Consider the following 71,793-nt stretch of genomic DNA (forward strand, 5'->3'; position numbering starts at 1 on the left):
GCTGCTCGTGATCGTTGGTAAGTCGTTTAGTGTAACGGTACCTTTAGGTGTATTCATGACTGGCTCAGTGATCGTACTCCAAAAGTGGTGATAAATGGTTGCACATCTATTTGGAAGAGTGTTTCAAGTGGGGACCACAAGGCTCTGTCCCGGCCCCAGTGTTTTTCAACATTTTCACAATTGATCTAGATAAGGGAACTGAAGGTAAACTAATCAAATCTGCAGACTATGCAAAGCTGGGAGGGATAGGGAACACTAGAGAAGACAGAGAAAGTATTCAGGAGGATCTAGATAAGCTTGAACAAACGGCAGCAACTAATAGAATGGAATTTAACAGGGAAAACTGCAAGATTCAACATCTGGGCAAGAAAAACGAAAATTACATCTACAGAATGGTAGGAATAGAACTAAGCTACAGCACGTGGGTATACTAATAGATCACAGACTGCACATGAGTCAACAGTGTGATGCAGCAGCAAAAAGCCAAACAAAGTTCTAGGATGTATTAAGAGAAGAATAGAGTCTAGATCACATGAAGTCATTATCCCCCTCTACTCCTCCTTGGTCAGGCCTCATCTGGAATACTGGGTCCAGTTCTGGGCACCGTATCATAAAGGACATTGACAAACTGGAGTAAGTTCAGAGAAGAGCGACCAGGATGGTGAGTGGACTGCACAGTATGTCCTACGAGGAACAGTTAAAGGATCTGGGAATGTTAAGCTGCAAAAAAGACTGAGAGGAGACTTAATAGCTGTCTACAAATATCTGAAGGGCTGTCACAGTGTAGAGGGATCATCATTATTCTCATTTGCACGTGGAAACATGAGAAGCAATGGTATGAAACTGAATGGGAGAAGATACAGATTAGATATTAGAAAATACTTTTTGACATTGAGGATGATCAATGAGTGGAACAGGCGGCCACGAGAGGTGGTGAGTTCTCCTTCAATGGAAGTCTTCACACAGAGGCTGGACAGACATCTGTCTGAGAGGGTTTAGTGGATCCTGCATAGAGTCGGGGGTTTGACACAACGACCCCAGAGGTTCCTTCCAACTCTAACATTATAGGATTCTATGATTCTATAACATGATACATTATGGGTAAACTGTATGGTAGTGTTAGTCCACGCTCACACAGTGAGTATTTTATATCAGTATATATAAGCTGAAATTATGAGAGGAACAATCAGAGAAAAGTATAATGGAAACCACTTGTGTATTTGCCACTGCTGGTTCTGGCTACAAACACTGCTGCACATGTGAAGGGCTCGCTCACACTGGCGTATAATACAAACGAGCGCAATGCGACAATTCATCCCATTGCACTCTGATACATGTTAATGATTCGGTGCTCATCTGCAAATTATTTCTCAGCTTGGATTGGACTGAAAAAAAAAAATCGCAGCATGATGCAATTGTCTGTGAGAATCGAATCACACTCACTAATGCAAATCAATGGATGCAAGAAAAAAATGGGAAAGCACATGGACCATGCGTCTGCCGTCCAATGTTCACGCACACATCTCAAAGGAAACCTGAAATTTCATCAGTCAAGTACAATAAATTCACAGCCGTCAGAATAGATAGAAAGATGTCAGTGAGAGATATAATCAGTGCAGTGTGTGCAGTTTTCTGTACTTGCATTTAGCTAATAATTACATAAATAAAGGAAAAAAATATGTGGCGTCCCCCTATGTTTATAACCAGCTGAGGGAAAGAAGGCAGCTGGAGGCTGATGTTATTATTCTGTGAAGGGGCCAATATCCATGGACCTTCCCAGTCTATTAATTTGAGCCCCAGCTGCCTGCGTAGCCTTTACTGGTTATTAAAAAGAGGGGCCTAATTAACAGCTAAGGTTAAGCAGACAGCAAGGGACTGATATTAATAGGCCGGGCTGGTCCATGGATATTGGCCCTTTCCCAGACTAATAAGACCAACCCTCAGACGCCCCAAAAATGGCACATCCATTAGATGCGCCAATTCTAGCACTTAGCCTCGGCTCTTTCCATTTGCCGTGTTGCAGTGGTAATAGGGGTAATGGTTTTGGGGTTGATGTCTGCTGTGTAATATCTGCTGACATCAAGCTGAGGGGTTAGTAATGGAGATGCATTTATCAGACACCCCCATTACTAACCCTGTAGTCAAAAGAAATAATCACACACACAGAAAAGTCTTTTAATTGTAAAAAGCTCTCCCCTACTATTACCCTCTTTTGCCCATGTATTACCAAAAAAAAAAGAATCATCATCTTATATTTCTTCAGAGGTGGTGGTTTTTCAGCCTTCCTTACCTTGGCCATGTCCCTGAGTATCGCACACCTTGTGCTTTTTGTTACTCCAGTAACGTTGCAGCTCTGAAATATGGCAAAACTGGTGGCAAATGGCATATTGGCAGCTTCACGCTTGATTTTCCTCAATTCATGGGCATTTATTTTGCGCTTTTTTTGCCCAACACGCTTCTTGCAACCCTGTTGCCTATTTACCATGAAACTCTTGATTGTTCGGTGATCACGCTTCAAAAGTTTGGCAATTTCAACACTGCTGCATCCCTCTGCAAGACATCTCACAATTGTGGACTTTTCAGAGCCGTCAAATCTCTCTTCTGACCCATTTTGCCAAAGGAAAGGAAGTTGCCTAATAATTAAGCACACCTTATATAGGGTTCTGATGTCATTAGACAACACCCCTCCTCATTACAGAGATGCACATCACCGGATTTACTTAATTGGTAGTTGGCTCTCAGCCTGAACAGCTTGGAGTAGGACAACATGTATAAAAAGTATCATGGGATCAAACTACAACTTGCCGAATAATTCTGCACACAGTGTATATATGTATGTCCCCACATGCGAACAACTGCATATATGCATGAGCACATATACACATGCACATACATAATATAAAAAATATATAAACATATAGAAGAATGCTGATGAACAATTGCAACTGATAAGACCCCAATCAAAGTATTGCCGTCATGTAACCAGGATGGATTTGTAATCATTAGGACCAGGTGAAGAATGAAGAGACCACATCAATGGCATGAACTAAAAGCAAATTGAATAAAAACAATTAAGAACAAGAATAGTAAAAATATCATTGTAATATACGAAATTAGATGGACACAATGGTCTACAGAAAAGGGACGAAGCTAAGGTGTTCATTTAGGCCAAGGGGATGTACTGTCTTTAATGTCCAAATCCACCTTGCCTCAAGTCTTGCCAGGGGGTTAGTGATGGGACCAGGGGCGGACTGGCCCAGGTGGAAAAGGGGCATTTGCCCCCTGGGCCGGTCACTAAGCAGCTGATTAAGGCCGCCAGGGGGCCGCCTTGTTTTAGCTGTGCAGGCGGCATCACAGTGGAGCACACACAGACGCAGGCACAGCTCCCTGTGTGCGGCCGTCTGCTCTGCTGGAGTGGGGGAGCGCGGCTGTATCTTCTTCCGGCCGGAGAGGAGCTTGTGGGCGGCTCAGACAGGAGACCTGATGGTGAGTGCTGTAGACAGAGCTTCTGTGTGGTGAGCAGGGGACGCTGATAAGTCCAGGGCCGCTCCTGTATATAGTCAGCGGCCGCTCTGCTGATCACTGAGATTTATTGCAGGAGAGTGAACTTTCAGGGTCGCCCTGTCAGTGACAGGTTATCAGCTCCAGGATCACCAGATCTGGAGGAAAGTTCAATCTCCTGCAATAAATCTCCATCCCTGTACCTCAGAGTGACCAGAGACACAATACTGAATCCTGCCCTGGACTGATCCAGCCGGAGCCTGGTACAAAGAATAATACAGAGATCAGAGGTTATACCGTGTACACACTAGCCTAGATCTGTATTATACATACAAAAATGCATATACTGTATAAGGCTAAGGTCACATTAGCGTTTGAGTCCCCTGCGTGGTGCTGCGGACTTCTTTCCTTAAGTTCCACCTACTCTGCATGCGTCCTGCGTACCTATCTTTAACATTGTGTACGCAGGGACATGCATTGTATGTGGATGCATCCGCGTGCATCATTTTGACGTCCCCTTAGAACACAAGAAAATGCAACATGTTGCGTTCGGCAGGCACATCAAAACGTTGCACCGCATACAACACATGTCCCTGCGTACACAATGTTAAAGATAGGTAGACAGGACGCATGTGGAAGTAGGCAGAGCTTAAGGAAACAAGTCCACAGCACCACGCTGGGGACTCAAACGCTAATGTGAACCCGGCCTAACAGTATATCAAATGCCTCTTATATGTTATGTTGTATGTGTTAGGGCCTGTGCACACGCTGCAGATTGTCGCAGATTTTTCTGCACAGATTTGTCACAAAACCTAAAGGGATTCCTAATGCCATCAAGTGACTGAGAATCCTGATGTCTCGTGCAAACATTCCTTATGTTTTTTCCTTGCAGATTTGGTAGAGATGTAAATCTTCAGCATATCACTTTTATCAGTGCTTTTGCTGCAGATTTCACGCAGACTAAAGGTACCTTCACACTGAGCAACTTTAGAATGATAACGATAGCGATCCGTGACGTTGCAGCATCCTGGATAGCGATCTCGTTGTGTTTGACACGCAGCAGCGATCAGGATCCTGCTGTGACATCACTGGTCGGAGCTAGAAGGCCAGAACTTTATTTTGTCGCTGGATCACCCGCTGACATCGCTGAATCGACATGTGTGACGCCGATCCAGCGATGTGTTCACTTGTAACCAGGGTAAATATCGGATTACTAAGCGCAGGGCCGCACTTAGTAACCCGATATTTACCCTGGTTACTATTGTATATGTAAAAAAAACCCCACTACATACTTACATTCCGGTGTCTGTCGCGTCCCCCGGCGTTAGCTTCCCTGCACTGTGTCAGCGCCGGCCGGCCGTAAAGCAGAGCACAGCGGTGACGTCACCGCTCTGCTTTACGGCCGGCGCTTACACAGTGCAGGGAAGGTGACGCCGGGGGACAGACAGATACCGGAATGTAAGTATGTAGTGTTTTTTTTTTACATTTACAATGGTAACCAGGGTAAACATCGGGTTACTAAGCGCAGGGCCGATATTTACCCTGGTTACAAGTGAGCACATCGCTGGATCGGCATCACACACAGGGTGGCGCAGGGCCGTGCTTAGTAACCCAATATTTACCCTGGTTACCATTGTAAATGTAAAAAGCTCTCCAGCGACCACACAACGACTAAACAGCGACGCTGCAGCGATTGGCATCGTTGTCTATATCGCTGCAGCGTCGCTTAATGTGACGGTACCTTAAGGCCGGAGTCACACTACAGTGAGATACGGCCGAGTCTCGCAGGTTAAAACCAAGCTCTGGCACCGACACTCCAGAGCGTGCGGCTCCATGTATTGCTGTGCGGCCGCATGCTCCGCTCTGGAGTGTCGGTGCCAGAGCTTGGTTTTAACCTGCGAGACTCGGCCATAGCGCACTGTGTGTGATCCCGGCCTAATAAGTGGGGACAAATCTGCAATAAAATTGCATGTAAAAAACACCTCAAAAACTACTATATGCAGCCTTTTTCCTGCAAAGAAAGACAGAAATGGGGCAGAAATATCTGTGGACATACCCTTGGGGAATGTGCACAAAGTAAAATTTCAGCCTTTCTTTGCAGGAAACACGCAGCTACAAAACCAGTATTTTTTATCCCTGCGCTTTTAACTGATTGTGAAATCAATGGTGAAAAACGCAGGGAAGAATGCACAGAGAATTGACATGCTGCAGATTATTCTCTGCACCAAATCTGAAAGGGTAAGTTCACACTATGCGGTTTTTCTGCAGCAAAACCTGATCTCTTGGCAGGAAAGAAGCTGCAGAAAAACGTTTGTTTTTCCTGCGTTTTTTGCTGCGTTTTTAATGAGGTTTTTGCTGCGGTTTTGGCATCCTAGATTTGTCTCTTGTGCATGCTGATAAAGCTAAGTGTTGAAAAAAAAAGTCCTATTCTATAGAATCAGGGTTTTGGCACAAAAACGCAGCAAAACCTGATACCTGAGTTTTTGGTGTGTTTTGTCAGCATTTTTTCACCACCCATTCATTTCAGTGGGTAAACAAATGGTGAAAGTGACATGCTCCATTGTGCAAAAAAACATGCAAAGCACAAAATCCTGATGACAAAAAAACAGTGTGCATGAGATTTCTGAAATCTCATAGACTTTGCTGGTTCTGTAAAATGCAGCTGAAAATTTGCATAAGAAAAGCATCAACAATAACATACATTGCAAAAACGCCCTGTGTGAACTAAGTCAAGAAATACTCAACATCTGCAGGACACTTCACGTTTCTCATTCACTTTGCTGGCATCAGGTTTTGTTAACAAATCTGCGCAGAAAAAAAACATGGCAAATATGCGCAAGTGTGAACATGGCCTTATACTTTGCGTACAGACATGAGATGTTATACAGTATGCACACTCTCATGTATACGTATCTACATACATACACATGTGTATACTGTACAACATCTGATGTTTGTATGACAATGTTTCATATGCAAGTAATATATTATCCTGTATGTGTAAGGGCATGTTTCCACGTGGCATAATACATCAGGATTTGCTGCGGATTGGACACTGTGTATATCCGCAGCGTCCAGATATTACAGCATAGTGGAGGAGATTTTATGAAATTCCATCTCCACTATGCGTGCAGGGACGCATCTGGCGGCCCTGCATTTACGCACATGCAGCGCGTCTTTCTAGATCGCAGCATGTCTATCTTGCGGAGAAGACGCTCCGTCTCCGCAAGATAAATAACCCACTCTATGTACAGGATGCGGTGATTCCGCATGCGCATGTGCTCAATGAACACAGGCGGAATCACCACGCGTACAAAGGGGGGCAGCACTTTGGGCGGAGCAGGGTATCCGCTGCATCCAAAGAGCTACGTTTCCTGACCATGGAAACATACCCTTATACTATGTGTACAGACATCAGATGTTATATAGTAGATAATATTGTATGTGATGGTCAAACACCTGATGTCTGTACTCGTAGTATTATATACAGTATACCAGTCACATACTATCCTGTATATGACATCTGATGTTTGTAGACATATCACCCACCAGTCACATATCCTGTATACTATATGTAATATACTACGTGCACAGACATCTGATGGTATATACTGGATATGTGACTGGTGTAATATCTGATGTCTGTAGTCATTGCGTAATATACACCACTTACATATTATCCTATATACATAGTGGGTATGGAAAGTATTCAGACCCCTTTAAATTTTTCACTTTTTGTTTTATTGCAGCAATTTGGTAAATTCAAAAATCTTCATTTTTTTCTCATTAATGTGCACTCTGCACCCCATCTTGACTGAAAAAAAACAGGAAGGTAGAAATTTTTGCTAATTTAATAAAACAGAAATACTGAAATATCACATGGTCATAAGTCTTCAGACCCTTTGCTCAGACACTCATATTTAAGTCACATGCTGTCCATTTCCTAGTGATCCTCCTTGAGATGGTTCTACTCCTTCATTGGAGTCCAGCTGTGTTTAATTAAACTGATAGGACTTGATTTGGAAAGGCGCACACCTGTCTGTATAAGACCTCACAGCTCACAGTGCATGTCAGACCAAATGAGAATCATGAGGCCAAAGGAACTGGCTAAGGAGCTCAGAGACAGAATTGTGGTAAGGCACAGATCTGGCCAAGGTTACAGCAGAATTTCTGCAGTTCTCAAGGTTCCTTATAGAACAGACGCTTATAAATGGAAGAAGTTTGGGACCTCCGGAAGTCTTCCTAGACCTGGCCGTCCAGCCAAACTGAGCAATCGTGGGAGAAGAGCCTTGGTGAGAGAGGTAAAGAAGAACCCCAAGATCACTGTGGCTGAGCTCCAGAGATGCAGTAGGGAGATGGAGTCAACTATCACTGCAGCCCTCCACCAGTCGGGCCTTTATGGCAGAGTGGCCCGACAGAAGCCTCTCCTCAGTGCAAGACATAGGAAAGCCCCAATAGTTTACTAAAAAAACACATGAAGGACTCCCAGATTATGAGAAGTAAGATTCTCTGGTCTGATGAGATGAAGGTAGACCTTTTTGGTGATAATTCTAAGCGGTATGTGTGGAGAAAACCAGGCACTGCTCATCACCTGCCCAATACAATGCCAACAGCGAAATATGGTGGTGGCAGCATCATGCTATGGGGTGTTCTTCAGGTGCAAGGACAGGATGACTGGTTGTCATTGAAGGAAACATGAATGCGGCCAAGTGCAGAGATATCCTGGATAAAAACCTCTTCCAGAGTGCTGTGGGCCTCAGACTTGGCCGAAGGTTCACCTTCCAAAAAAACAATGACCCTAAGCACAAAGCAAAAATAACAAAGGAGCGACTTAAGAAAAACTGTGACCATTCTTGACTGGCCCAGCCAGAGCCCTGACCTAAACCCAATGGTCATCTTTGGAGAGACCTGAAAATGGCGTCCACCAATGTTCACCATCCAACCTGACGGAACTGGAGAGGATCTGCAAGGAAGAATGGCAGAGGATCCCCAAATTCAGGTGTGAAAAACTTGTTGCATCATTCCCAAGAAGGCTCAATACTGAGCAAAGGGTCTGAATACTTATGACCATGTGATATTTCAGTTTTTCCTTTTCAGTCAAGATGGGGTGCAGAGTGTACATTAATGTGAAAAAAATAAACTTTTTTGAATTTACCAAATGGCTGTAATGAAACAAAGAGTGAAAAATGTAAAGGGGTCTGAATACTTTCCGTACCCACTGTATACAGAGCTGGTTGGGAACCCAGAGGACATTATTTGTTATAAATAGGGAAATTAATAGTTTTCATAGGGGCACCTGAATCAGAAAAAAACGTCATCTGTAAGTTACTATATATGACTGTACTGTAATCACATGTATGTGCAGGGCTGGGATCTACCAATATACGGTTACTATAAGGTGGTATTATTGCTCTTTAGTAGCATTTTTGTTTTCTTTTTTTTATTTAGTAACAGCTTAATGTGTTTCAGTCATTATGTAGTAGAAGGTGTATAGTGGTGTCATTGGTATTTATATAAAGTGTTTTGTTATGTAGAGGTAATGGTAATATGATAATATTATGTATTCGCTGTGTAGTGGTTATGGTAGTTGACATTGTGTAGCCGTATTATTTGTCATTTTATAGCCGTAATTTTATAATATTGGTCATTGCATTGTGTGTTTTTGGTTAGCAACAGTATATACTGTAATTATACACGTATTGATGCTATTTTAAATAGCTAGAGGGGGGTCGTATGGGGAGACATGCACTTTGGGGCTTGGGCCCCTGATCTTTTATGACCCTAGCAACACCCCTGCCATACTGTGTGTTTTACATGTCCGTGTTTCTGGAGTTGTATGTATGTTTGTAAATCAGCTCAGTTATAGTACCATATGTAAGCAGTAAGCTTGGTTCTGGCACTGTATCAATGTAGTAATCTAGATTCTGGTACCATATGTATGCGGTAAGCTTGGTTCTGTTCCCATATCTACGTAGGAGTCTTGGTTTTATTGCTCTATCTATGTAGTAGACTTAGTTAGCGAAAGCTTGGCTCTGCTCCCTTATCTCTGTAGTAAGCTCCGTTCTTTTCCCATAGCTTTGTAGTAAGCTTGATTCTGCTCACATATCTTTTTTGTAAGCTCATTTCAGTTCAGGTATGTATGTAGTAATCTTGGTTCCATTCTCGTGTCTATGCAGTCAGCTTTCTTCTGTTGCAGTATCTATGTAGGTAGTAAGCTTGCTTGTATTCCCATATCTATTCAGCAAGCTCCGTTCTGTTCCCATATCTATATACCTTCCCATTTTTTAAAGCATGTTATTTCTGCTGCTTTAATGCAGGGACCAGAGATAAGGAGGGCAGGGGTGGTCCACCGCAACTGGTGGGCCACTGCCTTGTGATTGCCCCCCAGGCTGAAAAGTGCCAGCCAGCCCCTGGATGGGACCTCCTCTAATATTGGATTGGATCATGTCTATACCCCTAACTTGTAATACAGAAGCATCACAATTGTGGTAGGCCCTAAAATGACGTGGTAGTGTGTTGAGGAAGGAGCAGTCAATAACCTCTTTGGCAGCCAGGATGCCTAATACATGCTCCGGCACCCGATCTTTGAGAGGGCGAGTAGTCAGACCAACGTAAATTAGTGAACAAGGGCAGGTAGCATAGTATACAACCGCCCTTGTGTTGCATGTAATGGCATGTTTGATGTTGTAAAGTGTCTGTCCATCAGAGCTGGAAAAAGCTGGAGCCCGAATGATGTTAGGACAGGCCACACAATTACCACATGGTCTGGAGCCATGGATCGGTTTAGAATTTGAAAGAAAAGTAGAAGATTCATTAACATAATGGCTCCTAACTAAAACGTCAGCCAAGTTCCTAGACCTGCTAAAAGTAATCAGCGGTCTGAGTCCCAGACATTTGGAGAGGATTGGATCAGAAGCAGGATTGGCCATGATTTATCCAAAAAGTGTCGCATCAATCCAGTATTTCCATGATGTTGCATGATGAACCTAATCTCATTGTTGGACTTTCTTTTTTGTGGAAGAATATAATGCTACACTTCTAGGAGTATGCCTTGCTCTATTAAGACCCTTTTAATACAACGGCGGCTGTAACCCCTATCTATAAACCTCTTTTTGAGGTCTTCAGCCTGTGTATAAAAGTCCATGTCGCTTGAACAGATTCGCCGTAGCCGTAAAAATTGGCCCACAGGAATCGAGCGAATCATGGGAGGATGTGATGACTTGGCCAGAAGTAGAGAATTGACCGAAGTCGATTTACGAAAGACATCTGTCTGTAAGACGTTCTAATTGTCTCGTTTGATCTTGACGTCCAGAAAATCGATCGACTCCCTGTCATACTGATAAGTTTAAATGTATGTTAAGCTCATTTTGGTTTAGGGTAGACATAAAATCATGAAGGGAAGTTACCGATCCCTGCCAGATCAGAAACACGTCATCTATGTACCGCGCCCAGAAAGGAACGCAGTCCATAGACACCTGCCGATCTGACAGGAAGAGGTCCCTCTCCCACAGCCCCAGGAACAGGTTGGCGTAAGATGGTGCAAATGACGCCCCCCATGGCTATGCCCTGGAGCTGCAGGAAGAAGGACCCCTTAAATAAAAAGAAATTGCGACAAAGTAAATTGAAGCAGATCAGTCAAAAAAGTAGCCAGAGATGGTGTAACCTGTGAGGATTGCAGGAAAAAAACTAGTTGCCCGAATTCCGTCAGCATATTTGATATTTGTATACAGCGATTCGACATCGCGGGTTACAAGGAGTGTCTCCGTGTCAATATAGAGACCATCAATCTTTTTAAGAAAATCGCTGGTGTCCCTGGTGAAGGATAGTAGAGCCTCAACAAGAGGCTGCAAGAATGAGTCAATGTATTTATTCACATTTTCCAAATAATTCCCCCTCCCTGAAATGATGGGTCTACCAGGGGGTTTGGAACAATTTTTGTGAATCTTTGGTAGTAGATACAGGGTGGAAATGGATGGTTCGCTAATTTGAAGGACAGTATACACCTCTTTAGTAATAACCCCATTATCTCTAGCTGACTGTAGGATAGACTTTAATTCAAGTTGAAATTTAGTCAGGGGATTAAAAGTCATCTTTTTATAGCATTTAGTGTCCCTCAACTGGCGAAAAGGCCTCTGCCTCATACATGATTTTGGGCCAAACCACCACATTCCCACCCTTATCCGCTGGTTTGGCGACCACATCCTGTAAGTTCTGAAGACTCATGAGGCTCATCCTCTGATGATGATAGATGTAAGTCCTTTATGGCATGGAATCTATCAAAACTAGATGTTGGACAGAACAAAAGGCCTTTTGTGAGCAATGCAGTTTCAATAGGTGTGAAATTATGAAAACTAAGATTAATTACCTTCAAATTATCATTATTTTCAGGTGAATAGCCATAGTATCTTTTATTAGGACGGTAGCGCAAATTATGTTTCCGTTTAGGGGTGTGACTGGTAGATACAGAGACGGAAGAAGAGGCTTCTGAAAGGTCACTGCCTGGAGGATTGGAGGAAATGGAGGGAGCACGTTTTATGTCCGGTGCTGGTGTGACTGAGGTCCTCCATCTATGTACACGGCCCATGGAGAAATCACGTTGGTCCCTATTCAGTTTTGTCATTTGGTTATCTTAAATGTCCTTGACCCATGAATCAATATTTTTATTCATTAGTTGTTACCTCAAGATTTTTATCTATCATAGTTATTAATTTCGGATTGAACTGAATCAGTAATTCCATAAATTTGTTGGAAGCCTCGTTACATACACCTTCCCAACCCCTAATGAATTTCTCATCATCGATGGTAAAACATGGTATCACCCGTACACGTAGGCCTCTAGGTGTCAGGTTTTTGAGAATGCAACTCTCTAAAAACGCCTTCTTCCACCAAAGCTTCGTTCTTTTATATAGCAGATTTTTAATAGTATTAGAAACAGATTCCATCTGTAGATCAGTCGACACTGGTGTTGAAGCACCTTCATTACCAAAAACTTCCTTGATTTGTCCCTGCCAAGAGAGTTCCTTGGCTTCAAGATCCATGTCCAAAGTGTGGCAAGCCTGTGCAGAACAGAGCAAATGAATATGAAAAGTTACACACTTCACAAGCAAAAAGGTAAAAAAAAGTAATAAATATCCCATATAGATGTGCAGTATTATATACTACGCTGCTTGCTATGGAAAGAATGGCAGACCATTCGGCAAATTCGAAAGACAAGGAAGAAGAAAACACCGAACTAATGCAATGTAATGGATGCGTCATTTCAGGGGCAGCTGAGGGCCAGTGTTATTAGTCTGGGAAGGGGCCAATATCCATGGACCTTCCCAGACTATTAATATCAGCCTGCAGCTTTCTGCTTAGCTTTGCTGGTTATTAAAAATAGGGAAGACCCCAGATAATTTTTTTGTATGTTCCCCCTTTTTAATAACCAGTAAAGTTTACGGAGACGGCTGGGGGCTCATATTGATAAGCTGGGAAGGTCCATGACCTTTTCTTCCAATGTCACAGGACTGAATTTCCCTATAAAGGCTTTATTAGCTGTAATACAGTGGGCGTAGGATATCTAGTAGAATGCACCTTATGCAAACTCCAGTATGTTGGATGCACTTCAGGACCGGTAAAAGCACGCATCACAAGACACCACTAGTGTGAAAGCCACAAACACATCCGCGGTCTCCAGACAATGCACACAGGCACATAAGGGTAACACGGCTATCTAAGGGTTAAAGGGATAATAAAAATATTGCAGCCATCTAGAGCAGGGGTCCCCAACTCCAGTCCTCAAGGCCCACCAACAGGTCATGTTTTCAGGATTTCCTTTGCATTGCACAGGTGATGCAATTATTACCTGGGCAAAACTAAGGAAATCCTGAAAACATGACATGTTGGTGGGCCTTGAGGACTGGAGTTGGGGACCCCTGATCTAGAGGAGGCGATCTAAGAAGAGAAAATCTTAATAGGGAGTCACATTGGACTTTTAAATTACGAACTAGAGTCCCATAAGGTGTTAATAAGCAACAAGATCTGATACAACTGATAGTCGGCTTCAACAACGGTATGCTTTCCTGTGTACCCGTTACCTATGCACATTACAGGGTTAATTGTATGCACCGTGGCAGTTCAACTTGCCCAGCGGTACACGGAGGTAGAAAACAAGAACACTGGCTCTTTAAATCTTCAACTGGTTTATTATGTGGTGGTATAAACCAACAAGAAAGGGAAAGTAAAAGATAGCCCTTCAGGCAAAAACAAGAAAAGCAACAAAGAAAACATGAAAATGCTGTAGCACAGTCCATACATTTGTGGGGAGCTGCCCGCTCTGGAGCAACACAGGTTCAGACTTTCCTCCTCAGGACAGAAACCACTGGAGATCCTCTCTCCAGCCCTGCTGAACCAAGACTGCCTCTAGAGTCCAGCTATTTAAGCCCCAGACCACACCCTGGGGTGGAGATAAGGTGGACATCCTCCCACCCGCTCTATGGATGTCCACATAAAAGCCAGCCCATTATATAAATTAGCACTTAGTGTGCTGGAGGATAAAACTCTGGGTTTTATATCACTGATGCCATTAAACATAGTGACACATATCTCCCCTCCTGCACATTGTCACTGCACTTACTGATTGAACACTGGCTCAGCTGTTAACCCAAGGAAAGCATTTAAGCTTTAACCTTAGAATAATGCGACAGACCATGACTAAGACTTTCTAGTCGGTTTTCCCCCCTGGGATTTCTTCTGATGTATGAGTCGCCCGCCAGGGCTGTGGGGTACCCGGTACTGGGTCCGGTGTTCACAGGGGGATGTCATGGTGGCGGCGTCCCGGCCCGTGGCCCTGGGCACTTATGTAAAAGGGAAATTGAATAAAGTTTATGTTTGTGATGCCACCTGTCGTATTCGGTCAGGGTGACCGATGCTGCTTTAAGGGGCCCTCTGGGGTGATGTTATGGCAGCTAGATGGTATACCTTCCCACAGGTGAAGTATTTCCCCAGGGCTCCCGGTGTGTAGATGGAAGATGGTGAATGGCAGAGTAAAGGACGAGGACACAGGTTTACAGTCTCTTTACCTGGTTTACTGAAGACTTCAGCCAACCACAGTCCAGGGCACCAGATCACAGGGCAGGCAGGGTCTGGCCGGCTTGGAAGTGAATCCAGAGTTCCCCTTTACCAGGTGGAGAAGAAAGCCTTCCTCTAGCGCGGTGGTGTTGTAGTCCCTTACTGCCTATGGCTTCTGATAAGGTCCTCACATTTGTTCTCTGTCCCTCATATAGGATAGGACACAAACCCGTATGACAGGTGACTCAAGCCTTTTTACAGGATCTCTATCATGACCCGGGCTCTATTTGTCACTGTGCCTGCTGGGTATTAGGGCAGACAGGTAACTTGCAGTTCAGCTGTCCTGCTGGTCTCTGCTGTAAGTCTTAGAGTCCCTTACAACCTCGGTGTTCCGGCTACCAGTGATCTGCGCTTCAGAGGGAGGCAGCTCATTCGCAGCTGTCCTCCCCTGATATTACTCTCCTGTGCTTCGCTCTACTACACGCTCACTGTACACTGGTCTTTCCTTCTGTATGTCTCTCTCTCTAGGGGTTGTAGTACTTCAGACTACAGGGCCCCTTCAGACCTCCTGACACTATCTCGGTCTGCACTATTCTCTGTAACTCACTTTCTGTCCCTTTTCCCTCCAAATAAGAATTTATATAGGGGAGTTCACCCTAAATCAGGCTCAGAGCTCCCCTTCTGGCCTGGAGTGTGAACACGTTGTGTGCATTGTGGTACCTGATAAAAGAAGATCTTTCATCGCTTCCAAGCGTAACATCACTCTCCCCGTGAGGAAAGCAATGTCACTGTGACAACCAGGACCCTGGGGCATCACATGTACTCAACATGTCTTTTTAACAAGTAAAGAATAAACATGAAGTTTTATTTTTCTTGCTGCGCTGCAGAACCTTCTTTTTCTGTTCCAAGAAACGCCCAGGACCAGGGCGGCTCCGAGCGTGGACTTCATTTCTTGCCAGATGCCGGGAACACGGTGAGCTGACTATTTCCCCCTCTATACAGCTCTATCCAGAAGGCAAATTGCTTTTATTCCCTCCTTAGGTGGATTATTCATTTTCTCTTAACCAAATATTTTTAAAGTGGAAGTGTTCCTGTTATGTATCGAAATAAAATGATCATCTCCCGATGAAATGTGTCTGCGCGCTCATGTTACCCGTCATTTACATGTTCTCTTATGCGCACTTGTCATTTTCTGCGTGTGCAGCCAGCGTAGTATTCCTGACGCAGTGTGCCCGTGATCGTACGTCGCGTGCAGCCAGCGTAGTATTCCTGACGCAGTGTGCCCGTGATTGTACATAACACGAATATGTCACCTTTAAAAATATTTGGTATTGAGACAATGAATAATCCACCTAGAAGAAAGAATAAAAAAAAAACGCCGTCTGGATATTCTAAATAAATACGGTAATAATAATAATATTCAGATTGGATACAATTTATCCCAAAGGTCTGAATTCCGGAAGGAGCCGATGTCTCATTATTAAACTGTTATTTCACGAGGTTTCACCAGGAATAATGGGGTTTCTTTGTTTACAATAAACACAAATGATTTTTGTTTGTAAATATCGTCAGCCACAGTACTGATTAATCCAATACTAGTAAAGGGTTAAAAAAAAAACACACATTAAAAATTATTTTAATGAAATAAAAACAAAGGTTGTTTTAATATTTTATTGAACACCCAATCCAATCACTGAAGACCCTCGTTCTGTAACAAAAAAACATAATAAACCAACAATATCCTTACCTTCCGCAGATCTGTAAAGTCCAACGATGTAAATCCATCTGAAGGGGTTAAAATATTTTGCAGACATGAGCTTTGCTAATGCAACGTTGCTCATGTCTGCAAAACCCCGGAGAATGTAGGTAAAGTAGGTCATTGACCTATATTTACCTTCATTTGCGGTGAGGCGCCCTCTGCTGGCTGTTCCTAGATCGTGGGAAATTTCCTAGAAAGCTGCCTAGCTCGAGATCATAAGAGGCGCCCTCTGCTGGTTGTCCTCATATGAACTCGAGCCAGGGAACTTTCGAGGAAAGTTCCCACGATCTAGGAACAGCCAGCAGAGGGCGCCTCACCGCAAATGCAGGTAAATATAGGTCAATGACCTACTTTACCTACATTCTCCGGGGTTTTTGCAGACATGAGCAACGTTGCATTAGCAAAGCTCGTGCCTGCAAAATATTTTAACCCCTTCAGATGGATTTACATCGTTGGACGTTACAGATCTGCGGAAGGTAAGGATATTGTTGGTTTATTATGTTTTTTTTGTTACAGAACGAGGGTCTTCAGTGATTGGATTGGGCGTTCAATAAAATATTAAAACAACCTTTGTTTTTATTTCATTAAAATAATTTTTAATAATGTGTTTGTGTATTTTTTTAACCCTTTACTAGTATTGGATTAATAATGGATAGGTGTCATAATTGACGCCTCTCCATTATTAATCTGGCTTAATGTCACCTTACAATTGCAAGGTGGCATTAACCCTTCATTACCCCATATCCCGCCGTTACACGGGAATGGGAAGAGAGTGGCCAAGTGCCGGAATAGGCGCATCTTCCAGATGTGCCTTTTCTGGGGTGGCTGGGGGCAGATGTTTTTAGCCAGGGGGGGGGCAATAACCGTGGACCTTCTCCAGGCTATTAATATCTGCCCTCAGTCACTGGCTTTACCACTCTGGCGGAGAAAATTGTGCAGGAGCCCACACCAATTTTTTCCGCCATTTAACCCCTTAATTTACTAGCTAGAACAGCCAAATTTTCCATATACACACTACTAACATTAGTAGTGTGGAATATGCAAAAAAAAATGGTGATATGAGATGGTTTACTGTATGTAACCATGTCTCATATTATGTCGGGTTTAGGAAGGACATAGCAAAAGCCGGTAATTGAATTACCGGCTTTCTGCTATATCGCGCTGGATGAAATATTAATATATATACATATATGTGTCTCAATGATTGAATATATATATATATATATATATATATATATATACATATATATACACACACACCTATACCTATTCTATGTGTAGACATTTATTCTACCTATTCTACTGTAAGCTGTCAGTGTGATTTTACTGTACACCGCACTGAATTGCCGGCTTTTCTCTCTAACACCGCTGCGTATTTCTGGCAAGTCACACTGCTGGTCCGTGTGTAATCCGTATTTTTGGGGCTTCCATAGACTTTCATTGACGTTTTATTTGCGCAATACGGTGACAAACGCAGCATGCTGTGATTTTCTACGGCCGTAGAAAGCCGTATAATTCTGATCAGTTTAATACGGCAGATAGGAGCAGGGGCATAGAGAATAATTGTGCCGTATGTTTTGCGAGTTTTACGGACGTAGTTTCTGCGCTCATACGTCCGTAAAACTCGCAAGTGTGAAGCCGGCCTAATACATACAGCTAAGATAACGTGATACCCGTGGGGGCACAAGAGCATGATGACTACCAAAGCGGACCCCCGAATAAATGGTGCGTGGTGGGTTGGGGTCCTAGTACAGATTATGCACCAGGCCCCCAGAGCGGTCGGCGACCTCAGCACAGGAGTCAGAGCGGTAAAGAACTGGAAACTTTATTAATACAAAAACAGCTTCTGTGGAGGACGGAGGGTGCAGGACGGAGGGTGGAGGACGGAGGGTGGAAGGAGGAGTACTGAGGTCGGAGGATGGAGGACGGAGGACTGAGAATGGAGGACGGAGGACTGAGTGTGGAGGGAGGAGAACTGAGGTCGGAGGGCGGAGGACTGATGATGGAGCACTGAGGACGGAAGATGAAGGACGGAGGACTGAGGTCGGAAGACGGAGGACGGAGCTTTTATTTCTTCTCCACTGTGGATACAAACTTCTGGATGTCGCGGGCGAGAAGTTCAGGCTCCTCGAAAGCGGCAAAATGTCCTCCACGAGGCATGAAGGTGTAAGTCACAATGTTCCGGTACTTATCTTTAGCCAATACCCTGGGAGCGTGAGCGACCTCATTGGGAAAAGCAGCGATACCAGTGGGAACATAAACAGGGGTCCTAAAATACAGACAGATATTATATCTTTATATGTGTACAGCCGGTATAACCTGGGCATCTCCTGTATATAATTATATATGTACAGCCGGTATAACCTGGGTATCTTCTGTATATAATTATATATGTACAGCTGGTATAACCTTGGTACTTTCTGGTACATACAGGAGCTTCTCACAAAATTAGAATATCATCAAAAAGTGAATTTATTTCAGTTCTTCAATGAAAAAAGTGAATCTCCTATATTCTATAGAGTCATTACACAGAGAGATCTATTTCACGTGTTTATTTCTGTTAATGTTTATGATTACGGCTTCTTGGGCAGGGGACTGAGGGTATTGTCAAGAAGGAGAGACACCAGACCCAACAATGCAGACGAGCTGAAGGCTGCTATCAAAGCAACCTGGGCTTCCATAACCCCTCAGCAGCCACAGGCTGATCTCCTCCATGCCATGCCGCATTGATGCAGTAATTGATGCACGAGGAGCCGCGACCAAGTACTGAGTGCATTTACTGATCATACATTTCAGTAGAGAACATTTCGGATTTTACAATCATTTTTCCAGCTGGTGTTATAAAGTATTCTAATTTACTGAGATAATGACTTTTGGGTTTTCATTGGCTGTACGCCATAATCATCAACATTAACAGAAATAAACACGTGGAATAGATCACTCTGTGTGTAATGACTCTATAGAATATAGGAGATTCACTTTCTGATGATTTTCTCATTTTGTGAGCGGCTCCTGTATTTGTAGGTTCTTTGATAATTTACCTCATTGAGGGAGAGGTTTGGAAGTCTCGAGTGAAATTCTCCTTGTAGAACCTCATGGAGGATGTAATGGATCCTGTCACCCAGTAGATCATCACGTTGGTGAGCAGATCGTCCATGGTGTATTTCCTGTGATACAAGCGGAACAATGCGGTGACTTTTCTGCCCTTACACATATTATCGCTGGCTCTGGAGGTCCTCGGCCTCTCCTCCTACCACTGATGAGAACATTCAGCTTTTCAGCAGGCTGTAAAGGGAGAATGCTGACTGGATGTGGGAGTTGTGCTGACATCTAGTGGCCAGTATGGTAACTGCATATCTCGTGCTAGTGAGGGACACGCTGCATGTGCGCCCGATTATAACTGACCTCTGCAGGCCTCCGTCCTCTAGATTTCTGAACTCCTGATTTGTCCACGTAGAGAACTTCTCCAGGATGTAGGCGGCCAACCCAGCGGGGGAATCATTCAGAGCGGACCCTGGGGGGACGGAGGAGGATATGAAACGCTCATTCATGGTGGTAAGGGGGTCTCCTAGGAATCACAGCCACAGTAGTGCCAACATTAAGGACTACAACTCCCAGGACACCGGAAAGTTGGAATTTTGTAGCAGTTGGAGACCCTGGGACCCTTCAGTCTCTAAATAATTCTACGTGCTGGTGCTGCTTGCTGACACAGCTGCAGGTTTGTTACATTGTATCACTGCAGCAAGAGCCATCAGCCGGGACAATAATTGGATATCTGCAGCTGATGTGTAATTTGCCTACACTGTAACAAATCCTCAGCTGTAAGCAGGATAGGTGATAAACTTACCAACGGTATCCGGTTTGGTGGATTGAATATGGAGGTATCCCGACTCCAGCATTATAGCGTACCCCGACTTCTCAAAGAACGGGTAGACGCGCCTCACGTCCTCTCTTGTGAAGCCAACGAGCCAGGGCAGATGGCGACCGAGGAGGAGGCACAGAAGCATCTTCAGCCCACCCTTAGTTATAATGAACATATTCAAGTGGAGACCCTTCACCGACCTGAGGAGCAGAGACATCAAGTAAGACCCTCAGAGATGTGAACGGAGCCACAGGAGACCCCAGAACCACACACCCCAGTACAGGAGACCCCAGAACCGCACACCCCAGTACAGGAGACCCCAGAACCGCACACCCCAGTACAGGACAGCCCAGAACTACACACCCCAGTATACGAGACCCCAGAACCACACACCCCAGTATACGAGACCCCAGAACCACACACCCCAGTATACGAGACCCCAGAACCACACACCCCAGTATACGAGACCCCAGAACCACACACCCCAGTATACGAGACCCCAGAACCACACACCCCAGTATACGAGACCCCAGAACCACACACCCCAGTATACGAGACCCCAGAACCACACACCCCAGTACAGGACAGCCCAGAACCACACACCCCAGTACAGGACAGCCCAGAACCACACACCCCAGTACAGGACAGCCCAGAACCACACACCCCAGTATACGAGACCCCAGAACCACACACCCCAGGAGACCACAGAACCACACACCCCAGTATACGAGACCCCAGAACCGCACACCCCAGTACAGGAGACCCCAGAACCGCACACCCCAGTACAGGAGACCCCAGAACCGCACACCCTAGTACAGGAGACCCCAGAACCGCACACCCCAGTACAGGAGACCCCAGAACCACACACCCCAGGAGACCACAGAACCACACACCCCAGTACAGGAGACCCCAGAACCACACACCCCAGGAGACCACAGAACCGCACACCCCAGTACAGGAGACCCCAGAACCGCACACCCCAGTACAGGAGACCCCAGAACCACACACCCCAGGAGACCACAGAACCGCACACCCCAGTACAGGAGACTCCAGAACCGCACACCCCAGTACAGGAGACCCCAGAACCGCACATCCCAGTACAGGAGACCCCAGAACCACACACCCCAGTACAGGAGACCCCAGAACCGCACACCCTAGTACAGGAGACCCCAGAACCGCACACCCCAGTACAGGAGACCCCAGAACCACACACCCCAGGAGACCACAGAACCGCACACCCCAGTACAGGAGACTCCAGAACCGCACACCCCAGTACAGGAGACCCCAGAACCGCACATCCCAGTACAAGAGACCCCAGAACCGCACACCCCAGTACAGTAGATCTCAGAACAGAAGACAACAGTATAAAAGACCCCATTACAGGAGTCGCCAGACACGAGACCCCGCTATGGTCGCCACATTGACTGACAGCATTATTTTTATGAACGGTTTTCTTACAGACTGTCCTGGAATTTCTGGAGGGTTGTCGACCCTGGAACCCAGCACTGCAGACCCCCAATACAGCAGTCCTCAATACAGGAGACCCCGCACTACTGCCATAGTGTAAACTGAGAATGGAAGTGAGGCTCTATACGAATGTGAGGTACTACAACTCCCAGCAAGTGATCCCACATAGTAGGTCACTGCTGGCTACTTACTCGGGTTTCATCTGTGCCAGCGCGGTGGTGATCACACTGCCCCAGTCTCCGCCCTGCAGGTAAAACTCGCTAAACCCCAGTCTGAGCATCAGCTTATAGAAGACGCGGGCGGCCGCCACAAAGCTAAAACCTGGGGGCGAGAAATCATAATGTGCACGATCATCTGTAATACTGTCATGAATGTGCCGCATTCTGCTGGGACTTGTGGTACATCTGAGATCAGAAGATTGCGGCGAGTAGCTGAGCACAGGCCCTCTTAATCTACGCAGTCATTCATGAGTTAACAGGTTTCATGGAAAGGGTTTACAGTTCCTCCTGGTCTATTGGCTGTGCTGCTTTTTGGAACCAACCCCTCCATTATATAAACAGGTGTCTGGCTGAGGTTCGATGTGAATAACTCTACCTTGGCATCTTTCATGTTCTATTTATTCCTCTTTACTGTGCACCCATTTACCCTTTGCAGTTTATCCTGTGTGCCTCTGGTGGTTTGTGGCTTGTTTGCCCCTTGTCTATCCACCCAGTGTTACTCTCTTACTCCTGCCCCTTTCCTCCCTGGTGGGAGGGTGAGTACTATATAGCATTTTGTAGGAGCATAGAGCAGTATGAGACCCAGGCATCTCCACCTTCAGGAGTAACTCTTGGGTTGGGGATAGTCTAGGGCCTGCCTAGATCAATGGACAGTACATGGTCCTCCCTTCTCCGACTTTCCATTGGGCACAGCATTATACAGTACCACTCCAGTGCTTTGGTTTTTTAAATTTCAGTGCTGGAGTGCTGTCACTAATGTAAGTTCCCTAACACCTAATATTATATTCAACCACAATTGTCTTCTGTTACTGGCATTGCTGATGAATCCCCATTAGATCTAGGATCGGGCTAGGGTCTGGGCTCTGTGCGGCCGCTCATGTTCTCTCCTCCATGTTTGTATGGGGCTCTGTGCGGCCGCTCATGTTCTCTCCTCCATGTCTGTATGGGGCTCTGTGCGGCCGCTCATGTTCTCCCCTCCATGTCTGTATGGGGCTCTGTGCGGCCGCTCATGTTCTCTCCTCCATGTCTGTATGAGGCTCTGTGCGGCCGCTCATGTTCTCTCCTCCATGTCTGTATGGGGCTCTGTGCGGCCGCTCATGTTCTCTCCTCCATGTCTGTATGGGGCTCTGTGCGGCCGCTCATGTTCTCTCCTCCATGTCTGTATGGGGCTCTGTGCGGCCGCTCATGTTCTCTCCTCCATGTCTGTATGGGGCTCTGTGCGGCCGCTCATGTTCTCTCCTCCATGTCTGTATGGGGCTCTGTGCGGCCGCTCATGTTCTCCCCTCCACGTCTGTATGGGGCTCTGTGCGGCCGCTCATGTTCTCTCCTCCACGTCTGTATGGGGCTCTGTGCGGCCGCTCATGTTGTCCATGTCTGTATGAGGTTCTGTGCGGCCGCTCATGTTCTCTCCTCCATGTCTGTATGGGGCTCTGTGCGGCCGCTCATGTTCTCCCCTCCATGTCTGTATGAGGCTCTGTGCGGCCGCTCATGTTTTCTCCTCCATGTCTGTATGAGGCTCTGTGCGGCTGCTCATGTTGTCCCCCATGTCTGTATGGGGCTCTGTGCGGCCGCTCATGTTCTCTCTCCTCCATGTCTGTATGGGGCTCTGTGCGGTCGCTCATGTTCTCCCCTCCATGTCTGTATGGAGCTCTGTGCGGCCGCTCATGTTCTCTCCTCCATGTCTGTATGGGGTTCTGTGCGGCCGCTCATGTTCTCTCCTCCATGTCTGTATGGGGCTCTGTGCGGCCGCTCATGTTCTCTCCTCCATGTCTGTATGAGGCTCTGTGCGGTCGCTCATGTTCTCTCCTCCATGTCTGTATGGGGCTCTGTGCGGCCGCTCTATTATCAGAAAGAGAAACCATCCGTCTCCCATGGCAACCAATAACAGTGCGGCTTACATTTCAAAAATGGCTCTGCTAAAAAGAAGGCTGTGCTGTGATTGGTTGCTAAGGACAACAAAGACTATGGAGGACACAGGGATGTGTGTAATACAGACACAGGAGGAAGATTAACAGTCACTGGTGCCGTTCCTCCCCGTGGCAGGTAAGGGCGTGGTCACTGGTGCTACTTCGCCCCTTTCCCCTCCCCCACTTACCTTTCTTGTGTGGTGCTTCGGAGAATCCGTACCCTGGGATGGACGGACAGATGACCTCAAATGTGAGACTGGGGTCCAGTCCATGCTCCCCGGGGTCTGTCAGCAGAGGGATGATACGGTAGAATTCATAAAAGGACCCGGGCCAGCCATGAACCATGAGCAGGGGGATGGCCTTCTGTCCCGGCTTAAGGTTTGGGGGCTTCACATGGACAAAATGGACGTCCACACCTAAAAGAGCCAAAGGAGAGAGTTGGTCATGTATTCTGAGAAACTGCACTGTCATTATTGGGGATGGTGGGGCAAACTCTTATTGAGGACTACTATAGTCACCTGGGACCTGAATGCTCCACTCCAGAATTTAGTTTTGTTTTTTTTCAGTACTGGATTGGAGCTTCTAATCTGAGGTCCCAGACCGTAGTCTTACTCTTACCTGACACCATCATCTATCAGCGCCGCTCCGGTTCTGTGGCACCATCATGTGCCCGCAATTTCTGACTGACCGTAAGTCGGAGGTAACCGTTACAAGCTATCAATGTAAGTTTGTGAAATCCGGAGCGAGACCAGTGCGAGGCTGGGATGAGGCTAGAGCGAGAGCAGTGCGACGCTAGGATGAGGCCACAGTGAGGCTAGGATGAGGCCGGAGCAAGACGAGTGCAAGGCCAGAGCAAGGTCACAGTGAGAGCAGTAAAAGGCCAGAGCGAGGCTAGGATGAGGCCAGATCGAGGCCAGAGTGAGACCAGTGCGAGGCCAAAGCAACACCAGTACAAGGCCAGAGCGAGGCCACAGCGAGAGCAGTACAAGGCCAGAGCGAGACCAGTACAAGGCCAGAGCAAGGCTAGGATGAGGCCAAAGCAACACCAGTAGAAGGCAAGAGTGAGGCCACAGCAAGAGCAGTACAAGGCCACAGCAAGAGCAGTACAAGGCCAGTACGAGGCTAGGATGAGGTCGGAGCAAGACCAGTGTGAGGCCAGAGCGACCCCAGTACGAAGCCAGAGCGAGGCCACAGCGAGGCCAGGATGAGGCCAGAGCTGGGCTCCCATAGACTTGCATTGAGAAGTGACCTCTAGCTCGTCCAGCAAACACTGGAGCCATCCGACAGGTCACAAACTGCTGGAGACGACCGGAGCAGCGTTCATAGAAGGTGAGGACGGCAGCGGGTGAGTAACAGCCTCCAGTCAGGGGCCTCAGATTAGAGGCTCCACGTGTGGAGCTTTAATGTGTAATAATGGAGGCTATAAGGAGACGGTGTCATATAAGGTACGGCGTGATCTAACACACCGCTCACCGTAGTGTCATACTGCCCGATATTGGAAGGGCAAGGGCAGAAGACTCTGTTCTCCATGGGAGGAAAACGGTCATCAGACTCTGATCAGAGCGGGATCCCATCTTCTTGGATGTGGAGAAAGATTTCTCCATTCAGTCCATGAAAATTGCTCCGCACTCTGTCAGCCGATGTTTTCTACGGATCCACAGATATGAATCAGTGTGTGCCATTTGATTATTGGAAGCAAATTCTCCCCCCGACCACTCAGTCTGAAGAAAAACAAAACTGTGCACAAACCCCGAGAATAACACTGGTCTGAGTGCAGCAGATGTTTGACCGAAAATAGTCACCTGTACAAACCCCGGGAGCGAGAAATGGAGGATGAAGGAGAAGTCACTGATCTGCAAATGATAGAAAAAGATGACAACCTCAGAAGGTTCAGAAATCCCGGCACCTCCAGCCTCCACTGCTGTCACTGAGGTCATTAATGGTCATCTGAAGAAGAAAATCATCAGGAACCACAGCCGGCAGCTCCTGTGTAATCACTGACCAATGATGTGACTGATGGAGACAAGACCTTAGACATTATTTGAAGATATCCATTGAAGGAGACTTTTTCAGAGGCTGGACAGACATCTGTATGAGATGGTTTTGTAACTCCTGCATTGAGCCGGGGGTTGGACACAATGACCCTGGAGGTCCCTTCCAACTCTGACATTCTAGGATTCTATGACACTGCAGTCACGGAAGTGGGTTTAGGCCATGCAGGCGGCTCACAGTAGTGCATGGAATGGCTGTCCTGCTGGTTCCAGCACCAATCAATGTAACACCGAGTTATTCGTAACTGTGAATGAAGACTAGAAGGGTCCACGCAACGGATATGATGCCACCCACCATAATCCCAGGAGTAGGACCGGTGTGATGTTCCCTCATAAAAACAACAGGCCTCCATTGGCGTCTTACTCTGTATCATGATCCCCTTTGAGATTAATGGTGTCAGGTCAGTGGACACCTGTAGCCAAACATCTGGCTAAAAGTACAAGGCTATGTAGATACCTCCTGATGACCAAGCCACAGGTTCCTCAAACGACCATTAATGACCTCAGTGATTTTAGCCGATCCTGGAGATGTCGGGATTTCTGCACGAGGCTCAGACTGCAGATGAAGTGATGATGTTGTCTCCATATCTCCACCATTTCCAGATCAGTGACATCTCCGTGCTGTGATCTCCACCATCCACCACTTCTCCTTGGTGCTCTAGTCTCAGCGTTGAGGAGTATGATCATATGGGGTGACGTAATAATACCTGGAGCCATCTCATCTCTGCTCCCCAGAGGACTCACCCTCGATCTTGGTCTTGTAGTGCGGGTATTTATTGATGATCTCCACCTGCTTGCCCCAATTGAACGTGTTCCTCCAGTAGGAGACGACTAACTGCAGCTCTGTTCCTTTAAAACCATAATGGAACTGGGCGTCCTCCAGTGGAAAGACAAAGCGGCTCTGATCCAGGCGGTGATGGAGATCCTGGAGGCCACGAGAGGCGGATTAGTGATTTGTGTGAGAGAAGGTCAGGGGTGGGGCATAAGAGCAGGGGTGGGGCATAGGAGTGGGGACGGGCATAAGAGAAGGGGTGGGGCATAAGAGCAAGTCATTATTTAGAAACTAATGAAATCCCACCCTGGTCACACAGCTGAGGGACTTGTTACACTGTAGCAGGCTGTCAGCAGCACAATCCTCTCCTTTGTCCTCTACAATGTGTCAGTCTGGAGTCCTGGATATCACAGAGAATTATCAGACTGGATACATTGTAACAAACCTCCAGCTGTGAGCAGTGTTGTGGTATATGAATGCTATAGAGTGAATGCCAGCGCCACACCAGCTCCCCGTACCTTAATATCCTCCTCAGACGCCTCAATACGGAAGGGCCTCACACTGGTGTCCTCATTCTTCTGGGGTCTTGCCCCTGCACCCCACCACCCATCCCCCATCTCTATGGTTTTCTTTCTTCGCTCACATAACAGCCAGCAGAGTACGGCGCCACCAATCCCGACAGGAACCAGCGCACTGTGCGGCCAGTGATCGTGGAACGCCGCCCTGCGGAGAAAAGAGCCACGTGATGGAGATCTACTCTGCAGATTATTACACCCCTGACCTCTCTGCAGAGCATCGCTCCTCCACCTCCTGACAGATACAGTGATATATCCTGCAGATTATTACACCGCTGACCTCTCTGCAGAGTGTCACGGTTCACGGAAGGAAGGATACCTTTATCATCCCCACCACTCACAACAATTTGTCATGAACCGGGGTTGTTTGGTTGCCCCTGGTTCTTTCTGAAGGGGATTTATGTATATCCCACTTCCCAGTACCAGTTTGGAATTTGCAGCTCTCTGGCTCCCCCCTTACCCTCAGCCAGGTCAGACTGGGTACTGCACTTATGGTAATTAGTCACCAGAAAGGCTGCCTGCTATGTACTGGCTATTGGACATGCTGCAACGAGGCGATATAACTACTCCCACACAGGCAGGAACAATAATTATCAACGCCGCCAGTCGTTACAAAGCCTCCCAACTGCACAGGACAAATCCGCTGCCACCAGCTCCGATTTCTTAATAACGGGTCCGGAGTCAACCCAATTCAGTAGCGTAAAGCTGGGTTCACATTGCGTTAATAGCAGCCCGTTAACGTATGTGTTTAACGGGCTGCTGTTAACGCAAGTGCCGTTTTGGCAGCACGCTAGTGCAGATAGAGCATCTGCTAGCTCTATCTGCATTAGCGGTGACGGACCCGGAAATGCTGCAGCCCGCGTCTCAGGGTCCGTCACATCGCTAGCGCACGCCCATTGTGGGTGTGCGCTAGCGATGCGTCCGACATTGCATTCAATGGCGGCGTTAACGGATTACATTATGCCGCGGTGTAACGTAGTCCGTCTAACGGACACGATGAACGCAATGTGAACCCAGCCCAATTCACCTCAGAGGACGTGACCGTACTTTATAGAGCAAGTAGAGACAAAGCTAGTAATGTTATATATTCCAAAAAAAGGTAGGCAGTGTTTACAAAAGTATAAAAAGATATTATAGAAGTAGACAAGTATCGTATGTGCAGTACAATTACAAATAAAATGGGATTAAAGTTTAAAAACACATTTTGTTCATATCATTTCATCTCATGGCTGACCGTGTGCTGTGGGGGAGGGTCACACATCTAGATGCATCACACACCTGTCTCGCAGCTAGACCCAGGACAAAAGACTCCTGAAGACTGATGTCTCGCTTATCTCCCAGCCCAAAACCAAGGCACTCCCCCTGTGGTGACCTCACTCAGAGGCTGAATGTTCCCCTTTCTTAGAGTTATGACAAATCATTTCTATACATAACTCGCTGTATGAAGATCGTATGAGAATAACACATTGATCAGGATGCTCACCATGTCAGGGGAACTCTTTTAAGTATAAACACGGTGTAGATACATGACTCGCTCACGGAGAAATCCGCTCCTTGCAACTCGATGGGTTTAGCTCCTAGCGATTTCAGTGACCTATAGATCTCTCGATAGACATCCGGAATATATAATCCTTATATCTCTAGCCCGGATTGGTGCCAGTATACATAACTTTAAAAGAACAAAGGAGTCCCATGCAGTTTCTGTACCAGTTTTGGCTGGTATTAGGCAGGAGGGGGGAATGAGGGGTTTAGGAAGACTGGCTTTCGCAGCACCGAGCCATATAAATTCTTCAGCAATCCCATATGCAAATTGCCTCTTCTGAGAAAAAGAGGACTTAAACTCTATATCGCCACCTGTTGGAAGTAGCGATCCTACAAGTCACAATCAACCCTTTAACGAGTCGTGCAATATGACTTAGGATAAAAGCCAAATCAATATCTCAATTCGCAGACACGGTGTTTCGGGCTGTTGTCCCTCGTCAGTGCGAAGCATGAGAACTGATTTGGCTAGGTGAGAGGCTCTGGACTGGGGTCTACGGGGTATCGTTTCTCCTTATGGAGAAAGACATACCATCTCTGGCTTGTCAAGGTAAGGAGACTTATTCGCCGTGCAATGCTCCTCTGGGAAATATAATATGCAAATTGCCTCTTTTCAGCAATCCCAGTGAGTGTTGCTTGCACACTGGGCTCACATTACAGCCATATGGGGGAGGGGGAGGGGGAGGGGGAGTTGCCTGCAGGCTAAGGCTGGTTTCACACTTGCGTTTTTGTCTGCAGCGTTTGTACTGCATAAAAACGCATGCGTTTTTTTCCTATATTTAACATTAAAAACGCATGCGTTTTTTTGTACGCGTTTGGTCGCGTTTTGCAACGCATGCGTTTTTTTTCTGCATGCGTTTATTGGCAAAAATGCAACATGTAGCATTTTTTAGCGGCTTTTTTTGCTGCAAAAAAAAGCATGCTTTTTTTGCGGCAAAAAAACCTATTGATGTCTATGTAAACGCATGCGTTTTTAAGCACATGCATTTGTTTGCGTTAAAAACGCATGCGTTTAAAAAAAAAAAACACAACAGAAAACACACTGATATGCCACCCCCCACCATAAAGGTGATAAAGGGATCCTAACCCTAAAGGGATCCTGATCCTAACCCTAAAGGGATCCTGATCCTAACCCTAAAGGGATCCTAACCCTACCCCTAATCCCTTTAGGGTTATGGTTAGGATCCCTTTAGGGTTAGGATCCCTACCCCTAACCCTATTTCTGATTATAGTGGGTTTTTTACTTTATTTTGATTGGCAGCTGTCACATTTCTCGGCATGCGTTTAAAAAACGCAAACGCATGAAAAAACGCATGTAAACGCCACATTTTTTTCACCACATGCAAAAACGCATGCGTCTAAAAAACACAGCGTTTGCACGCGTTTACATGCGTTTTTTTTTTTTTTAAATGCATGCGTTTTAAAACGCAAGTGTGAAACCAGCCTAAGAGAGGAGTTTTCCTAGGCAAAGTGAGAAGGGGGGGGAGGTGGGGGGGGTCGGAAACGCCCAGAGCGTGTGTCTGAAAAGCCATGAACCTTTTAGGTATATACTCAGAACATGGCAAATTCATATTATCGTGACACAGAGCATCGCTCCTCCACCTCCTGACAGATACAGTGATCTATCCTGCAGATTATTACACCACTGACCTCTCTGCAGAGCATCGCTCCTCCACCTCCTGACAGATACATAGTGATATATCCTGCAGATTATTACACCACTGACCTCTCTGCAGAGCATCGCTCCTCCACCTCCTGACAGATACATAGTGATATATCCTGCAGATTATTACATCACTGACCTCTCTGCAGAGCATCTCTCCTCCACCTCCTGACAGATACAGTGATCTATCCTGCAGATTATTACACCACTGACCTCTCTGCAGAGCATCGCTCCTCCACCTCCTGACAGATACACAGTGATATATCCTGCAGATTATTACACCACTGACCTCTCTGCAGAGCATCGCTCCTCCACCTCCTGACAGATACATAGTGATATATCCTGCAGATTATTACACCACTGACCTCTCTGCAGAGCATCACTCCTCCACCTCCTGACAGATACACAGTGATATATCCTGCAGATTATTACACCACTGACCTCTCTGCAGAGCATCGCTCCTCCACCTCCTGACAGATACATAGTGATATATCCTGCAGATTATTACACCACTGACCTCTCTGCAGAGCATCGCTCCTCCACCTCCTGACAGATACATAGTGATATATCCTGCAGATTATTACATCACTGACCTCTCTGCAGAGCATCTCTCCTCCACCTCCTGACAGATACAGTGATCTATCCTGCAGATTATTACACCACTGACCTCTCTGCAGAGCATCGCTCCTCCACCTCCTGACAGATACACAGTGATATATCCTGCAGATTATTACACCACTGACCTCTCTGCAGAGCATCGCTCCTCCACCTCCTGACAGATACATAGTGATATATCCTGCAGATTATTACACCACTGACCTCTCTGCAGAGCATCGCTCCTCCACCTCCTGACAGATACACAGTGATATATCCTGCAGATTATTACACCACTGACCTCTCTGCAGAGCATCGCTCCTCCACCTCCTGACAGATACATAGTGATATATCCTGCAGATTATTACACCACTGACCTCTCTGCAGAGCATCGCTCCTCCACCTCCTGACAGATACATAGTGATATATCCTGCAGATTATTACATCACTGACCTCTCTGCAGAGCATCTCTCCTCCACCTCCTGACAGATACAGTGATCTATCCTGCAGATTATTACACCACTGACCTCTCTGCAGAGCATCGCTCCTCCACCTCCTGACAGATACACAGTGATATATCCTGCAGATTATTACACCACTGACCTCTCTGCAGAGCATCGCTCCTCCACCTCCTGACAGATACATAGTGATATATCCTGCAGATTATTACACCACTGACCTCTCTGCAGAGCATCGCTCCTCCACCTCCTGACAGATACATAGTGATATATCCTGCAGATTATTACACCACTGACCTCTCTGCAGAGCATCGCTCCTCCACCTCCTGACAGATACAGTGATATATCCTGCAGATTATTACACCACTGACCTCTCTGCAGAGCATCACTCCTCCACCTCCTGACAGATACATAGTGATATATCCTGCAGATTATTACACCACTGACCTCTCTGCAGAGCATCACTCCTCCACCTCCTGACAGATACATAGTGATATATCCTGCAGATTATTACACCACTGACCTCTCTGCAGAGCATCGCTCCTCCACCTCCTGACAGATACAGTAATATATCCTGCAGATTATTACACCACTGACCTCTCTGCAGAGCATCGCTCCTCAACCTCCTGGCAGATACATAGTGATATATCCTGCAGATTACACCACTGACCTCTCTGCAGAGCATCACTCCTCCACCTCCTGACAGATACATAGTGATATATCCTGCAGATTATTACACCACTGACCTCTCTGCAGAGCATCGCTCCTCCACCTCCTGACAGATACATAGTGATATATCCTGCAGATTATTACACCACTGACCTCTGCAGAGCATCGCTCCTCCACCTCCTGACAGATACAGTGATATATCCTGCAGATTATTACACCACTGACCTCTCTGCAGAGCATCGCTCCTCCACCTCCTGACAGATACATAGTGATATATCCTGCAGATTATTACACCGCTGACCTCTCTGCAGAGCATCGCTCCTCCACCTCCTGACAGATACAGTGATATATCCTGCAGATTATTACACCACTGACCTCTGCAGAGCATCGCTCCTCCACCTCCTGACAGATACATAGTGATATATCCTGCAGATTATTACACCACTGACCTCTGCAGAGCATCGCTCCTCCACCTCCTGACAGATACATAGTGATATATCCTGCAGATTATTACACCACTGACCTCTTTGCAGAGCATCGCTCCTCCACCTCCTGACAGATACATAGTGATATATCCTGCAGATTATTACACCACTGACCTCTCTGCAGAGCATCGCTCCTCCACCTCCTGACAGATACATAGTGATATATCCTGCAGATTATTACACCACTGACCTCTCTGCAGAGCATCGCTCCTCCACCTCCTGACAGATACATAGTGATATATCCTGCAGATTATTACACCTCTGACCTCTGCAGAGCATCGTTCCTCCACCTCCTGACAGATACATAGTGATATATCCTGCAGATTATTACACCACTGACCTCTCTGCAGAGCATCGCTCCTCCACCTCCTGACAGATACATAGTGATATATCCTGCAGATTATTACACCGCTGACCTCTGCAGAGCATCGCTCCTCCACCTCCTGACAGATACATAGTGATTTATCCTGCAGATTATTACACCCCTGACCTCTCTGCAGAGCATCGCTCCTCCACCTCCTGACAGATACATAGTGATATATCCTGCAGATTATTACACACCTGACCTCTCTGCAGAGCATCGCTCCTCCACCTCCTGACAGATACATAGTGATATATCCTGCAGACTATTACACCACTGACCTCTCTGCAGAGCATCGCTCCTCCACCTCCTGACAGATACATGATATATGATGCAGATTATTACACCACTGACCTCTCTGCAGAGCATCGCTCCTCCACCTCCTGACAGATACACAGTGATATATCCTGCAGATTATTACACCACTGACCTCTCTGCAGAGCATCGCTCCTCCACCTCCTGACAGATACACAGTGATATATCCTGCAGATTATTACACCACTGACCTCTCTGCAGAGCATCGCTCCTCCACCTCCTGACAGATACATAGTGATATATCCTGCAGATTATTACACCTCTGACCTCTGCAGAGCATCGCTCCTCCACCTCCTGACAGATACAGTGATCTATCCTGCAGATTATTACACCTCTGACCTCTGCAGATCTGAAGGCCACCTCTACACATTTACACATGATGTTCGCCAGTCGCTCCCGTGCGCCTCATCCGAGCCGCAGACCTCGGTGCCTCCCGTGCCCCATGGCTGGGGGTACAATGTGTTATTGGGGAGCCCCTCACCTGCCGTTCTCCAGCACTTGTCCCCACATGTCGCCGCCGCTCTTTGCGGTTGTTCACCAAGTTTGGCCGCGTCTCCTTCTCTGCCCGAGGTGGGAGCGCACAGTGCCGCCGCCGCTCAGCAGATTACCCCCCGGTGTGTGAGGTGCAGGAATTTACCTGCCAAAGACCAACTGATCGTCATCAGCCTCACCTGCTAATCTCTAAAAGGGCCAGTAACCCAATATGTGGGCGCGGCCTCAGTGCAATAAGAGCATGTTCACACTGCGCACACGTCACAGCGAGGAAAGTAAATAATAATAATCCTCACCCCACCACGACGAGGGGCGCCCACTCACAATGGACGTCTGCAGTCATATCCTCCACGTTATATCAGTACTGGAGCGTTATAAGAGGCTGATATCAGTCACATACGGAGGCTTCTCACAAAATTAGAATATCATTAAAGAGTTAATTTATTTCAGTTCTTCAATACAAAAAGTGAATCTCCTATATTCTATAGAGTCATTACACAGAGTGATCTATTTCACGTGTTTATTTCTGTTAATGTTGATGATTTTGGCTTACGGTCAATGAAAACCCAGAAGTCATTATTTCAGTAAATTAGAATAATTAACACTAAACATGTGTAAGGCCATGTTCACACTACGCGGTTATTACTGCGGAACCACGGCGATTTTGCCGCTGCGGGTCCGCAGCAGTTTTCCATGCTGGGTACAGTACAATGTTACCCTATGGAAAACAGAAACGCGCTGAATTGCTGCGGAAAAAAAGTAGGACCATGTCACTTCTTTGTGCAGAATCGCAGCGATTCTGCACCCATAGAAATGCATTGATCCGCTTACTTCCCGCATGGGGCTGTGCACACCATGCGGGAAGTAAGCGGATAATGTGCGGGTGGCACCCGGGGTTTAGGAGAGGAGACTCTCCTCCAGGCCCCGGGAACCATATTTGTGTTAAAAAAAAAAGAATTAAAATAAAAAATCATGATATACTCACCTCTGAAGTCTCAGCGCTGCACGCGGCCGTCCGGTCTCAGGTTTGCTATGCGACCAGGACCTTCGGTGACGTCGCGGTCACATGACCGTGACGTCACCGAAGGCCCTGGTCACACAGCATCTTTGGAACCGGACCGCCGCCTGCAGCGCCGAGGAGATCGGGACGTCAGAGGGTGAGTATATCATTATTTTATTATTTTTAACATTTGTTGCTGCATATTGCTGCATATGCAGCATCAATAGTAGGGGTAAAATCCCGCAGCGGAACCCGCAGGACAAACCGCGATAAATCTGCAGGGATAACCGCAGCGGGTTTGCCCTGCAGATTTTTCAAATCCGCTGCGGGAGAACCCGCAGGATAAAAAGGAATGTGTGAATGGGGCCTTAAGGCTCCTAAGTGTTTCTAAAGGTCCTTAGTCTGTTTCAGTAGCTCCACAATCATGGGGAAGACTCTGACCTGACAGATGTCCAGAAGGCGTCACTGACACACTCCACAAGGAGGGGAAGCCACAAAAGGTCATTGGTAAAGAAGCCGGCTGTTCACAGAGTGCTGTATCCAAGCAGATTAATGGGAAGTGGAGTGGAAGGAAAAAGTGTGGTAGAAAAAGGAGCAACCGGGATAACCGCAACCTGGAAAGGATTGTTAAGAAAAGGACATTCAGTAATGTGGGGGAGATTCAAGGAGCACCCCGTCAGGGCAGCGGGGTACTCGGTACCGGGTCCTTCGGTTCACAGGGGGATATCACGGTGGCTGACCCGGTCCGTAGCCCCTGGGACGTCCATATAAAAAGGAAAGGTCTTTAAAGGGATAAAGTTTGTGTTCATGACGCCACCTGTGGTATTCGGTCAGGGTGACCGACGCTGCTTTAAGGGGTCCACTGGGGTGATGTTATGGCAGCTAGATGATATACCTTCCCACAGGTGAAGTATGTTCCCAGGGCTTCCCAGTATGTAGATAGTGGATGGTGTGAGGCGCAGAGAAGAACGAGGACACAAGGTTGCAGTCTCTTTATCTTTACTGAAGGCTTCAGCATCCGCAGTCCAGAGCACCAGACCACAGGGCAGGCAGAGTCCGGCCGGTTTGCAGGCAAATCCAGAGTCCCCTTGTCCAGGTGGAGAATAAAAGCCTTCCTTTGCGCTGCGGTGGTGTAGTCCCTTACTGCCTATGGCTTCACATAAGGTCGGATAGGACAAAACCCGTATGACTGGTGACTTCAGCCTGTTTACAGGATCTCTTAGATGACCCGGCTCTGTGGGTGTCACCGTGCCTCCTGGGTGTAGGTGCGGACAGGTAACGTGCAATTAGCTGTCCTGCCGGTCTTTGATGTATGGCGTAGAGGTCCTCACAACCTCGGTGTTTCTGCGCCTCAGAAGGAGGACAGACACCTTAATGTAAGTATGTAGTGTTTTTTTTTTTTTACATTTACGCTGGTAACCAGGGTAAACATCGGGTTACTAAGCGCGGCCATTCGCTTAGTAACCCGATGTTTACCCTGGTTACCAGTGAAGACATCGCTGAATCGGCGTCACACACGCCGATCCAGCGATGTCAGCGGGAAGTCCAGCGACGAAATAAAGTTCTGGACTACGACCAACGATGGCACAGCAGGATCCTGATCGCTGCTATCGCTAGCCAGGACGCTGCAACGTCACAGATCGCTAGCGATATCGTTCAGTGTGAAGGTACCTTTAGGCTACTTTCACACTAGCGTCGGACTCGGCCCGTCGCAGTGCGTCGTGCCGACGTACCGACGCTAGCAGTGAATGCGCCGCACAACGGGGGCAGCGGATGCATTTTTCCAGCGCATCCGCTGCCCAATTGTGAGGTGCGGGGAGGTGGGGGTGGAGTTCCGGCCGCCCATGCGCGGTCGGAAATGGCGGACCGTCGGCAGCAAAAAACGTTACATGTAACGTTTTTTGCTCACGGCGGTCCGCCACAACATGGCGCAACCGTCGCATGACAGTTGCGACGTGTGTCAATGCGTCGCAATGCGTCGCTAATATTAGTCTATGGGGCAAAAACGCATCCTGCAGACAACTTTGCAGGATGCGTTTTTTCCCATAAACGAGGCATTGCGACGTATTGAAAAAAACGCTAGTGTGAAAGTAGCCTTACCCCCACGGGTTTACTACATTCTCTTCTCAGTTTTATTCAAAGGTGCATCAGGATATGGCCGGCTTCACATTCAGCGTATGAAAATACGGTCCGTATATTACGGCCGTAATACGCTGAAAAGTCCAGAAAATAGTGGTCCGTAGCTCCTCCGTAGGCAGGGTGTATCAGCGTTTCTTGCGCATGGCATCCTCCGTATGTAATCCGTATGTCATCCGTACTGCGTGTTTTTATCGCAGTCTTGCAAAACCGACAAACGGCTATAGAAGGGATCCATGTGTAAAAACAAAAAAAAAAACATATATACTTTCTATATATATATATATATATATATATATATGTGTCAGTAGACACATATATGTATATATATTAATATTTCATCCAGCGCAATATAGCAGAAAGACGGTAATTCAATTACCGGCTTTTGCTATGTCCTTCCTAAACCCGACATGATATGAGACATGGTTACATACAGTAAACCATCTCATATCACCATTTTTTTTGCATATTCCACACTACTAATGTCAGTAGTGTGTATGTGCAAAATTTGGCCGTTCTAGCTAGTAAATTAAGGGGTTAAATGGCGGAAAAAATTGGCGTGGGCTCCCGCGCAATTTTCTCCGCCAGAGTAGTAAAGCCAGTGACTGAGGGCAGATATTAATAGCCTGGAGAGGGTCCACGGTTATTGGCCCCCCCCCGGCTAAAAACATCTGCCCCCAGCCACCCCAGAAAAGGCACATCTGGAAGATGAGCCTATTCTGGCACTTGGCCACTCTCTTCCCATTCCCGTGTAGCGGTGGGATATGGGGTAATGAAGGGTTAATGCCACCTTGCTATTGTAAGGTGACATTATGCCAAATTAATAATGGAGAGGCGTCAATTATGACACCTATCCATTATTAATCCAATACTAGTAAAGGGTTAAAAAAAATACACAAACACATTATTAAAAATTATTTTAATGAAATAAAAACAAAGGTTGTTGTAAAATTTTATTGAACGCCCAATCCAATGACTGAAGACCCTCGCTCTGTAACAAAAAAAACATAATAAACCAACAATATACATACCTTCCGCAGATTTGTAAAGTCCAACGATGTAAATCCATCTGAAGGGGTTAAAATATTTTGCAGACACGAGCTTGCAACTTTGCTCATGTCTGCAAAACCCCGGAGAATGTAGGTAAAGTAGGTCATTGACCTATATTTACCTGCATTTGCGGTGAGGCGCCCTCTGCTGGCTGTTCCTAGATCGTGGGAACTTTCCTAGAAAGCTCCCTGGCTCGAGTTCATATGAGGACAACCAGCAGAGGGCGCCCTCTTATGATCTCGAAAGTTCCCACAATCTAGGAACAGCCAGCAGAGGGCGCCTCACCGCAAATGCAGGTAAATATAGGTCAATGACCTACTTTACCTACATTCTCCTAGGTTTTGCAGACATGAGCAAAGTTGCATTAGCAAAGCTCGTGTCTGCAAAATATTTTAACCCCTTCAGATGGATTTACATCGTTGGACTTTACAAATCTGCGGAAGGTATGTATATTGTTGGTTTATTATGTTTTTTTTTGTTACAGAGCGAGGGTCTTCAGTCATTGGATTAGGCGTTCAATAAAATATTACAACAACCTTTGTTTTTATTTCATTAAAATAATTTTTAATAATGTGTTTGTGTATTTTTTTTAACCCTTTACTAGTATTGGATTAATAATGGATAGGTGTCATAATTGACGCTTCTCCATTATTAATTTGGCTTAATTCATTTCAAAAACCTGAACAGGTGCTGAACCTAGAGTCGCCAACTCGTATATAGTTAAATAAATAAGGCAGCACACTGCAGCACTAGACCATACAAACTTGAAATACGAAATTTGAACTGCATTACTGCACTAGAAATATGAAAAATGAGAGCGTTTAGCGCATAAAAATGGCCAATTTTATGTGTACCTGGTAGCCACTTTACGGCATCTCTCTTATACCAGGTCCTACGCTTGCCTTACCTCGCTGAGAATAAACGTCTCCATCTGAATGGGTACATGTGAAACCTCTTCCTAGACTAAAATTCTCTCTCTCTATGGAGGGGTATTGGACCTGCTGTAATTAAAACACCTGTGGCTAGAAGGCGGAGTGCACGATCAGAAGGCTAGAGAATACATTTCAAAAACCTGACCTGCACATCCAAACATAGACTAAGTGTGAACAGGTGCTGAACCCAGAGTCGCCAACTCGTATACAGTTAAATAAATAAGGCAGCACAATGCAGCGCTAGAACATACAAACTTGAAATATGAAATTTGAACTGCATTACTGCACTAGAAATATGAAAAATGAGAGCGTTTAGCGCATAAAAATGGCCAATTTTATGTGTACCTGGTAGCCACTTTACGGCATCTCTCTTATACCAGGTCCTACGCTTGCCTTACCTCGCTGAGAATAAACGTCTCCATCTGAATGGGTACATGTGAAACCTCTTCCTAGACTAAAATTCTCTCTCTCTGTGGAGGGGTATTGGACCTGCTGTAATTAAAACACCTGTGGCTAGAAGGCGGAGTGCACGATCAGAAGGCTAGAGAATACATTTCAAAAACCTGACCTGCACATCCAAACATAGACTAAGTGTGAACAGGTGCTGAACCTAGAGTCGCCAACTCGTATATAGCTAAATAAATAAGGCAGCACACTGCAGCGCTAGAACATACAAACTTGAAATATGAAAAATGAGAGCGTTTAGCGCATAAAAATTGGCCATTTTTATGCGCTAAACGCTCTCATTTTTCATATTTCTAGTGCAGCAATGCAGTTCAAATTTCGTATTTCAAGTTTGTATGTTCTAGCGCTGCAGTGTGCTGTGTTGTGAAAGGTAATTCAGTACCACAATGGACATAGATGTCAGCGCACATACAGTGACCTGGCAATAACCCAAAAAACAAGAACGAGCTCTGAGACGTGGGAACTCTGTTGACCGCAATCCCTAATCCTCTCCAACCACACTAAAGGCAGCCGTGGATTGCGCCTAACGCTCCCTATGCAACTCGGCACGGCCTGAGAAACTAGCTAGCCTGAAGATAGAAAATAAGCCTACCTTGCCTCAGAGAAATACCCCAAAGGAAAAGGCAGCCCCCACATATAATGACTGTGAGTTAAGATGAAAAGACAAACGTAGAGATGAAATAGATTTAGCAAAGTGAGGCCCAACTTTCTGAACAGAGCGAGGATAGGAAAGGTTACTTTGCGGTCAACACAAAAGCCTACAAAAACCACGCAAAGGGGGCAAAAAGACCCTCCGTACCGAACTAACGGCACGGAGGTACACCCTCTGCGTCCCAGAGCTTCCAGCAAGCAGTAAAAACAAATTGACAAGCTGGACAGAAAAAAACAGCAAACAAATAGCAAAGAGGAACTTAGCTATGCAGAGCAGCAGGCCACAGGAACGATCCAGGAGGAAACAGGTCCAATACTAGAACATTGACTGGAGGCCAGGATCAAAGCACCAGGTGGAGTTAAATAGAGCAGCACCTAACGACTTCACCACATCACCTGAGGAAGGAAACTCAGAAGCCTCAGTACCACTTTCCTCCACCAACGGAAGCTCACAGAGAAAACCAGCCGAAGTACCACTTGTGACCACAGGAGGGAGCTCTGCCACAGAATTCACAACAGTACCCCCCCCCTTGAGGAGGGGTCACCGAACCCTCACCAGAGCTCCCAGTACGACCAGGATGAGCCATATGAAAGGCACGAACAAGATCGGGAGCATGGACATCAGAGGCAAAGACCCAGGAATTATCTTCCTGAGCATAACCCTTCCACTTAACCAGATACTGGAGTTTCCGCCTTGAAACACGAGAATCCAAAATCTTCTCCACAATATACTCCAACTCCCCCTCCACCAAAACTGGGGCAGGAGGATCAACAGATGGAACCATAGGTGCCACGTATCTCCGTAACAATGACCTATGGAATACGTTATGTATGGAAAAAGAATCTGGAAGGGTCAGACGAAAAGACACAGGATTAAGAACCTCAGAAATCCTATACGGACCAATAAAACGAGGTTTAAACTTCGGAGAGGAAACCTTCATAGGAATATGACGAGAAGATAACCAAACCAGATCCCCAACACGAAGTCGGGGACCCACACAGCGTCTGCGATTAGCGAAACGTTGAGCCTTCTCCTGGGACAAAGTCAAATTGTCCACTACATGAGTCCAAATCTGCTGCAACCTGTCCACCACAGTATCCACACCAGGACAGTCCGAAGACTCAACCTGCCCTGAAGAGAAACGAGGATGGAACCCAGAGTTGCAGAAAAACGGTGAAACCAAGGTAGCCGAGCTGGCCCGATTATTAAGGGCGACCTCAGCCAAAGGCAAAAAGGACACCCAGTCATCCTGATCAGCAGAAACAAAGCATCTCAGATATGTTTCCAAGGTCTGATTGGTTCGTTCGGTCTGGCCATTAGTCTGAGGATGGAAAGCCGAGGAAAAAGACAAGTCAATGCCCATCCCACCACAAAAGGCTCGCCAAAACCTCGAAACAAACTGGGAACCTCTGTCAGAAACGATATTCTCTGGAATGCCATGTAAACGAACCACATGCTGGAAAAACAATGGCACCAAATCAGAGGAGGAAGGCAATTTAGACAAGGGTACCAAATGGACCATCTTAGAGAAGCGATCACAGACCACCCAAATGACTGACATCTTTTGAGAGACGGGAAGATCTGAAATAAAATCCATAGAGATATGTGTCCAAGGCCTCTTCGGGACCGGCAAGGGCAAAAGCAACCCACTGGCACGAGAACAGCAGGGCTTAGCCCGAGCACAAATCCCACAGGACTGCACAAAAGTACGCACATCCCGCGACAGAGATGGCCACCAAAAGGATCTAGCCACTAACTCTCTGGTACCAAAGATTCCAGGATGACCAGCCAACACCGAACAATGAACCTCAGAGATAACTTTATTCGTCCACCTATCAGGGACAAACAGTTTCTCCGCTGGGCAATGATCAGGTTTAGTAGCCTGAAATTTTTGCAGCACCCGCCGCAAATCAAGGGAGATGGCAGACACAATTACTCCCTCTTTGAGGATACCCGCCGGCTCAGATACACCCGGAGAGTCGGGCACAAAACTCCTAGACAGAGCATCCGCCTTCACATTTTTAGAGCCCGGAAGGTATGAAATCACAAAGTCAAAACGGGCAAAAAACAACGACCAACGAGCCTGTCTAGGATTCAAACGCTTGGCGGACTCGAGATAAGTCAAGTTCTTATGATCAGTCAAGACCACCACACGATGCTTAGCTCCTTCAAGCCAATGACGCCACTCCTCGAATGCCCACTTCATGGCCAGCAACTCTCGATTGCCCACATCATAATTTCGCTCAGCAGGCTAAAACTTCCTGGAAAAGAAGGCGCATGGTTTCATCACCGAGCAATCAGAACTTCTCTGCAACAAAACAGCCCCTGCTCCAATCTCAGAAGCATCAACCTCGACCTGGAACGGAAGCGAAACATCTGGTTGACACAACACAGGGGCAGAAGAAAAACGACGCTTCAACTCTTGAAAAGCTTCCACCGCAGCAGAAGACCAATTGACCAAATCAGCACCTTTCTTGGTCAAATCGGTCAATGGTTTAGCAATACTAGAAAAATTGCAGATGAAGCGATGATAAAAATTAGCAAAGCCCAGGAACTTTTGCAGACTTTTCAGAGATGTCAGCTGAGTCCAATTATGGATGGCTTGGACCTTAACAGGGTCCATCTCGATAGTAGAAGGGGAAAAGATGAACCCCAAAAATTAAACCTTCTGAACACCAAAGAGACACTTTGATCCCTTCACAAACAAAGAATTAGCACGCAGGACCTGAAACACCGTTCTGACCTGCTTCACATGAGACTCCCAATCATCCGAGAAGATCAAAATGTCATCTAAGTACACAATCAGGAATTTATCCAGGTACTCTCGGAAGATGTCATGCATAAAGGACTGAAACACTGATGGAGCATTGGCAAGTCCGAATGGCATTACTAGATACTCAAAATGGCCCTCGGGCGTATTAAATGCAGTTTTCCACTCATCGCCTCGCTTAATACGCACAAGATTATACACACCACGAAGATCTATCTTGGTGAACCAACTAGCCCCCTTAATCCGAGCAAACAAATCAGATAACAATGGCAAGGGGTACTGAAATTTAACCGTGATCTTATTTAGAAGGCGGTAATCTATACAAGGTCTCAGTGAACCATCCTTCTTGGCTACAAAAAAGAACCCTGCTCCTAATGGCGACGATGACGGGCGAATATGCCCCTTCTCCAAAGACTCCTTCACATAACTCCGCATAGCGGCGTGCTCAGGCACAGATAAATTAAACAGTCGACCTTTTGGGAATTTACTACCAGGAATCAAATCGATAGCACAATCACAATCCCTATGCGGAGGTAGGGTATCGGACTTGGGCTCATCAAATAAATCCCGGTAATCAGACAAGAACTCAGGAACCTCAGAAGGGGTGGATGACGAAATAGTCAGAAATGGGACATCACCATGTACCCCCTGACAACCCCAGCTGGACACAGACATGGATTTCCAATCTAATACTGGATTATGGACTTGTAGCCATGGCAACCCCAACACGACCACATCATGCAGATTATGCAACACCAGAAAGCGAATATCCTCCTGATGTGCAGGAGCCATGCACATGGTCAGCTGGGTCCAGTACTGAGGCTTATTCTTGGCCAAAGGCGTAGCATCAATTCCTCTCAATGGAATAGGACACCGCAAAGGCTCCAAGAAAAACCCACAACGCCTAGTATACTCCAAGTCGATCAAATTCAGAGCAGCGCCTGAGTCCACAAATGCCATGACAGAATACGATGACAAAGAGCAGATCAAGGTAGCAGACAGAAGAAATTTTGACTGTACCGTACCAATGGTGGCAGACCTAGCGAACCGCTTAGTGCGCTTAGGACAATCAGAGATAGCATGAGTGGAATCACCACCGTAGAAACACAGCCCATTCAGACGTCTGTGTTCTTGCCGTTCAACTCTGGTCAAAGTCCTATCGCACTGCATAGGCTCAGGTTTAAGCTCAGGTAATACCGCCAAATGGTGCACAGATTTACGCTCGCGCAAGCGTCGACCGATCTGAATGGCCAAAGACATAGACTCATTCAGACCAGCAGGCATAGGAAATCCCACCATGACATCCTTAAGGGCTTCAGAGAGACCTTTTCTGAAAATAGCTGCGAGCGCAGATTCATTCCATTGAGTGAGCACGGACCACTTTCTAAATTTCTGACAATATACCTCTATTTCATCCTGACCCTGACACAGAGCCAGCAAATTCTTCTCTGCCTGATCCACTGAATTAGGCTCATCGTACAGCAATCCGAGCGCCAGGAAAAACGCATCAATATTACATAATGCAGGATCTCCTGGCGCAAGAGAAAATGCCCAGTCCTGAGGGTCGCCACGCAAAAAAGAAATAACGATCCTAACTTGTTGAACTGGGTCACCAGAGGAGCAAGGTTTCAAAGCCAGAAATAGTTTACAATTATTTTTGAAACTCAGAAATGTAGTTCTATCTCCAAAAAACAAATCAGGAATAGGAATTCTCGGTTCTAACATAGAATTCTGAACCACAAAGTCTTGAATATTTTGTACTCTTGCCGTGAGCTGATCCACACATGAAGACAGACCTTTAATGTCCATTGCTACACCTGTGTCCTGAACCACCCAAATGTCTAGGGGAAAAAAAGGCAAAACAGTGCAAAGAAAAAAAAAATGGTCTCAGAACTTCTTTTTTCCCTCTATTGGGAATCATTAGTACTTTGGGCCTCCAGTACTGTTGTGAAAGGTAATTCAGTACCACAATGGACATAGAGGTCAGCGCACATACAGTGACCTGGCAATAACCCAAAAAACAAGAACGAGCTCTGAGACGTGGGAACTCTGTTGACCGCAATCCCTAATCCTCTCCAACCACACTAAAGGCAGCCGTGGATTGCGCCTAACGCTCCCTATGCAACTCGGCACGGCCTGAGAAACTAGCTAGCCTGAAGATAGAAAATAAGCTTACCTTGCCTCAGAGAAATACCCCAAAGGAAAAGGCAGCCCCCACATATAATGACTGTGAGTTAAGATGAAAAGACAAACGTAGAGATGAAATAGATTTAGCAAAGTGAGGCCCGACTTTCTGAACAGAGCGAGGATAGGAAAGGTAACTTTGTGGTCAACACAAAAGCCTACAAAAACCACGCAAAGGGGGCAAAAAGACCCTCCGTACCGAACTAACGGCACGGAGGTACACCCTCTGCGTCCCAGAGCTTCCAGCAAGCAGTAAAAACAAATTGACAAGCTGGACAGAAAAAAACAGCAAACAAATAACAAAGAGGAACTTAGCTATGCAGAGCAGCAGGCCACAGGAACGATCCAGGAGGAAACAGGTCCAATACTAGAACATTGACTGGAGGCCAGGATCAAAGCACCAGGTGGAGTTAAATAGAGCAGAACCTAACGACTTCACCACATCACCTGAGGAAGGAAACTCAGAAGCCGCAGTACCACTTTCCTCCACCAACGGAAGCTCACAGAGAGAACCAGCCGAAGTACCACTTGTGACCACAGGAGGGAGCTCTGCCACAGAATTCACAACAGTGCTGCCTTATTTATTTAACTATATACGAGTTGGCGACTCTAGGTTCAGCACCTGTTCACACTTAGTCTATGTTTGGATGTGCAGGTCAGGTTTTTGAAATGTATTCTCTAGCCTTCTGATCGTGCACTCCGCCTTCTAGCCACAGGTGTTTTAATTACAGCAGGTCCAATACCCCTCCATAGAGAGAGAGAATTTTAGTCTAGGAAGAGGTTTCACATGTACCCATTCAGATGGAGACGTTTATTCTCAGCAAGGTAAGGCAAGCGTAGGACCTGGTATAAGAGAGATGCCGTAAAGTGGCTACCAGGTACACATAAAATTGGCCATTTTTATGCGCTAAACGCTCTCATTTTTCATATTTCTAGTGCAGTAATGCAGTTCAAATTTCATATTTCAAGTTTGTATGTTCTAGCGCTGCAGTGTGCTGCCTTATTTATTTAACTAATTTGGCTTAATGTCACCTTACAATAGCAAGGTGGCATTAACCCTTCATTACCCCATATCCCACCGCTACACGGGAATGGGAAGAGAGTGGCCAAGTGCCAGAATAGGCGAATCTTCCAGATGTGCCTTTTCTGGGGTGGCTGGGGGCAGGTGTTTTTAGCCAGGGGGGGCCAATAACCGTGGACCCTCTCCAGGCTATTAATATGTGCCCTCAGTCACTGGCTTTACTACTCTGGCGGAGAAAATTGTGCGGGAGCCCACGCCAATTTTTTCCGCCATTTAACCCCTTAATTTACTAGCTAGAACGGCCAAATTTTGCATAGACACACTACTGACATTAGTAGTGTGAAATATGCAAAAAAAATGGTGATATGAGATGGTTTACTGTATGTAATCATGTCTCATATCATGTCGGGTTTAGGAAGGAGAAAGCAAAAGCCGGCAATTGAATTACCGGCTTTAAAGCTATCTAGCGCTGGAAGAAATATTAATATATATATATATATATATATATATATATATATGCTGGTCCGTGTGTGATTCGTATTTTTGGGGCTTCCATAGACTTTCATTGATGTTTTATTTGCGCAATACGGTGACAAACGCAGCATGCTGCGATTTTCTACGGCCGTAGAAAGCCATATAATACTGATCAGCATAATACGGCAGATAGGAGCAGGGGCATAGAGAATAATTGTGCCGTTTGCTTTGCGAGTTTTACGGACGTAGTTTCTGCGCTCTTACGTCCGTAAAACTCGCAAGTGTGAAGCCGGCCTATCAGCTACACACTATCGGCTATATATATATATATATATATATATATATATATATATACATATACACCATTCTAACTAAATTTAAATCTCAGCTTTCATTACTATTAACTATATTAACTCTTTAATATTTTAAGCGTCTATCTTGCAACATACAAGTCTGTCAAAGTGCAACGAGTAAACAATCCCTTTAAGGGTTCAAACAATATTCAAGTCTTCCAATGAGGTAGTGCAAATGTATCAATCACATTAATATTCAAATCAATCAATTCTTTAGAACAGCAGCAACGATGCGATGGACCCGTCATTAACCCCCAATGTTGGGTTGGGCGGGCTACAAGGCGTGTATCCAGACCTGGATTCCTGCCGCGCCAGACAGGTTTTTTCTTCAGGTCTCTGGAAAACAAAGCAGTTCTTACAACAGTGTTAGAAGCAGTCTCTTGTCTTTAAAAGCTTCTTTTGTTAAACCAGTAGGAAGCACCTTTAAGAAGGTGCAAACTATTTACAGTGGAAAGTTTTTGATCATGCACAGACTAGTACTGGAGCGTTATAAGAGGGGCTGATATCAGTCACATATGATGTAATGTCTGGAGGTTATATCAGTACTGGAGCGTTATAAGAGGGGCTGATATCAGTCACATATGGTGTAATGTCTGGAGGTTATATCAGTACTGGAGCGTTATAAGAGGGGCTGATATCAGTCACATATGGTGTAATGTCTGGGGGTTATATCAGTACTGGAGCGTTATAAGAGGGGCTGATATCAGTCACATATGGTGTAATGTCTGGTGATACAGTGACAGGACTGACGCTCAGTGCAGTTGATCATTAGTGATCCTGTGCATTTGTCATGTGACCAGTAGGATCCATGTTTCTATATAATGTCCTGTATGGACGAGGTCTGATGTTTGTGACTTGTGTGGATGTTGTGGGGGACGACTCCTGCCCCCATGAGGTTCTGTCACAGCTGTAATAATCCTCGTCTTCCCGATGTCTCGCCTTTACTCTGATATCACTGACCCCACCATGATCCCAGATCTCGGCCTCCAGGTGCTGCGGCGCGGCGGAGGGTCAGATGTCAGGTTTCCCCCTGCGTGTAGTAACGGGAGCAGACACCATGATCTGCTGAAGTCTGAAGAGCTTTTGGCTGTGGCTCCCACAGTTCGGATTGGGGGGGTGTAATAATATCAGTCCCTGCAAGAGGAGCATTAATAGATTGATAAGAGGGGTTATGTCGGGGCCTCGCTCAGGTCCGCATCTCTGCCGGCTGCGCTGTTAGTACTTGGTTTAAAAGGAACCTGTCACATCCCAAAAACTAGATATCTGCAGACAAGGCGTTAATATGCAGGGTAATGGCGTTCCTGATACCCTGAAGCCCGGCTACTGGGAGAACATGAAGGCCTCGGACTGTCAGCCCGCCGGGGCGGACACAGTCACTGCGGCATGTATAGTGAGCAGTGCTGGTAAGTGCACCCCGACAAAGTCTGACTGACGGCTCTGTACTAATACACCACTGAGATGGCTGTCAGTCATAGAGGTGCGGCCAGAGGTGCGGCCAGCCGGGGCAGACACAGTCACTGCAGCATGTATAGTGAGCAGTGCTGGTAAGCGCACCCCGGCAGAGTCTGACTGACAGCTCTGTACTAATACACCACTGAGATGGCTGTCAGTCATAGAGGTGCGGCCAGCCGGGGCAGACACAGTCACTGTGGCATGTATACTGTAGTGAGCAGTGCTGGTAAGCGCACCCCGGCACAGTCTGACTGACGGCTCTGTACTAATACACCACTGAGATGGCTGTCAGTCATAGAGGTGCGGCCTTCCGGGGCAGACAGTCACTGTGGCATGTATAGTGAGCAGTGCTGGTAAGCGCACCCCGGCACAGTCTGACTGACGGCTCTGTACTAATACACCACTGAGATGGCTGTCAGTCATAGAGATGCGGCCTTCTGGGGCAGACACAGTCACTGTGGCATGTATAGTGAGCAGTGCTGGTAAGCGCACCCCGGCACAGTCTGACTGACAGCTCTGTACTAATGCACTGCTGAGCCGGCTGTCAGTCATAGAGGTGCGGCCTTCCGGGGCGGAGAGAGTCACTGTGGCATGTATAGTGAGCAGTGCCGGTAAGCGCACTCCGGCACAGTCTGACTGACAGCTCTGTACTAATACACCACTGAGCCGGCTGTCAGTCATAGAGGTGCGGCCTTCTGGGGCGGAGACAGTCACTGAGACATGTATAGTGGAGCAGTGCTGGTAAGCGCACCCCAGCACAGTCTGACTGACAGCTCTGTACTAATGCACTGCTGAGCCGGCTGTCAGTCATAGAGGTGCGGCCTTCCGGTGCGGAGACAGTCACTGTGGCATGTATAGTGAGCCGTGCCGGTAAGCGCACCCCAACACAGTCTGACTGACGGCTCTGTACTAATGCACTGCTGAGCCGGCTGTCAGTTAGTGCCGGGGTTATGGTTACAGGTGCAGCTCACCATGTTCGGAGCAGTGACTGAACCTGTGCCGGCCGCCCCTCTGTGACTGACAGCCCGAGGCGCTCATTTTCTCCCAGTACACAGCCTTCTAGAGCAGCGGCCGGGCAGCTTTGGAACAATATTAACCTGTAAATTAACCCCATTCCTGCCTGATAATATTTCGCATGTGACGGGTTTCCTTCAATGGCTCAGAGGCTACAGGGAACGTGTCTGTGGTAGGAGCACCAGTGGTGGTGATGTTATGTGCTGGACGTAGTATGCGGTAAGGCTCCCGACAGCGGCATTATGGCCACTGACCTGTGTGATTGGGATGCACTATTGGTTTCACACTAAATTTGTCATTGGATCCAGTTATGCAGCGGCCGCGGTCCCATTTGGCGTCACAGCGTTAGCCGGGCAATCAGCACATGGTTTAATGGTGAAGGAGCTGCGGTAATGTGTCTGTTGGTGCCGTAACATGGCTGTATCGCGGGTCCTGAGGCGCGGTGGATCTACAGAAGCTCAGGGACTAATGAATCGCACTTGGTGAAAATCTGTTCACTGTTGTATTGTCTGTAAATGTCATTGTAACAGTTGTGCGACCCATACGGTGTGTGCGTGGAGTGACTGAAGGTCCACGCTGCCAGCATCCTTGTCTGAGGAGATGGACATGCTGCCTGTTGTGAATTCTGTGGCTGAATTCACTCCTGTGGTCACAAGTGGTACTGCAGCTTCTGAGCTTCCTCCCTCAGGTGTTCTGGTGAGCTCGTTGGCTGCTTTGTTATTTAACCCCACCTGATTCTGTCTTCCTTGCTCCTTGTCAATGTTCCAGTGTTGGATCTGAGCTTCTGGATCTTTCCTGTGGCCTGCTGCTCTGCTTAGATAAGTGCTTCTTTGCTTTTGTTGCTATTTTTTCTGTCCAGCTTGTCTATTCGTTTTGCTTGAAGCTCTGAGACGTGGAATCTCTGTAGACCGCAATACCTGAACCTATCCTAAACACAACTAAAGGCAGCTGTGGATTGCGCCTGACACTACCTATGCAACTCGGCACAGCCTGAGGAACTGACTAGCCTGAAGATAGAAATACAAGCCTGACTTGCCTCAGAGAAATACCCCAAAGGAAAAGGCAGCCCCCCACATATAATGACTGTTAGCAAGATGAAAAGACAAAACGTAGGGATGAAATAGATTCAGCAAAGTGAGCCCCGATATTCTAGATAGAGCGAGGATAGCAAAGAGAACTTTGCAGTCTACAAAAAACCCTAAAGCAAAAAACCACGCAAAGGGGGCAAAAAGACCCACCGTGCCGAACTAACGGCACGGCGGTACACCCTTTGCGTCTCAGAGCTTCAAGCAAAACGAATAGACAAGCTGGACAGAAAAAATAGCAACAAAAGCAAAGAAGCACTTATCTAAGCAGAGCAGCAGGCCACAGGAAAGATCCAGAAGCTCAGATCCAACACTGGAACATTGACAAGGAGCAAGGAAGACAGAATCAGGTGGGGTTAAATAACAAAGCAGCCAACGAGCTCACCAGAACACCTGAGGGAGGAAGCTCAGAAGCTGCAGTACCACTTGTGACCACAGGAGTGAATTCAGCCACAGAATTCACAACAGCTGCCCACGTATTGCTTTATTGTGTAATGTGTATTGTGACATGCGTTATTAGTGATAGATTGTATTGTGCCTGACAGTAGGGGGGTTATGATTAATGTTTGGGACTAGTCCAGAGTGGGAGGGGATAATGTGAAGGGGCAGAGACAGGTTCCTGTCAGAAAGTCAGATAGGGCCTGGTGTGTGTTAGAAGCAGACCTATGGTCTGGATAATGAGTAGTGCCACGTGACGTGGGTGTCCCTGACATGAGTGGAGACTGAGATCGTGGATAGTGAGATCCGGATTAGAGGAAGGAAAAGTGACCGAAGGACAGAGTGGTGCATAGAGACAGGTCCTGGGAGAGGACGCCTAGGAGTACGGCTCCGAGTTTATAACTCAGAGAGTGAGAGACGAAGACAGAGAAGGGCCAGAGTGCCAGTGACAAAGAAGCTAAGAAACGGCCATAAGGAAAAAAGGACGCAGAACCGTGGGTGAGGAACGGCCTCTCCGCTACTGGACTGTAGCATGGTTCTGGAGTGTGGTGAAGATGGAGGAACTTGAGGTAGAAACAAGAAAACTTGGAAGAAGTAGCGAGACCCTGTGTGAAGAGGCTCCATATTGTAAAGAAACATGTGTGAAGATGTGGCCCCCGCAATCCACTGCGCATGGCTCCCACCAAGTGACTGCTGAGTAAAAGACTTTAATTTTGACTGGTGGTCTCCCTCATTGAACCTCTCAACACCTGGTCCTGGCATAATGCGGCCTGGAAGGGCATAGCGCCCCCTTAGACGAAGGCAACACACCCAGCCAGGACCCCCATATTCATGTACCCCACCCACTGTTACCGCCCCGTGCCACAGTGCACTGGTGTGGAGGTAAGTGGAGACTCGCGGCACAGTGTGCTGTGTGGGGGTAAGGGGAGACTCGCGGCACAGTGCACTGGTGTGGAGGTAAGTGGAGACTCGCGGCACAGTGTGCTGTGTGGGGGTTTTCGCCTGCGGAACGTATTTATGATGTCGGCAATCGGGAGTTGTTGGCTATGAAGTGGGCGTTTGAGGAGTGGCGACATTGGCTTGAGGGAGCTAAACACCTTGTTGTGGTCCTGACCGATCATAAGAAACTGATTTACCTCGAGTCGGCCAAGCGGCTGAATCCTAGACAGGCTCGATGGTCTCTGTTTTTCTCCCGTTTTGATTTTGTGGTCTCGTATCTTCCGGGATCTAAGAATGTTAAGGCTGATGCCCTCTCTAGGAGTTTTTCGCCTGATTCTCCTGGAGTCCTTGAGCCGGTTAGCATTCTTAAGGAGGGGGTGATTCTTTCTGCTATCTCCCCTGATTTGCAGTGGGTGCTTCAGGAATTTCAGGCTGATAGGCCTGACCACTGTCCAGTGGGGAAGCTGTTTGTTCCTGATAGATGGACAAGTAAGGTAATTTCCGAGGTTCATTGTTCAGTGTTGGCTGGTCATCCTGGGATTTTTGGTACCAGAGATTTGGTTGCTAGGTCCTTTTGGTGGCCTTCCTTGTCGCGCGATGTGCGCGCTTTTGTGCAGTCCTGTGGGACTTGCGCCCGGGCCAAGCCTTGCTGTTCCCGCGCTAGTGGGTTGCTTTTGCCTTTGCCGGTCCCTGAGAGGCCCTGGACGCATATTTCCATGGATTTTATTTCAGATCTTCCTGTTTCCCAGAAGATGTCTGTTATCTGGGTTGTTTGTGACCGGTTCTCTAAAATGGTCCATCTGGTACCTTTGCCTAAGTTGCCTTCCTCCTCAGATCTGGTTCCATTATTTTTTCAGCATGTGGTTCGTTTGCATGGCATTCCAGAGAATATTGTGTCTGACAGAGGTTCTCAGTTTGTCTCTAGATTTTGGCGGGCCTTTTGTGCTAGGATGGGCATTGATTTGTCTTTTTCTTCAGCATTTCATCCTCAGACTAATGGCCAAACTGAGCGAACTAATCAGACCTTGGAGACCTATTTGAGATGCTTTGTGTCTGCTGATCAGGATGATTGGGTGTCTTGCCGTTGGCCGAGTTTGCCCTTAATAATCGGGCTAGTTCGGCTACTTTGGTTTCACCTTTCTTTTGTAATTTTGGTTTTCATCCTCGTTTTTCTTCTGGGCAGGTTGAGCCTTCTGATTGTCCTGGTGTTAATTCTGTGGTGGACAGGCTGCAGCAGATTTGGACTCATGTGGTGGACAATTTGACGTTGTCTCAGGAAAGGGCTCAACGTTTTGCTAACCGCCGTCGGTGTGTTGGTCCCCGACTTCGTGTGGGGGATTTGGTTTGGTTGTCTTCTCGTCATGTTCCTATGAAGGTTTCTTCTCCTAAGTTTAAGCCTCGGTTTATTGGTCCTTATAAAATTTCTGAAATTATTAATCCGGTGTCTTTTCGTTTGGCTCTTCCTGCCTCTTTTGCCATTCATAATGTTTTCCATAGATCTTTGTTGCGGAGATATGTGGTGCCCGTTGTTCCCTCGGTTGACCCTCCTGCCCCGGTGTTGGTTGAGGGAGAGTTGGAATATGAGGTTGAAAAGATTTTGGATTCTCGTTTTTCGAGGCGGAGGCTTCAGTATCTTGTCAAGTGGAAGGGTTATGGCCAGGAGGATAATTCTTGGGTTGTTGCCTCCGATGTCCATGCCACCGATTTGGTTCGTGCTTTTCACTTGGCTCGTCCTGATCGGCCTGGGGGCTCTGGTGAGGGTTCGGTGACCCCTCCTCAAGGGGGGGTACTGTTGTGAATTCCGCTCTTGGGCTCCCTCCGGTGGTTGTAAGTGGCACTTTTGTGAGTTCTGCTCTTGGGCTCCCTCTTGTGGTTTCTAGTGGTATGGCTGCTCCTTGGAGTTAGCTGTCATCAGCTGCCTCCACTTATCTTCTCTTCTGCTCGGCTATTTAGGTCTGGCTCTTTCTTCAGCCAGTGCCACTTGTAAATGGTTCCTGGTTGGATTCGCATCTCTTTGGAGTTCCCTGTTATCCTGACCAGTTCAGCTAAGCTAAGTTTTTGCTTGCTCTTTTCTGTCCATAGTTTGTGGACTTACCCATTCTGTGCTTTCTATGTTTGTCCAGCTTATCAGTGTGAATTAATTCTGTCTTGCTGGAAGCTCTGGGAGGCAGATTTGCCCTCCACACCTTTAGTCAGGTGTGGAGATTTTTTGTAAACTCTGCGTGGATTTTTGTAGTGTTTTATACTGACTGCACAGTATTCCATCCTGTCCTATCTATTTAGCTAGACTGGCCTCCTGTGCTCATCCTGGTTTCATTCTGTGTATGTCTTTTCCCTCTCCACTCACAGTCATTATTTGTGGGGGGCTAATCTATCCTTTGGAGATTTTCTCTGAGGCAAGATAGTTTTCCTGCTTCTTTCTTTAGGGGGTAGTTAGCTCTTAAGGTACCTTCACACTAAACAACTTCAGATCGATATCGCTAGCGATCCGTGACGTTGCAGCGTCCTGGCTAGTGATATCGTTGTGTTTGACACGCAGCAGCGATCAGGATCCTGCTGTGATGTCGTTGGTCGCTGCAGAAAGTCCAGAACTTTATTTCATCGCTGGACTCCCTGCAGACATCGCTGAATCGGCGTGTGTGATGCCGATTCAGCGATGTCTTCACTGGTAACCAGGGTAAACATCGGGTTACTAAGCGCAGGGCCGCGCTTAGTAACCCGATGTTTACCCTGGTTACCATCGTAAAAGTTAAAAAAAACAAATACTACATACTTACCTTCAGCTGTCTGTCCCCGGCGCTCTGCTTCTCTGCACTCCTCCTGCATCCTGTGTCAGCGTCGGCCAGCCGGAAAGCACAGCGGTGACGTCACCGCTCTGCTTTCCGGTCGCTGTGCTCACAGTCAGTGCAGGAAAGCACAGCGCCGGGGACAGACAGCTGAAGGTAAGTATGTAGTGTTTTTTTTTTTACTTTTACGATGGTAACCATGGTAAACATCGGGTTACTAAGCGCGGCCCTGCGCTTAGTAACCCGATGTTTACCCTTGTTACCGGCATCGTTGGTCGCTGGAGACTGTGTGACAGCTCTCCAGCGACCAAACAGCGACGCTGCAGCGATCGACATCGTTGTCGGTATCGCTGCAGCGTCGCTTAGTGTGAAGGTACCTTTAGGCTGTGACGAGGTGCATAGGAAGAGTTAGGAGCATTCCACGGCTACTTCTAGTGTTGTGTTGAGCTTAGGGACTGCGGTCAGTACAGTTACCACGTCCTTCAGAGCTCGTTCCATGTTGCTCCTAGACCACCGTATCATAACAAGGGAGATAGGGATAAGATAAATATGAAGGTGGTGTCCCAGAGATAAGAGATGCAGCAAACTCAGATGAAAGGGCATAAGAAAAAGAGCAGGTCAATGAGACTGTATAAGACCTGTTAAAATATGTGAGGAAAGGTCATCCGGTCACGTCATAGTATGTGGAGGGAGAAGATCGCCACGCGTATCGCCACGCAGCGAGGCTTCCTCAGGATAGGCACATTACTACAAGATGGGACCAAGATGGGGACATTGCAACAAGATGGGGACTTTACTACACTATGGGGGATGTTACTACAAGATGGGACCAGGGTGGGGACATTGCAACCAGATTGGGGCTTTACTACACTACGGGGGATGTTACTGCAAGAAAGGACCAGGATGGGGACATTGCTACAAGATGGGGACTTTACTGTGCTGTTCCATGTATGTTGTTATATTTTACTCTGCTGCCACCCAATGGCCTTTTTCCGTATGGCAGCTTGTTATTCATTTATTCATTTGGGCATGTTTTTCACTTCCAGTTCAGGGGTCAATTCTGCTCTTCCTCTGGCAGCCATTTCAGTTTCAGTTTCATGCTGTTGTGAGAGGACGCTCTTGAACCGGCCTTAGGAAGGCATCAGTCTTTTGACCTCTTGCTGCTCACACTTGCAGTCATACTTGGTGCTACATCATACTGTACCTGGTCTACACCTGCATTTCTGGAGAAAGTACTGTATTACCAGTTATATGCTGTATGTCCAGATTTCCAAATAAACACGTCTGGATTGCACAATCCCTGGTGTGCATCATCTCTCCGGAAGCTGAACAGCATTGGTCCTGTCTGCCTCATATTGAGGAAATACTGAAGGTACGATTCTCTCTCTCTCACAACTCTTATTAGTCAACGACACCTCTGCAGACAGGATCTTATCATGTATCTCTATATCTCTATATACAGGGAGCTCCCCCTAGTGGTGACTGCAGACAGGATCTTATATATCTCTGTATACAGGGAGCTCCCCCTAGTGGTGGCTGCAGACAGGATCTTATCATGTATCTCTGTATGCAGGGAGCTCCCCCTAGTGGTGGCTGCAGACAGGATCTTATCATGTATCTCTGTATACAGGGAGCTCCCCCTAGTGGTGACTGCAGACAGGATCTTATCATGTATCTCTGTATACAGGAAGCTCCCCCTAGTCATGGCTGCAGACAGGATCTTATCATGTATCTCTGTATACAGGGAGCTCCCCCTAGTGGTAGCTGCAGACAGGATCTTATCATGTGTCTCTGTAAACAGGGAGCTCCCCCTAGTGGTGGCTGCAGACAGCATCTTATCATGTATATCTGTATACAGGGAGCTCCCCCTAGTGGTGACTGCAGACAGGATCTTATCATGTATCTCTGTATACAGGAAGCTCCCCCTAGTGATGGCTGCAGACAGGATCTTATCATGTATCTCTGTATACAGGGAGCTCCCCCTAGTGGTAGCTGCAGACAGAATCTTATCATGTATCTCTGTATACAGGGAGCTCCCCTGTTATGACCTGGTGGTCAGGACAATAATGGACCTGGTGGTTAAGAGCACACGGAATGACCTGATAGTTACTGATAATAAGGACGAGCTCTGGGACGTGGGAACTCTACTGACCACAATCCCTAATCCTATCACACACACTAGAAATAGCCGTGGATTGCTCCTAACGCTCCCTATGCAACTCGGCACAGCCTAAGGAACTAGCTAGCCCTGAAGATAGAAAAATAAAGCCTACCTTGCCTCAGAGAAATTCCCCAAAGGAAAAGGCAGCCCCCCACATATAATGACTGTGAGTAAGATGAAAATACAAACAAAGAGATGAAATAGATTTAGCAAAGTGAGGCCCGACTTACTGAACAGACTGAGGATAGGAAAGGTTGCTTTGCGGTCAGCACAAAAACCTACAAAAAGACCACGCAGAGGGCGCAAAAAGACCCTCCGCACCGACTCACGGTGCGGAGGCGCTCCCTCTGCGTCCCAGAGCTTCCAGCAAGCAAGACAACAATAAAAATAGCAAGCTGGACAGAAAAATAGCAAAGCAAAGAAAAACAAGCGGGAACTTAACTTCTGCTGGGAAGACAGGTCACAAGAACGATCCAGGAGTGAACTAGACCAATACTGGAACATTGACAGGTGGCATGGAGCAAAGATCCAAGTGGAGCTAAATAGAGCAGCCAGCTAACGAATTAACCTCGTCACCTGTGGAAGGAAACTCAGAAACACCCACCAGAGGAAGTCCATGGACAGAACCAGCCGAAGTACCATTCATGATCACAGGAGGGAGCCCGACAACAGAATTCACAACACTCCCCCTAGTGGTGGCTGCAGACAGAATCTTATCATGTATCTCTGTATACAGGGAGCTCCCACTAGTGGGGGCTGCAGACAGGATCTTATCATGTATCTCTGTATACAGGGAGCTCCCACTAGTGGGGGCTGCAGACAGGATCTTATCATGTATCTCTGTATACAGGGAGCTCCCCCTAGTGGTGGCTGCAGGCTGGATCTTATCATGTATCTCTGTATACAGGGAGCTCCCACTAGTGGTGGCTGCAGACAGGATCTTATCATGTATCTCTGTATACAGGGAGCTCCCACTAGTGGTGGCTGCAGACAGGATCTTATCATGTATCTCTGTATACAGAGAGCTCCCCCTAGTGGTGGCTGCAGACAGGATCTTATCATGTATCTCTGTATACAGGGAGCTCCCCCTAGTGGTGGCTGCAGACAGGATATCATCATGTATCTCTGTATACAGGGAGCTCCCCCTAGTGGTGACTGCAGATAGGATCTTATCATGTATTTCTGTATACAGGGAGCTCCCACTAGTGGTGGCTGCAGACAGGATCTTATCATGTATCTCTGTATACAGGGAGCTCCCACTAGTGGGGGCTGCAGACAGGATCTTATCATGTATCTCTGTATACAGGGAGCTCCCACTAGTGGGGGCTGCAGACAGGATCTTATCATGTATCTCTGTATACAGGGAGCTCCCCCTAGTGGTGGCTGCAGGCTGGATCTTATCATGTATCTCTGTATACAGGGAGCTCCCACTAGTGGTGGCTGCAGACAGGATCTTATCATGTATCTCTGTATACAGGGAGCTCCCACTAGTGGTGGCTGCAGACAGGATCTTATCATGTATCTCTGTATACAGAGAGCTCCCCCTAGTGGTGGCTGCAGACAGGATCTTATCATGTATTTCTGTATACAGGGAGCTCCCCCTAGTGGTGGCTGCAGACAGGATATCATCATGTATCTCTGTATACAGGGAGCTCCCCCTAGTGGTGACTGCAGATACGATCTTATCATGTATTTTTGTATACAGGGAGCTCCCACTAGTGGTGGCTGCAGACAGGATCTTATCATGTATCTCTGTATACAGGGAGCTCCCACTAGTGGTGGCTGCAGACTGGATCTTATCAAGTATCTCTGTATACAGGGAGCTCCCCCTAGTGGTGGCTGCAGACAGGATCTTATCATGTATCTCTGTATACAGAGAGCTCCCCCTAGCGGTGGCTGCAGACAGGATCTTATCATGTATCTCTGTATACAGGGAGCTCCCACTAGTGGTTGCTGCAGACTGGATCTTATCAAGTATCTCTGTATACAGGGAGCTCCCCCTAGTGGTGGCTGCAGACAGGATCTCATCATGTATCTCTGTATACAGGGAGCTCCCCCTAGTGGTGACTGCAGACAGGATCTTATCATGTATCTCTGTATACAGGGAGCTCCCGCTAGTGGTGGCTCCAGACAGGATCTTATCATGTATCTCTGTATACAGGGAGCTCCCCCTAGTGGTGGCTGCAGACAGGATCTTATCATGTATCTCTGTATACAGGGAGCTCCCCCTAGTGGTGGCTGCAGACAGGATCTTATCATGTATCTCTGTATACAGGGAGCTCCCACTAGTGGTGACTGCAGACAGGATCTTATCATGTATCGCTGTATACAGGGAGCTCCCCCTAGTGGTGACTGCAGACAGGATCTTATCATGTATCGCTGTATATAGAGAGCTCCCCCTAGTGGTGGCTGCAGACAGGATCTTATCATGTATCTCTGTATACAGGGAGCTCCCCCTAGTGGTGGCTGCAGACAGGATCTTATAATGTATCTCTGTATACAGGGAGCTCCCCCTAGTGGTGGCTTCAGACAGGATCTTATCATGTATCTCTGTATACAGGGAGCTCCCACTAGTGGTTGCTGCAGACTGGATCTTATCAAGTATCTCTGTATACAGGGAGCTCCCCCTAGTGGTGGCTGCAGACAGGATCTTATCATGTATCTCTGTATACAGAGAGCTCCCCCTAGCGGTGGCTGCAGACAGGATCTTATCATGTATCTCTGTATACAGGGAGCTCCCACTAGTGGTTGCTGCAGAATGGATCTTATCAAGTATCTCTGTATACAGGGAGCTCCCCCTAGTGGTGGCTGCAGACAGGATCTTAACATGTATCTCTGTATACAGGGAGCTCCTCCTAGTGGTGACTGCAGACAGGATCTTATCATGTATCTCTGTATACAGGGAGCTCCCACTAGTGGTTGCTGCAGACTGGATCTTATCAAGTATCTCTGTATACAGGGAGCTCCCCCTAGTGGTGGCTGCAGACAGGATCTTATCATGTATCTCTGTATACAGAGAGCTCCCCCTAGCGGTGGCTGCAGACAGGATCTTATCATGTATCTCTGTATACAGGGAGCTCCCACTAGTGGTTGCTGCAGAATGGATCTTATCAAGTATCTCTGTATACAGGGAGCTCCCCCTAGTGGTGGCTGCAGACAGGATCTTATCATGTATCTCTGTATACAGAGAGCTCCCCCTAGTGGTGGCTGCAGACAGGATCTTATCATGTATCTCTGTATACAGGGAGCTCCCACTAGTGGTGGCTGCAGACAGGATCTTATCCTGTATCTCTGTATACAGGGAGCTCCCCCTAGTGGTGGCTGCAGACAGGATCTTATCATGTATCTCTGTATAATGTGTCTGATACAAAGTGTCTAGTTAGGATGCTGCCACATTATAGACATTGATATGGCGCATGCCCGTACGACCATGTGCCATATCTATCACCAATCTTGTTGTGACTATCACAGTAGCTATGAAAGTATATTGGAAGGAGATTTAAAGAGAGTTGAGCTTTACCTGGATCTGGTGGGATCCATCCTACCTACTCCGATGCCCGTTTCAGTGTGTAATTCGCCCCCTGATGAAGGTATCATTCTGTGAATGCAGTGTCACACTGTGATTATTTTTCATGCTCTACATTAGGCTCCTCTGGTGTTTTTCTGTTATATGTTTTACCCCCTTTTTACTCTTTCCCCTAATGAGGGACAATGCATTGTTATTTTATCCGGTGTGCGCTCTCCTTCTGTTGCCATATTCCCTATTGTTATCATATCCCCTTGACCACTTTTTGGGCTTCTTCTGTTGGTTTGGTTTATTTTCCGATCGGTCCATGCAGACCTTCATCTCTCCAGACGAGGGATTATCATGTGGATATATTCTATGTGTTTGTCGTTTCCAGCATTTGCCCGGCAGTCCGGTCCTGCAGCGGCCGGGAGGAGTGAGTGCAGGGCCGGGAGGAGTGAGTGCAGGGCCGGGAGGAGTGAGGGCAGGGCCGGGAGGAGTGAGTGCAGGGCCGGAAGGAGTGAGTGCAGGGCCGGGAGGAGTGAGGGCAGGGCCGGGATGATTGAGTGCAGGCCCGGGAGAGTGAGTGCAGGGCCGGGAGGATTGAATGCAGGGTCGGGAAGAGTGAGTGCAGGGCCGGGAGGAGTGAGTGCAGGGCCGGGAGGAGTGAGTGCAGGGCCGGGAGGATTGAGTGCAGGGCCGGGAGGATTGAGTGCAGGGCCGGGAGGAGTGAGTGCAGGGCTGGGAGGAGTGAGTGCAGGGCTGGGATGATTGAGTGCAGGGCCGGGAGGAGTGAGTGCAGGGCCGGGAGGAGTGAGTGCAGGGCCGGGAGGATTGAATGCAGGGCCGGGAGGATTGAATGCAGGGCCGGGAGGAGTGAGTGCAGGGCCGGGAGGAGTGAGTGCAGGGCCGGGATGAGTGAGTACAGGGCCGGGATGTTTGAGTTCAGGGCCGGGAGGAGTGAGTGCAGGGCCGGGAGGAGTGAGTGCAGGGCCGGGAGGAGTGAGTGCAGGGCCGGGAGGAGTGAGTGCAGGGCCGGGAGGAGTGAGTGCAGGGCCGGGAGGAGTGAGTGCAGGGTCGGGAGGAGTGAGTGCAGGGTCGGGAGGAGTGAGTGCAGGGCCGGGAGGAGTGAGTGCAGGGTCGGGAGGAGTGAGTGCAGGGCCGGGAGGAGTGAGTGCAGGGCCGGGAGGAGTGAGTGCAGGGCCGGGAGGAGTGAGTGCAGGGCCGGGAGGATTGAGTGCAGGGCCGGGAGGAGTGAGTGCAGGGCCGGGAGGAGTGAGTGCAGGGCTGGGATGATTGAGTGCAGGGCCGGGAGGAGTGAGTGCAGGACCGGGAGGAGTGAGTGCAGGGCCGGGAGGATTGAATGCAGGGCCGGGAGGATTGAATGCAGGGCCGGGAGGATTGAATGCAGGGCCGGGAGGAGTGAGTGCAGGGCCGGGATGAGTGAGGGCAGGGCCGGGATGATTGAGTTCAGGGCCGGGATGATTGAGTGCAGGGCCGGGAGGAGTGAGTGCAGGGCCGGGAGGATTGAATGCAGAGGCCGGGAGGAGTGAGTGCAGGGCCGGGAGGAGTGAGTGCAGGGCCGGGAGGAGTGAGTGCAGGGCCGGTAGGATTGAGTGCAGGGCCGGGAGGAGTGAGTGCAGGGCCGGGATGATTGAGTGCAGGGCCGGGATGATTGAGTACAGGCCCGGGAGGAGTGAGTGCAGGCCCGGGAGGAGTGAGTGCAGGCCCGGGAGGAGTGAGTGCAGGGCCGGGAGGAGTGAGTGCAGGGCCGGGAGGAGTGAGTGCAGGGCCGGGAGGAGTGAGTGCAGGGCCGGGAAGAGTGAGTGCAGGGCCGGGAGGATTGAGTGCAGGGCCGGGAGGATTGAGTGCAGGGTCGGGAGGAGCGAGTGCAGGGCCGGGAGGAGCGAGTGCAGGGCCGGGAGGAGCGAGTGCAGGGCCGGGATGAGTGAGGGCAGGGCCGGGATGATTGAGTGCAGGGCCGGGATGATTGAGTGCAGGGCCGGTAGGAGTGAGTGCAGGGCCGGGAGGAGTGAGTGCAGGGCCGGGAGGAGTGAGTGCAGGGCCGGGAGGATTGAATGCAGGGCCGGGAGGAGAGAGTGCAGGGCCGGGAGGAGCGAGTGCAGGGCCGGGAGGAGCGAGTGCAGGGCCGGGATGAGTGAGGGCAGGGCCGGGATGATTGAGTGCAGGGCCGGGAGGAGTGAGTGCAGGGCCGGGAGGAGTGAGTGCAGGGCCGGGAGGATTGAGTGCAGTGCTGGGAGGAGTGAGTGCAGGGCCGGGAGGATTGAATGCAGGGCCGGGAGGAGTGAGTGCAGGGTCGGGATGAGTGAGTGCAGGGTCGGGAGGAGTGAGTGCAGGGTCGGGAGGATTGAATGCAGGGCCGGGAGGAGTGCAGGGCCGGGAGGAGTGAGTGCAGGGCCGGGAGGAGTGAGTGCAGGGCCGGGAGGAGTGAGTGCAGGGCCGGGAGGAGTGAGTGCAGGGCCGGGAGGAGTGAGTGCAGGGTCGGGAGGAGTGAGTGCAGGGCCGGGAGGAGTGAGTGCAGGGCCTGGAGGAGTGAGTGCAGGGCCGGGAGGAGTGAGTGCAGGGTCGGGAGGAGTGAGTGCAGGGCCGGGAGGAGTGAGTGCAGGGCCGGGATGTTTGAGTGCAGGGCCGGGATGTTTGAGTGCAGGGCCGGGAGGAGTGAGTGCAGGGCCGGGAGGAGTGAGTGCAGGGCCGGGAGGAGTGAGTGCAGGGTCGGGAGGAGTGAGTGCAGGGCCGGGAGGAGTGAGTGCAGGGCCGGGAGGAGTGAGTGCAGGGCCGGGAGGAGTGAGTGCAGGGCCGGGAGGAGTGAGTGCAGGGCCGGGAGGAGTGAGTGCAGGGCCGGGAGGAGTGAGTGCAGGGTCGGGAGGAGTGAGTGCAGGGCCGGGAGGAGTGAGTGCAGGGCCGGGAGGAGTGAGTGCAGGGCCGGGAGGAGTGAGTGCAGGGCCGGGATGTTTGAGTGCAGGGCCGGGAGGAGTGAGTGCAGGGCCGGGAGGAGTGAGTGCAGGGCCGGGAGGAGTGAGTGCAGGGCCGGGAGGAGTGAGTGCAGGGCCGGGAGGAGTGAGTGCAGGGCCGGGAGGAGTGAGTGCAGGGCCGGGAGGAGTGAGTGCAGGGCCGGGATGTTTGAGTGCAGGGCCGGGAGGAGTGAGTGCAGGGCCGGGAGAAGTGAGTGCAGGGCCGGGAGGAGTGAGTGCAGGGCCGGGAGGAGTGAGTGCAGGGTTGGGAGGAGTGAGTGCAGGGTCGGGAGGAGTGAGTGCAGGGCCGGGAGGAGTGAGTGCAGGGCCGGGAGGATTGAATGCAGGGCCGGGAGGATTGAATGCAGGGCCGGGAGGAGTGAGTGCAGGGCCGGGATGAGTGAGGGCAGGGCCGGGATGATTGAGTGCAGGGCTGGGATGATTGAGTGCAGGGCCGGGAGGAGTGAGTGCAGGGCCGGGAGGATTGAATGCAGAGGCCGGGAGGAGTGAGTGCAGGGCCGGGAGGAGTGAGTGCAGGGCCGGGATGATTGAGTGCAGGGCCGGGATGATTGAGTGCAGGGCCGGGATGATTGAGTACAGGCCCGGGAGGAGTGAGTGCAGGCCCGGGAGGAGTGAGTGCAGGGCCGGGAGGAGTGAGTGCAGGGCCGGGAGGAGTGAGTGCAGGGCCGGGAGGAGTGCAGGGCCGGGAGGAGTGAGTGCAGGGCCGGGAAGAGTGAGTGCAGGGCCGGGAGGATTGAGTGCAGGGCCGGGAGGATTGAGTGCAGGGTCGGGAGGAGCGAGTGCAGGGCCGGGAGGAGCGAGTGCAGGGCCGGGAGGAGCGAGTGCAGGGCCGGGATGAGTGAGGGCAGGGCCGGGATGATTGAGTGCAGGGCCGGGATGATTGAGTGCAGGGCCGGGAGGAGTGAGTGCAGGGCCGGGAGGAGTGAGTGCAGGGCCGGGATGAGTGAGGGCAGGGCCGGGATGATTGAGTGCAGGGCCGGGATGATTGAGTGCAGGGCCGGGAGGAGGGAGTGCAGGGCCGGGAAGAGCGAGTGCAGGGCCGGGATGAGTGAGGGCAGGGCCGGGATGATTGAGTGCAGGGCCGGGATGATTGAGTGCAGGGCCGGGATGATTGAGTGCAGGGCCGGGAGGAGTGAGTGCAGGGCCGGGAGGAGTGAGTGCAGGGCCGGGAGGATTGAGTGCAGTGCTGGGAGGAGTGAGTGCAGGGCCGGGAGGATTGAATGCAGGGCCGGGAGGAGTGAGTGCAGGGTCGGGATGAGTGAGGGCAGGGATGATTGAGTGCAGGGCCGGGATGATTGAGTGCAGGGTCGGGAGGAGTGAGTGCAGGGTCGGGAGGAGTGAGTGCAGGGTCGGGAGGATTGAATGCAGGGCCGGGAGGAGTGCAGGGCCGGGAGGAGTGAGTGCAGGGCCGGGAGGAGTGAGTGCAGGGCCGGCAGGAGTGAGTGCAAGGCCGGGAGGAGTGAGTGCAGGGCCGGGAGGAGTGAGTGCAGGGCCGGGAGGAGTGAGTGCAGGGCCGGGAGGAGTGAGTGCAGGGCCGGGAGGAGTGAGTGCAGGGCCGGGAGGAGTGAGTGCAGGGCCGGGAGGAGTGAGTGCAGGGCCGGGAGGAGTGAGTGCAGGGTCGGGAGGAGTGAGTGCAGGGCCGGGAGGAGTGAGTGCAGGGCCGGGATGTTTGAGTGCAGGGCCGGGATGTTTGAGTGCAGGGCCGGGATGTTTGAGTGCAGGGCCGGGAGGAGTGAGTGCAGGGCCGGGAGGAGTGAGTGCAGGACCGGGATGTTTGAGTGCAGGGTCGGGAGGAGTGAGTGCAGGGCCGGGAGGAGTGAGTGCAGGGCCGGGAGGAGTGAGTGCAGGGCCGGGAGGAGTGAGTGCAGGGCCGGGAGGAGTGAGTGCAGGGTCGGGAGGAGTGAGTGCAGGGCCGGGAGGAGTGAGTGCAGGGCCGGGAGGAGTGAGTGCAGGGCCGGGATGTTTGAGTGCAGGGCCGGGATGTTTGAGTGCAGGGCCGGGAGGAGTGAGTGCAGGGCCGGGAGGAGTGAGTGCAGGGCCGGGAGGAGTGAGTGCAGGGCCGGGAGGAGTGAGTGCAGGGCCGGGAGGAGTGAGTGCAGGGCCGGGAGAAGTGAGTGCAGGGCCGGGAGGAGTGAGTGCAGGGCCGGGAGGAGTGAGTGCAGGGTCGGGAGGAGTGAGTGCAGGGCCGGGAGGAGTGAGTGCAGGGCCGGGAGGAGTGAGTGCAGGACCGGGATGTTTGAGTGCAGGGCCGGGAGGAGTGAGTGCAGGGCCGGGAGGAGTGAGTGCAGGGCCGGGAGGAGTGAGTGCAGGGGAGGGAGGAGTGAGTGCAGGGCCGGGAGCAGTGAGTGCAGGGTCGGGAGGAGTGAGTGCAGGGCCGGGAGGAGTGAGTGCAGGGCCGGGAGGAGTGAGTGCAGGGCCGGGAGGAGTGAGTGCAGGGTCGGGAGGAGTGAGTGCAGGGTCGGGAGGAGTGAGTGCAGGGCCGGGATGTTTGAGTGCAGGGCCGGGAGGAGTGAGTGCAGGGCCGGGAGGAGTGAGTGCAGGGCCGGGAGGAGTGAGTGCAGGGCCGGGAGGAGTGAGTGCAGGGCCGGGAGGAGTGAGTGCAGGGCCGGGAAGAGTGAGTGCAGGGCCGGGAGGATTGAGTGCAGGGCCGGGAGGATTGAGTGCAGGGTCGGGAGGAGCGAGTGCAGGGCCGGGAGGAGCGAGTGCAGGGCCGGGAGGAGCGAGTGCAGGGCCGGGAGGAGCGAGTGCAGGGCCGGGATGAGTGAGGGCAGGGCCGGGATGATTGAGTGCAGGGCCGGGATGATTGAGTGCAGGGCCGGGATGATTGAGTGCAGGGCCGGGAGGAGTGAGTGCAGGGCCGGGAGGAGTGAGTGCAGGGCCGGGATGTTTGAGTGCAGGGCCGGGAGGAGTGAGTGCAGGGCCGGGAGAAGTGAGTGCAGGGCCGGGAGGAGTGAGTGCAGGGCCGGGAGGAGTGAGTGCAGGGTCGGGAGGAGTGAGTGCAGGGCCGGGAGGAGTGAGTGCAGGGCCGGGAGGAGTGAGTGCAGGACCGGGATGTTTGAGTGCAGGGCCGGGAGGAGTGAGTGCAGGGCCGGGAGGAGTGAGTGCAGGGCCGGGAGGAGTGAGTGCAGTGCCGGGAGGAGTGAGTGCAGGGCCGGGAGGAGTGAGTGCAGGGTCGGGAGGAGTGAGTGCAGGGCCGGGAGGAGTGAGTGCAGGGCCGGGAGGAGTGAGTGCAGGGTCGGGAGGAGTGAGTGCAGGGCCGGGATGTTTGAGTGCAGGGCCGGGAGGAGTGAGTGCAGGGCCGGGAGGAGTGAGTGCAGGGCCGGGAGGAGTGAGTGCAGGGCCGGGAGGAGTGAGTGCAGGGCCGGGAGGAGTGAGTGCAGGGCCGGGAGGAGTGAGTGCAGGGTCGGGAGGAGTGAGTGCAGGGCCGGGAGGAGTGAGTGCAGGGCCGGGAGGAGTGAGTGCAGGGTCGGGAGGAGTGAGTGCAGGGCCGGGAGGAGTGAGTGCAGGGCCGGGATGTTTGAGTGCAGGGCCGGGATGTTTGAGTGCAGGGCCGGGAGGAGTGAGTGCAGGGCCGGGAGGAGTGAGTGCAGGACCGGGATGTTTGAGTGCAGGGCCGGGAGGAGTGAGTGCAGGGCCGGGAGGAGTGAGTGCAGGACCGGGATGTTTGAGTGCAGGGCCGGGAGGAGTGAGTGCAGGGCCGGGAGGAGTGAGTGCAGGGCCGGGAGGAGTGAGTGCAGGGCCGGGAGGAGTGAGTGCAGGGCCGGGAGGAGTGAGTGCAGGGTCGGGAGGAGTGAGTGCAGGGCCGGGAGGAGTGAGTGCAGGGCCGGGAGGAGTGAGTGCAGGGTCGGGAGGAGTGAGTGCAGGGCCGGGAGGAGTGAGTGCAGGGTCGGGAGGAGTGAGTGCAGGGCCGGGAGGAGTGAGTGCAGGGCCGGGATGTTTGAGTGCAGGGCCGGGATGTTTGAGTGCAGGGCCGGGAGGAGTGAGTGCAGGGCCGGGAGGAGTGAGTGCAGGACCGGGATGTTTGAGTGCAGGGCCGGGAGGAGTGAGTGCAGGGCCGGGAGGAGTGAGTGCAGGGCCGGGAGGAGTGAGTGCAGGGCCGGGAGGAGTGAGTGCAGGGTCGGGAGGAGTGAGTGCAGGGCCGGGAGGAGTGAGTGCAGGGTCGGGAGGAGTGAGTGCAGGGCCGGGATGTTTGAGTGCAGGGCCGGGAGGAGTGAGTGCAGGGCCGGGAGGAGTGAGTGCAGGGCCGGGAGGAGTGAGTGCAGGGCCGGGAGGAGTGAGTGCAGGGCCGGGAGGAGTGAGTGCAGGGCCGGGATGTTTGAGTGCAGGGCCGGGAGGAGTGAGTGCAGGGCCGGGAGGAGTGAGTGCAGGGCCGGGAGGAGTGAGAGCAGGGCCGGGAGGAGTGAGTGCAGGGCCGGGAGAAGTGAGTGCAGGGCCGGGAGGAGTGAGTGCAGGGTCGGGAGGAGTGAGTGCAGGGTCGGGAGGAGTGAGTGCAGGGCCGGGATGTTTGAGTGCAGGGCCGGGAGGAGTGAGTGCAGGGCCGGGAGGAGTGAGTGCAGGGCCGGGAGGAGTGAGTGCAGGGCCGGGAGGAGTGAGTGCAGGGCCGGGAGGAGTGAGTGCAGGGCCGGGAGGAGTGAGTGCAGGGCCGGGAGGAGTGAGTGCAGGGCCGGGAGAAGTGAGTGCAGGGCCGGGAGGAGTGAGTGCAGGGCCGGGAGGAGTGAGTGCAGGGCCGGGAGGATTGAGTGCAGGGCCGGGAGGATTGAGTGCAGGGCCGGTCGGAGTGAGTGCAGGGCTGGGAGGAGTGAGTGCAGGGCTGGGATGATTGAGTGCAGGGCCGGGAGGAGTGAGTGCAGGGCCGGGAGGAGTGAGTGCAGGGCCGGGAGGATTGAATGCAGGGCCGGGAGGATTGAATGCAGGGCCGGGAGGAGTGAGTGCAGGGCCGGGATGAGTGAGGGCAGGGCCGGGATGATTGAGTGCAGGGCCGGGAGGAGTGAGTGCAGGGCCGGGAGGATTGAATGCAGAGGCCGGGAGGAGTGAGTGCAGGGCCGGGAGGAGTGAGTGCAGGGCCGGGAGGAGTGAGTGCAGGGCCGGTAGGATTGAGTGCAGGGCCGGGAGGAGTGAGTGCAGGGCCGGGATGATTGAGTGCAGGGCCGGGATGATTGAGTGCAGGCCCGGGAGGAGTGAGTGCAGGCCCGGGAGGAGTGAGTGCAGGGCCGGGAGGAGTGAGTGCAGGGCCGGGAGGAGTGAGTGCAGGGCCGGGAGGAGTGAGTGCAGGGCCGGGAGGAGTGAGTGCAGGGCCGGGAAGAGTGAGTGCAGGGCCGGGAGGATTGAGTGCAGGGCCGGGAGGATTGAGTGCAGGGTCGGGAGGAGCGAGTGCAGGGCCGGGAGGAGCGAGTGCAGGGCCGGGAGGAGCGAGTGCAGGGCCGGGAGGAGCGAGTGCAGGGCCGGGATGAGTGAGGGCAGGGCCGGGATGATTGAGTGCAGGGCCGGGATGATTGAGTGCAGGGCCGGGAGGAGTGAGTGCAGGGCCGGGAGGAGTGAGTGCAGGGCCGGGATGAGTGAGGGCAGGGCCGGGATGATTGAGTGCAGGGCCGGGATGATTGAGTGCAGGGCCGGGAGGAGTGAGTGCAGGGCCGGGAGGAGCGAGTGCAGGGCCGGGAGGAGTGAGGGCAGGGCCGGGATGATTGAGTGCAGGGCCGGGATGATTGAGTGCAGGGCCGGGAGGAGTGAGTGCAGGGCCGGGAGGAGTGAGTGCAGGGCCGGGAGGATTGAGTGCAGTGCTGGGAGGAGTGAGTGCAGGGCCGGGAGGATTGAATGCAGGGCCGGGAGGAGTGAGTGCAGGGTCGGGATGAGTGAGGGCAGGGATGATTGAGTGCAGGGCCGGGATGATTGAGTGCAGGGTCGGGAGGAGTGAGTGCAGGGTCGGTAGGATTGAATGCAGGGCCGGGAGGAGTGCAGGGCCGGGAGGAGTGAGTGCAGGGCCGGGAGGAGTGAGTGCAGGGCCGGGAGGAGTGAGTGCAGGGCCGGCAGGAGTGAGTGCAGGGCCGGGAGGAGTGAGTGCAGGGCCGGGAGGAGTGAGTGCAGGGCCGGGAGGAGTGAGTGCAGGGCCGGGAGGAGTGAGTGCAGGGCCGGGAGGAGTGAGTGCAGGGCCGGGAGGAGTGAGTGCAGGGCCGGGAGGAGTGAGTGCAGGGTCGGGAGGAGTGAGTGCAGGGCCGGGAGGAGTGAGTGCAGGGCCGGGATGTTTGAGTGCAGGGCCGGGATGTTTGAGTGCAGGGCCGGGATGTTTGAGTGCAGGGCCGGGAGGAGTGAGTGCAGGGCCGGGAGGAGTGAGTGCAGGACCGGGATGTTTGAGTGCAGGGTCGGGAGGAGTGAGTGCAGGGCCGGGAGGAGTGAGTGCAGGGCCGGGAGGAGTGAGTGCAGGGCCGGGAGGAGTGAGTGCAGGGCCGGGAGGAGTGAGTGCAGGGCCGGGAGGAGTGAGTGCAGGGTCGGGAGGAGTGAGTGCAGGGCCGGGAGGAGTGAGTGCAGGGCCGGGAGGAGTGAGTGCAGGGCCGGGATGTTTGAGTGCAGGGCCGGGATGTTTGAGTGCAGGGCCGGGAGGAGTGAGTGCAGGGCCGGGAGGAGTGAGTGCAGGGCCGGGAGGAGTGAGTGCAGGGCCGGGAGGAGTGAGTGCAGGGCCGGGAGGAGTGAGTGCAGGGCCGGGAGGAGTGAGTGCAGGGCCGGGAGAAGTGAGTGCAGGGCCGGGAGGAGTGAGTGCAGGGCCGGGAGGAGTGAGTGCAGGGTCGGGAGGAGTGAGTGCAGGGCCGGGAGGAGTGAGTGCAGGGCCGGGAGGAGTGAGTGCAGGACCGGGATGTTTGAGTGCAGGGCCGGGAGGAGTGAGTGCAGGGCCGGGAGGAGTGAGTGCAGGGCCGGGAGGAGTGAGTGCAGGGCCGGGAGGAGTGAGTGCAGGGTCGGGAGGAGTGAGTGCAGGGCCGGGAGGAGTTAGTGCAGGGCCGGGAGGAGTGAGTGCAGGGCCGGGAGGAGTGAGTGCAGGGCCGGGAGGAGTGAGTACAGGGCCGGGATGTTTGAGTGCAGGGCCGGGAGGAGTGAGTGCAGGGCCGGGAGGAGTGAGTGCAGGGCCGGGAGGAGTGAGTGCAGGGCCGGGAGGAGTGAGTGCAGGGCCGGGAGGAGTGAGTGCAGGGTCGGGAGGAGTGAGTGCAGGGTCGGGAGGAGTGAGTGCAGGGTCGGGAGGAGTGAGTGCAGGGCCGGGAGGAGTGAGTGCAGGGCCGGGATGTTTGAGTGCAGGGCCGGGATGTTTGAGTGCAGGGCCGGGAGGAGTGAGTGCAGGGCCGGGAGGAGTGAGTGCAGGGCCGGGATGTTTGAGTGCAGGGCCGGGATGTTTGAGTGCAGGGCCGGGAGGAGTGAGTGCAGGGCCGGGAGGAGTGAGTGCAGGGCCGGGAGGAGTGAGTGCAGGGCCGGGAGGAGTGAGTACAGGGCCGGGATGTTTGAGTGCAGGGCCGGGAGGAGTGAGTGCAGGGCCGGGAGGAGTGAGTGCAGGGCCGGGAGGAGTGAGTGCAGGGCCGGGAGGAGTGAGTGCAGGGCCGGGAGGAGTGAGTGCAGGGTCGGGAGGAGTGAGTGCAGGGTCGGGAGGAGTGAGTGCAGGGCCGGCAGGAGTGAGTGCAGGGCCGGGAGGAGTGAGTGCAGGGCCGGGAGGAGTGAGTGCAGGGCCGGGAGGAGTGAGTGCAGGGCCGGGAGGAGTGAGTGCAGGGCCGGGAGGAGTGAGTACAGGGCCGGGATGTTTGAGTGCAGGGCCGGGAGGAGTGAGTGCAGGGCCGGGAGGAGTGAGTGCAGGGCCGGGAGGAGTGAGTGCAGGGCCGGGAGGAGTGAGTGCAGGGCCGGGAGGAGTGAGTGCAGGGCCGGGAGGAGTGAGTGCAGGGTCGGGAGGAGTGAGTGCAGGGTCGGGAGGAGTGAGTGCAGGGCCGGGAGGAGTGAGTGCAGGGCCGGGATGTTTGAGTGCAGGGCCGGGATGTTTGAGTGCAGGGCCGGGAGGAGTGAGTGCAGGGCCGGGAGGAGTGAGTGCAGGACCGGGATGTTTGAGTGCAGGGCCGGGAGGAGTGAGTGCAGGGCCGGGAGGAGTGAGTGCAGGGCCGGGAGGAGTGAGTGCAGGGTCGGGAGGAGTGAGTGCAGGGCCGGGAGGAGTGAGTGCAGGGTCGGGAGGAGTGAGTGCAGGGCCGGGATGTTTGAGTGCAGGGCCGGGAGGAGTGAGTGCAGGGCCGGGAGGAGTGAGTGCAGGGCCGGGAGGAGTGAGTGCAGGGCCGGGAGGAGTGAGTGCAGGGCCGGGAGGAGTGAGTGCAGGGCCGGGAGGAGTGAGTGCAGGGCCGGGAGGAGTGAGTGCAGGGCCGGGAGGAGTGAGTGCAGGGTCGGGAGGAGTGAGTGCAGGGTCGGGAGGAGTGAGTGCAGGGCCGGGATGTTTGAGTGCAGGGTCGGGAGGAGTGAGTGCAGGGCCGGGAGGAGTGAGTGCAGGGCCGGGAGGAGTGAGTGCAGGGCCGGGAGGAGTGAGTGCAGGGCCGGGAGGAGTGAGTGCAGGGCCGGGAGGAGTGAGTGCAGGGCCGGGAAGAGTGAGTGCAGGGCCGGGAGGATTGAGTGCAGGGCCGGGAGGATTGAGTGCAGGGT

The 71,793-nt window shown here is 50.3% G+C and overlaps 2 protein-coding genes across 2 annotated transcripts in view; one reads left to right on the forward strand and one right to left on the reverse strand.

The window, feature by feature from the left end:
* Positions 1-18,118: 18,118 nt before the first annotated feature.
* Positions 18,119-33,881, reverse strand: LOC138681057 (epoxide hydrolase 1-like). The gene is made up of 9 exons (XM_069768275.1): positions 33,727-33,881; positions 27,105-27,309; positions 26,559-26,739; positions 23,952-24,179; positions 21,830-21,959; positions 20,157-20,371; positions 19,715-19,823; positions 19,351-19,476; positions 18,119-18,578 (listed from the first exon to the last, which is right to left on the reverse strand). The coding sequence occupies exons 1-9, from the start codon at positions 33,753-33,755 to the stop codon at positions 18,377-18,379; spliced, it is 1,425 nt and encodes a 474-aa protein (XP_069624376.1). The 5' UTR covers positions 33,756-33,881; the 3' UTR covers positions 18,119-18,376.
* Positions 33,882-54,774: 20,893 nt separating this feature from the next.
* Positions 54,775-71,793, forward strand: part of LOC138681058 (uncharacterized) — a 137,646-nt gene continuing 120,627 nt past the window's right edge. The window contains exon 1 of the mRNA XM_069768277.1: positions 54,775-55,860. Coding sequence (XP_069624378.1) covers positions 55,747-55,860 — 114 coding nt within the window. The 5' untranslated portion in view covers positions 54,775-55,746. The remainder of the gene's footprint in view (positions 55,861-71,793) is intronic.

Source organism: Ranitomeya imitator, chromosome 5 (genome assembly GCF_032444005.1).
Source record: "Ranitomeya imitator isolate aRanImi1 chromosome 5, aRanImi1.pri, whole genome shotgun sequence".
Lineage (NCBI taxonomy): Eukaryota > Metazoa > Chordata > Amphibia > Anura > Dendrobatidae > Ranitomeya > Ranitomeya imitator.

Coding starts and splice junctions, on each gene's coding strand:
- LOC138681057 (XM_069768275.1), bottom strand. CDS start 33,755: ATGTGGGGACAAGTGCTGGAGAACGGCAG. Junction 20,372..21,829: donor CTGGCACAGATGAAACCCGA/GTAAGTAGCCAG, acceptor TCTGCTCCTCAG/GTCGGTGAAGGGTCTCCACT. Junction 18,579..19,350: donor CAAACCTCTCCCTCAATGAG/GTAAATTATCAA, acceptor TCTGTATTTTAG/GACCCCTGTTTATGTTCCCA.